This window comes from Dromiciops gliroides, chromosome 2, assembly GCF_019393635.1.
Source record: "Dromiciops gliroides isolate mDroGli1 chromosome 2, mDroGli1.pri, whole genome shotgun sequence".
In the NCBI taxonomy this organism is placed as follows: Eukaryota; Metazoa; Chordata; class Mammalia; order Microbiotheria; family Microbiotheriidae; genus Dromiciops; species Dromiciops gliroides.
This window is the reverse complement of record NC_057862.1, coordinates 459,196,554-459,261,566: the sequence shown is the minus strand read 5'-3', so window position 1 is coordinate 459,261,566 and position 65,013 is coordinate 459,196,554. Positions and strand designations below refer to the sequence as shown.

Below are 65,013 nucleotides of genomic sequence, written 5' to 3'. Positions count from 1 at the left end.
GCAGCTTCTTAACACTTTTCTTGGGCCAAGTTTAGTCATTATAATTAGATAAAGCTCAAGTTTCATTTTTATTGTTATTTCCTTTTATATTATAGCCATTGTGTATATTGCTTTCCTAGTTTAGCTTACTTTATTCTACATTAGTTTATGTAAGTTTTCTCAAGGCTTTCTGAACTCTTTTATCTTAATTTCTTATGGTACAGTATCATTTCATCATATTCATGTGCCCCTGTTTAACCACTCCCCAATCAATGGGCTCCCCAACAATTTGGTTTCCAGTTCTTTGCTAGCACAAAAAAGTACTGCTATAAATATGTTGGCATATGTGGGACTTTTCCTTCTGTCTTTGATTTGCTTGGGGTGTATTTGCCTAGCAATGGAATTTCTGTATCAAAAGGTATGAACATTTTAGCCCCTTTTTAAAAAAAAGCATAATTACAATTTATTTGTAGAATGATGGACCAACTCCACCAACAAAGTATTAATGTGCCTAAATTTCCATAGCTCCTCCAAATGACTATTTATATCTTTTATTATCTTGGACAATTTCCTAGGTGTGAAGTGGAGCTGCAGAGTTGTTTTGATTTGCATTTCTATCATTGTTTGTTATTATGTTTTTTTGGTGGGGCAATGAGGGTTAAGCGACTTGCCTAAGGTCACACAGTTAGTAAGTGTCAAGTGTCTGAGGCTGGATTTGAACTCAGGTCCTCCTGAATCTAGGGCTGGTGCTTTATCTACTGCACCACCTAGCTGCCCTGCATTTCTATCATTGTTAGAGATTTGGAGCAATCTTTCATATGGTTGTTAAAAATTTTCAATTCTTTTGAGAATTGTTTATTCATGTCCCTTGACCTTATCCATTTCAGAAGTTACTAACTTAGATTTTTTTAATGTACAAAAGATGGAAACAAAGGCAGTAACAGAGGATGAATAGGAAAGCATGACATGGTCCTGTAACAACAGTGTTAGAATAGCCAAAGTTCTGAGTAAACCCAGACTAGGAAAGGAAGCTAAGGACAACAGAAAGAACCAACAATATTTAAAAGAGCATAAAGATATAATTCTAGTCTGGTACTCTCCTTCTTTGAGGAGAGAAGAATGGCCAACATGTGACCCCAACCTCCTTTTGGCAGGAATCAAAGGCTCTGTGAGAGGAGGTCAGGGGAAACAACCTTTTCATGCCTCCATGTGAGCCATATCTAGACCAACCCAGGTAGACATAACCTGCATGGACGCAACAAAACATCGACCAAAGAACTCCTTGGTTTATAGTAGCAATACCTCACATTTGCAGAGCAGATGAAGGTTAGCAAGCATTTTACACCCATCACCCCATTTGATAACAGCCCTGACAGTCAGGTAAGTGAGATTATCCCATAAGATCATAGAGTTATAGCTGGAAGGAATCTGAGAAGTCACCTAGTCCAAAACCTTCATTGTGCAGTTGAAGAAACTGAGATTCAGAGAGCAGAACTTAAGTGACTTGCCCAAGGTCACACAGGGAGTAAGTGGCATTGCCAGAAAGAACCCAAGTTACATATCCAAGGCTTGACTTCCCACCAAATGGCAGTTACACAATGAACATGCATAGCCAATAGCAAACCAACCTATTTATCTAAACTAATAGCAAAAAAGTTGAATCCAAATTGTTTATCAAAAAATTGATAGGAATCAAAGAAAATACACATATGAGAATATATAATAGATGATACAGAATTAATGGGTTTTCCTACTGGAAGCAAGGTAACTCAGTTTAACCAAGAGAGAGAATTTCAGGTCTTATCCAATGAGGAAATTTCCCAGAGTCTCTAGTGAAGCAAGCTTGAAATAGGAACATAATAGAGATTGCCAGCTCCTCTATATGTCAGCTTCTTCTTTACATCCTTCTCTCTTCAGGGACTTGGAGAAAGGTTGAAATAGCAGTCTTCTTGAAGCTCAAAGCCCAAAAGACAGGATCTCTCTTCTTTCTACCTTTTACCAACTCCACCCTTCACATAGGCGTCAGGCATTGAGTAATCTATTTCCTAATGAGGAAAGAGGAAATTGACCCTTTGAACCAAAGGTGTGTATACACACACACACACACACACACACACACACACACACACGCGTATATATGTATAAACACATGTATTCTATCTATCTATCTATCCATCCATCCATCACCTATCTAAATGTTGTTTACCCCCATAGACTATAACCCCCTTGAGAACAAGAAATGTTTTGTTTTGATCTTTGTATCTCTAGCACCTAGAGATACCTGCCACATAGCAGATAGATAGATAGCATGCTTGACAGGTTCCAGGAACTATGCTAAACTCTGGGATTACAAATATAAACAAGCAAGACAGTACCTTTCTGCAAAGAGCTTACATTCTATTTTCCAGGTCAGTTGTCTTTCTGATGAGGTATTTCACATTTTCTTCTATTCTGCTTGACTGATTCCTGGTGTCTCATGGAGTCATTAGGTTCCACCTGCCCAATTCTAATTTTTAAGGCATTATTTTCTTTAGTAAGCTTTTCTACCTCCTTTTCCATTTGGCTAATTTTACTTTTGTAGGAATTGATTTCTTCAGTGGATTTTTTGCCCATTTGGCCAAATGTATTTTTTTTTTTTTGGTGAGGCAATTGGGGTTAAGTGACTTGCCAGGGTCACAGAGCTAGTAAGTGTTAAGTTTCTGAGGTTGAATTTGAACTCAGGTCCTCCTGACTTCAGGGCTCGTGCTCTATCCACTGTGCCACCTAGCTGCCCCCAATTGTATTTTTTAAGGAATTGTTTTCTTTGGTCAACTTTTGTGCTTCCTCTTCCAACAGCTTTTCCAAGCTGTTGACTCTTTTTTCATAATTTTCTTGTGTAACTCTCATTTATCTCATTTCTTTTTTCATTTTTTTTCTTCTACCTCTTTTATTTGATTTTTAAAATCTTGTTTGAGCTCTTTCACATATAGGCATTTTGACAGTGTTGTCCTTATTTGAGTTTGTATTTTGGTGTTCCCCATCACCATAGAAGCTCTCTTTCTGTTTCTTACTCATATTTTGGACGATTTTATGACTTTTAAAGTTGAGCTCTGTTCCTGGGGAACAGGGGCCAATGTTGCAAGCTTCTTGTACTGGGGGCCAGGGGCTTTCTGCTCTGAGGCTTCTGGGGCTTTTGTATTCCTCACTGCTGTAGGCTTGCTCTTTGCCCTGGCATGACTTGGTCTAGTCTGCCTGTCCTGTGTCTGGTTCTCCAGTTGGCAGTTTGCCCTTTCAGCCCAGGCTGGAGGGTCTCGCAACTGGCCTGCTGCACCACTAGCCTGCTGAGCTAGGACTAATCGGCATCAGCTGCTGATTTGTGTTGTGGCCAAGAGTCTCCTGCTGATTTGCCCAGACACTAGTCACGCTGCACTGCATTCCCCTTTTGCCCAAGTGAGACAGACCTTTCCTGAAGTCTTCTAAATTATCTCAATGTAGAAGACTGTGTCTCTCTGTCTCTTTGTAGGTTCTGTAGCTCCAGAATCTGTTTAGAGGCTTAATTTAATGTTGTTTCTGAGGGAAACTTGGGAGAGCTCAGGTAACTTCCTGGCTTCTCTCTGCCATCTTTGTTCCACCCCACAAGAGTTTACATTCTGATGGAAGAAGACAATACATTTAGGGGTGCTGAAAAGGGAGGGAGGGTATCTAGTGAAGGCATGGTGAGGAAACTGTGAGACGAGGGGACATTCAGATCCAGGCAAGATAAGGCAAAAAGCTCATCTATCACAACTGGGGGAGCCAGCCTAGAGTACAAATTTCTGATGGAATAAAGATAGAGAGTAGACCAAGGCCCAGAAACATAACTAATGCTTAATAAATACTTGTTTAGACGAAAAGAGTGCTAGTACTCCTAGAGAATTATCTGAAGGATAATTATATATCAATATAAGATTTATATGAATTAGTATTGTTCTTATTCACGTGTATTTAATAAAAAAAACACTTTTGCCTTACTATCTTTAAATTTTGGACAGCTATGTAGCACAGTGGAGAGAGTGCCATGGCTGAAGTTGAGAAGATTCAACTTCCTGAGTTCAGATCTGGCCTCAGACACTTACTAGCTGAGTGACCCTGGGCAAGTCACTTAATCCCCTTTGTCTCAGTTTCCCCATCTATAAAATGAACTGTAAAAGGAAATGGCAAAGCACTCCAGTATCTGCCAAGAAAACCCCAAATGGGGTCACAAAGAGTAAGATACAACCTAAAAATGACTGAAAAACAATCTTTAAATTTATATTTGGGTATTGCTTTTTTCCTTTATTATAATATTTGTCTGAACATCAAATTTAAAAAAGCATTTCTATATATATATAGAATAGAAAATGAAGATTGTATAGGGAACTGTAGATCTCTATTATCTACAACTTGCTAGTCTTTTTTGTTTTTGTTTTGCAGGGCAATGAGGATTAAGCCCAGGGTCACACAGCTAGTGTCAAGTGTCTGAGGTCACATTTGAACTCAGGTTCTCCTGAATCCAGGGCTGGTGCTTTATCCACTGTGCCACCTAGCTGCCCCCACTAATTTTTTTTTGTTTTGTTTTTTGCCCACTAGTCTTTTTAAGTATTTAAGTTCGGTCTGTAGCTTTCCAGGCTTATCTGTGATTCCTTCTGGTTTTCTTCCTGTTCTCTTTTGTGCATTAAAGTGTGTGCATATGTGTGCCTCAATGACCCTCTTTTCCTTTCTTTTCTTATCCCCTCCTTTTTTTTTCTTTTTGCTGCCATAGCTCTATCCTCACCTTCGGAAAAGAAGAAAAGAAAAATTAAGCCCATATAACAAATATGTATGACCAGGCAAAACAAATGCCTGCAATTAGCTGTGTGAGAAAATGCATGTCTTATCTTGAGGCCATCATCTTTCTATCAAGATGGTTAGCATGTTTCATCATTGGTTCTATGGAGTCATGGATGGTCATTGCATTCATCAAAGTTCTCAAGTTTTCAAAGTTGCTTTTTAAAAATAATGTAGTTATAGTATTAATTGTCCCTCTAGTTTGAGTCACTTTACCTAGCATCAGTTCATACAAATCTTCCAAGGTTTGTCTCAAGCTTTCCCTTTTGTCATTTCTTATGGCAAAATAATATTCTATTGCATTCATTTACCATACTTTATTTAGCAATTCGTGGGAGAGGGAATTATTTTTGTTTTCTTCTGGTTTTTTCCCCTCATTCTTCCTATCTCACTCCTTACCTCTGGTTGTTGTTGTTGTTTGTCCTTTCTTGAAGAGGACCATGACATGCAGGTGATGTCATGACTTGTAGTGAACTGGATTTAATTGAGGGAGGGCTGTGTAATGTTACCAACTTCACTCTCTCCTCCTGAGCCATCTGGATGCATATCAAGATGACTAGAGATCGCCCAGGATGTTTAAGGCAATTGGGATTAAGTGACTTGCCCAGGGTCACACAGCTAGTAAGTGTCTAAAGTGACATTTGCACTCAGGTCCTCCCAACTTCGGGGCCAGTGCTCTATCTCCTGTGCCACCTAGTTGCCCTCTGGACTATTCAGAGGTGTGATCCAGGGAAGGGTCCTCCCACCTCCCTGGACAAAAATGATACCTTTCCTCCTGGAGCCTGGCCACACTTCCAAAGAGTACATAGCTATTTCTCTTTTCTGAAGCTTCCCTGGGTGACCTTTTACTTGTCCTCTGCACCACCTGGTGGCAATTCTGGGATATTACCACAGTTGCCTGGAGTCCTGGGGAAGCCTTTTTGAGGTCCTGAGCACTGTGTGAGCTCCATTGTCAAGGGGGTTGAACTGTGCAGAGGGTATGTGTGGGGCAGATTCCATCGCAAGCTGGTCTCCCTGCAGCATTTGGGAGTTGATGGCTTCAACAAAGGGCATCAGGGCCTTGGGGGTGGGGAAGGGCAGGGCAGGAAGGAGAAGTGACCCAGCTTTGTCTTCTGGAGACTGAGGCCCTGAGTTCAGTCTCCTTTCTAACTCTTATTATCATTGACATCTTGAATGACTCTTTTTTTTTTTTTTTGCAGGGCAATGAGGGTTAAGTGACTTGTCCAAGGTCACACAGCTAATAAATGTCAAGTGTCTGAGGCTGGATTTTAACTCAGGTCCTCCTGAATCCAGGGCCAGTGCTTTATCCACTGCACCACCTAACTGCCCCCAATCAGGAATGACTTTCAAAAATATCACTTGTTCCCAAGTGGAATGGGCTAGGTTGAGAAGTGGTCCCCCTCCCCTCCTCGATCTGGAGTCCGGACAACCATGTGTTGGCTATGTTATAGTGGGGATTCCCTCTGTGTATGGATTGGACTAGCTATCTGGCTTCCTTCCAACTCTCAGATTCTGTGATTTTGTGACTAACTGGTCTCCAGGTCCTTTCTGGCTCTAGATCTATCTATTTATTATTCTAGGACATTAGCTGGGAATCTCAATCTGTTGTTCAGTCATTTTCAGTCATGTCCAATATCTCATGACCCCGTTTGGGGTTTTCTTGGCAAAAATACTGCAGTGGTTTGCCATTTCCTTCTCCAGCTCATTTTACAGATGAGGAAACTGAGGCAAACAGGGGTAAGTGATTTGCCCAGGGTCGCACAGCTAGGAAGTGTCTGAAGCCACATTTGAACTCAGGAAGATGAATCTTTTTGACTTCAGGCCTGGCACTCTCTCGACTGTGCCACCTGTTATTGTTCAGTCATTTTGAGTTGTGTCCAACTCTTTGTGAGAAGGAAATGGCAAACCACTCAAGGATCTTTGCCAAGAAAACCCCAAATGGGGTTGTAATTATTCGTATACAACTGAAAACGACTCAACAAGAGGGTTTCTAAGGTCTCTCCTAGCTCTAAAATTGTCCACTCATCTGAGATAATATGGTTCCACTTCTCCTCCCTGCTTTTAGCAGCTCCCCCTTTTACCATTAGTATGCAAAAGAAGAAAGCAAAGTCCAGAAAAAGGAAGTGACTTGCCTAAGGTCACACAGTGGGTAACTGATAGATACAGGACTGGATTCTACCCTCCCTCCCATATTCTTTGACAGCGTCTGGCTCTTTTTAGTATAGGGCACAATCAAAGAGAAGGGTGGGCTGTATGGGCTGAGTCTCACAGTGGGCAATACCTTGACAAAGTCACCACAGGTCCAGTGATTTAGGCTCAGGAGTTCAATTTTATCAATCCATTTGGAGACAACCAGGCCTTGGGAAAATGATTGATTCATGTTTTCTAAATTCACAAAGCACAGATTAACCAAAATACTAATTTACTAATTTATAATGAGAAATGTAGCTGCCAAGGAGCCCTGAATGTTTGTGTCCCCTGAACAGTGAAGGAAAACACCAACAAGTTATTATTAACAAAAATCAGATTATTTTAGAGCTGTTAGGGACCTTAGGACACAGAAGGCTGACCTAGAAAGGAAATGAAAACACAGAATTTCCAGAAGTGGAAAGGGGTCTTGGAACACAGAGCATAGGATGTTTCATGAAACTTTGCTCTGATAAAAGTGATCTCTCTGGTCTCAAAATTGCCTGGAGCTTTTTGGTTGGATCTTTCTTTTCCCCATCATACTCTTAGCTCATATCATCCTTGCTTTTGAAAATGTTGTATCTTCTCTTAGTAATAGTAGCTCACATTTATTTAGCATTTAAGGTTTGCAGAATGCTTTACATTAACTCATTTGATCGTACCATATCCAATCAGTGGTCAAGTCCTGTTGTTTCTACCTTCGTAACATCTTTTCCACATACCCCCTTTTCTCCTCTGACACCATAACCACTCCAGTACAGGCCCATATCAGTTTATACCTGCACTATTACCTTAGCCTTCTGGTTGGTCTCCCTGTCTTGTCTCTCCCCACTCCAGTCCATCTTCCACTCATCAGTGAGACTGATCTTCCTAAAGTAAAACTATTACCCCGTAATTTAATAAACCCCAATGGCTCCCTATTGCTTCCAGGATCAAATATAAAATTCTCTGTTTGGCTTTTAAAGCCCTTTATAATCTAGACTTTTCCAGTCTTCTTACATCTCATTCCCCTCCCACATACTCTGGGATCTAGTGAGCCTGGCCTCCTTGCTGTTCCTTGAAAACTACACTCCATCTCCTGACTTGAATGGTTTTCTCTATATGCCCCTCATGCCTGGAATGCTCTTAGTCCTCCTCTATTGAAGACCACTCCCTGGTGGTCTTCAATTCTCAGCTAAAGTCCCACTTTCTGCAAGAAGCTTCTCCTAGTTAGTCCTCCTTAATCTTTGTGACCTCCTGCTATTATCTCCAATTCATCCTGTATATAGCTTGTTTGTACATAGTTGTTTCTCTCCATGAGATTATGAGCTCCTTGAGAGCAGGGACTGATTTTGGTTTTACCTTTCTTTGTGTCCCTGAGAACCTACTGTGCCTGCACATAGTAGGTGCTTAAAAATGCTAGTTGATTGACTTGGATAACTGCCTGCCTGATGCAGAACATAGAATGTCACAGCAGGAAGCAACCTTAGAATATAGACTGTAAAGGATAGGAGGGACCTCAGAACATAGAATGTTAGAGCTGGAATGGATTTTACAGCCCATTAAGTCCAACCCCTTCCATTTTTGGATGTTATCCTGTGCCCATGGTTGCTTCTGCTCAATCCTCACTTTATGGTCTACTCCCCCTACTGGCAGATAATGGTAGGGATACACAAAGCTGTGTTTCAGGCAGAAGTTTGTTCTTGTTCATTCATTTCAGTTCTATCTATCTGATGCTTCATGACCCCATTTGAGGTTTTCTTGGCAAAAATACTCTTCAGATAATTTTACAGATGAGGAAACTAAGGCAAACAGGATTAAGTGACTTACCCAGCATCACACATTTGCTAAGTGTCTGAGACTAGAACTCACAAAGATGAGTTTTCCTGACTTCAGGCCTAGCACTCTATCCACTGTACCACTGCCCAACTCTGGGTAGAAAATAATTTGCTTCTGGGCTAACTTTCATTCTAATCCATTAACCTGACAAGGACCTAACTAACCAAGAGCTATTTTCAGGCCCCAGTAGGGCAGACACCTGATATGCCAACCCTGGGGCCACTTCTGACCCCTGGGGCAGAACTCACAGAACCATTCTCTACAGGGAAGATGGACCAGATCATCAGATACTGCAGAGGTGGAGTTCTTCAGGGCACTGAACTCTCAAGGTATGTGCTTCATCCAACACTTCAAGGCTCTGAGAGTCTGCATAATAGCCCATTCTAGCACCCTCCAGCTTTCCTTCTATGAACCTGGCTTACAGGAGTTGGGTTGAAAAGGATATCTAACTGGCCCAAGGTTACACCACAAGCTAACGAGTAGGGCTGTGATTAAAATCCGGGTCTTCTGATTGTATATCTTGTGGCTTTCACTATATCACAGTGTGTTTTAGCTCACAAACAACACATTTTTATTAAGCATATGCTATATGCAAAGGATTTCAGGCTGTGATTTTCTAATGTATTATTTATCATCATATATATACTATAGATATCTGGGCTGGTTTTTCCTCCTCCCTCATAGAATCTAAAGTACAATACAGCAGGGACAATGGTATATCTTTGAAGAGGCAATGCAGTACAATGTAGAGAATGCAAGATTTGGAGTCAGAGAAATTGAGTTTGAAACATGGTTCTCGCACCAGTATGAAACTGGGTAAGTTATTTAACCTCTCTAGGCCTCAGTTTTCTTATCTGTAAAATGGTTGGATCACTTATCTGGTTAGAAAATATTATCTTTGGGGCAGCTGGGTGGTGCAGTGGATGAAGCACCAGCCCTGGATTCAGGAAGACCTGAGTTCAAATCTGACCTCAGACACTTGACACTTACTAGCTGTGTGACCCTGGGCAAGTCACTTAACCCTCATTGCCCGGAAAAGAAACAAAACAAAACCCCCCAAACACACAAAAAAGAAAAGATTATCTTTGAGCACTATCTCTATAAGCCCACGAACTAGAGTGGAGCTTCAAAGCTGATTCATAATCAGCTCTGCATTTTGGACAGACTTGCTGCTCTTTTTTTTTTTTTCCAGGGCAATGAGGGTTAAGTGACTTGCCCAGGGTCACACAGCTAGTTAAATGTCAAGTGTCTGAGGCCGATTTGAACTCAGGTACTCCTGAATTCAGGGCTGGTGCTTCATCCACTTTGCCACCTAGCTGCCCCTGCTGCTCTTCTTGTACAGTGTTAAGCAACAAAATCTTCATCACTGCAAAATGGGAATAGTTTATCTTTTCTTTTCTTTCTTTCTTTTTTCTTCTTTTGATAGTTTATCTTTTCAGAGCAGGTATCCAAATTGGGGGTGGGGGGCAGGTCAGTACCCTGGCCAGCAGTCTTTGGAGTTAGGGCTAGTTGATTATTCCAGCACCAAGGCTAGCTGCTAGACTACAGGTATTCTACTTCATCCCCACAGTCACCTTGAGAAGACATTGTCAAACAAAATAAAACAAAAGAACATTAAAGAGAAGACACTGTCAATAAATCTTGATTATATCATGGCTAATTTTGCCTTTGTTTATACTGTTGATGGGATTGAATTGGCCACCCATTCACACATTAGAAGGGTTACTTCTGTACTTGTCTCCAGAATCATGAAATCTTATGGAATCATAGAGGAGGCTTGGAGTTAGGAAACTTGGGTTCAAATCTTGGCTCCAGCTATGTAAATTTGTACATATCATTCAACCACTCAATTTCAGTTTTCTCACCCGTAAAATGAGGTTGCTACTTACTTTTCCTCTCTGTTGTAAGGAAAGGGCTTTGTCAAATTTTAAGTACTATAGAAATGTAACATGCCTTTAGGCAGATCTATGATATCATCCCTATGGGTATTCCCTACACCAGAGCAAAGTGCAGTCCATTCATCCTCTCTTACTCTGGGATTCCTAGCCTTCCACTAAAGTTCTTACTAAAGCCTTTCTCTGGGTCCATGACTATGGGCTAAGTTCTGCCCTCCACACTCAAGCCTTTCTCTAGGTCCATGACTATTTTGTGCATATCTTCTGTTATCCTTTACTCTCACTATGTGAGTAGCCCACCTCATTTTCTCAGTCATACATATCCTTGATAATAACTTTTTTAGTATCCCTTCTCAGGATATGTCTGTTTCCCCTCCACAATGGTGTTCCATGACTGGCAGTCATATAGCAATGTGAATTACCATAGAATACTAGAAGGCAACCTGGAGATCTCCCTGGCACCTCTAATTCAATATAGCCAACATGATTTGTCTTCCAGACTGACTGGCCTGCTTAAAACTACCTTAAACCTGCCATTCCACCTTCATGCCTTTGCATAGTGTGCCCCATGCTTGGAATGAATTCCTTCTTCACCTCCTCTGTTTAGAATCCCATGCTCTCTGTAAAACTCGTCTCGTGACATTTCCCATGGGGAGTCTTCCCTGATCTTCTGAGGTATGTTGTACTGAAATAAAGAAACCGAATATCATCTAGACAATGATCTATTTAATCTATCTATCTATTTATTTATTTTGGTGGAGCAATGAGGGTTAAGTGACTTGCCCAGGATTACAGCTGGTAAGTGTCAAGTGTCTGTTGTCAGATTTGAACTCAGGTTCTCCTGAATCCAGGGCCAGTGCTTTTATCCACTGCACCACCTAGTTGCCCCCCAGACAATGATTTATTAAGCAATGCATGCCAACTGCATAACAAACTGGGACCAATGCTCTCAGTGGCCAAGGACCCAGAACTTTGGTCTTTACCCAGTTAATATACAGTTTGGAGAGAATGAAAAACAGCATGAAAGGGTTAAGACATTTGTTCTTATTGGAGGAGGGTATCAGGAGACAATGAGGTGAGGATGAAGTTTGGCTGGAGGGAACTGGGAGACAATCAGGAGGCACTGAGGAAATTAAAGAAAAAGGGGTTGTTTTGTGACATTCTTTAAGTTAGGTGACTCTTGGGAGAGGGGAGTAATCTTGTAACATCTCCAAAATCAGGTGACTTTGAGACTTAATTTCACAAAATGGTGGATAAAGGCAAAGTGGAGTTACTAATACTATTTCTATGTTACAGTTAGCCCTTTTTTCTTTTACTTTTTATATCTAACCTCTTCCAGGAAAACGTAAGCTCCTTGAGGGTTGAGATTGTTTCTTTTTCTTTTTCTTTTTTGTTTTTTTTGAGACTGTTTCTTGATTTGTCTCTGTATCTTCAATGCCTTGCATATAGTATAAATACTTGTTGGATTGGATTGGGTTGGATTATCTTCCCTCCAAACCATTACCTCCTCCAAACTTCCCTGCTTCTGTGGAGGGTACTATCACCTTCCCAGTCACATAGGTCTGTCTCCTCAGAGTCATCTTTTACTCCTCTTGTTCTCTCAAATGTCATATCCACAGCGAGCCCTGAAAAGGGCTCAGCAGTCTTCATACCAGAGATGCGAATCCTCCCTGAGCATCTCATACACCCCACATCCACATATAATTATGTGCATATGTTTATAAATATTCACATGCAATCTACCTGTCAACTGTTTGCCCAGGATGGAGTTCATCTTGAGGGCTTCATTCAGTAACTTTATGCTCATGTCGCAACTCAGGGCTTCTCCTGGGAACATAAGAATCTGACTTGTATAGCTCCCTTACAAATACTCAGGTTTATAAGGCATTGGGTACAACACAAGTCTTATTTCATTCAATAAAAATGCAGCACAAATTCATACCAGAGATCCTGGACAGTCAGGAAAACTCTCCTCTCTTTTTTTGGAGGGCATCAAGCAGTCTTCCTCTCTGGTGAGTCCCACCCTCCTTCTGAATCTATGCAATCCACATGATTCAGGAGGGAAAGGTCCAGGTTGTTCCTTGGTGTAGAAGCATATTTATCTGCTGTATTAACTCTCCTTTCTCTTTGGGGTCTTGAAAATGAGGCAGCCTGTTGGCCTATTTCCAGGTTCAAATCATGGCTAGGTATTTCCATTTCTCTACCTTCTCTCAAAGCCCTTCTTTGTTTCCGTGTCTCTCTAATTTTTTTTTTTTTTTGGTGAGGCAATTGGGGTTAAGTGACTTGCCCAGGGTCACACAGCTATTAAGTGTTAAATGTCTGAGGCCAGATTTGAACTCAAGTCCTCTTGAATCCAGGGCCGGTGCTCTATCCACTGCGCCATCTAGTTGCCCCTGTCTCTCTATTTCTGCCTCTCTCTATCTCTCTACCTTACCCCTCAATCTCTCTTCTCCATCTCTGTCTCTCTTCTCTGTCCCTGTCTCTCTTTCTCTCCTCTCTCTCAAGCTTTGCCTTTCCTTCTAGTGCTAGCCCATGGTACACTTGGTTCCCTATAGAGAGGATGCACGGATGCATTGGCCTCTTTACCTAATTCACTTCTTGTTCAGAAGACAATAGAGAAGGGAGGTTACCAGACTCTTCTAGGTGCATGTCAGGGTTTGCCCAGGCATGCCCTTAAATACTTATACATATAAACACAGACATATAAACACAACCATACCCATATACAAACACAGACATAATCATAATAATAGCTGATGTTTAGATAGTAATTCACATGCATTATCTCATGTGACCCTTATTTACCATGAAGCTATGTGCCGGTGGGGAAAGATTACCGGATTTGGGGCCAGAAGACAAGAATTCAAATCTCAGCTCTGTAACCTGTGTGCCTCAGGGAAAGACCTTTCAGCTCTCTGGGCCTGGGTTTGCTGTTTGTAAAATAAGAAGGCTGGATCTAAAACTGCTTCCAACTTTAGATCCCAAAGGATCTGTCTCTCCCTTACCCCTCTCTTCTTCTTTCTCTCCTTTTTCTCTCCCTCATCTCTTTCCCCCTTTCCCTCTCTCCTCCTCCTCCTCCTTTTTCTCTTTCCCCATTCTTTTCTTCCTCTCTCTTTCTTTCCCTCTCCCTCTCTCCTCTCTTTATTGTCTTTGCTTCTCTTTCTCCTCCTCACCCTTGCCATCTCCCCTCCCCTCTCTGTTGAGGCAACCACCTTCTCCATCTTCTAAGTCACTGATTGGGACTGAATATGTAAAAAAGTAAAGTGCTTGTAACTTAGCCATACTACATAGGTGATGCTTCCTGTGTCCCATCTACCACCTCCCTCAGGTAAGATGTAAAGCTGGTAGAGATCTGTAAAGTGAGGGCGTGGGACTAAGTTACCTTTTAGGTCCCTTTGAATTCTCAACCTATTAACTATGAAATAGGGTTAAAGAAGTCTCTGACCCACTCCATGGGCTCTGGCTCCTGATTCCCAGAACTCTATCCCTGATGATGAACCGTATGATGATGAGCTGTATAGAATACAGCAGGGTTGCAGGGGAGAGGGTGGGGGAAGTGGCCTTCCAAGGGCCAGGTTGTGTGGGCCAGGGCAAAGAATACTTGGGGTCCAAAAGAATCAGAGAAGCAAAGAACTTCAGAGGCGGAAGTACTTCATTTCCTTATCTGTTTGTAAGGCAATTGGGGTTAAGTGACTTGCCCAAGGTCACATAGCTAGTAAGTGTCAAGTGTCTGAGGCCGGATTTGAACTCAGGCACTCCTGAATCCAGGGCCGGTGCTTTATCCACTGCACTACCTAATCTGTTAATGAGGATCAGATGGTTTCTGAGGCCCACAGGGCTTCGATTTGCCCCTAAATCACATAACCATTTTAAGGTAGCACGTGGCTCTAATGATAATACAGCCATTAATTTACTGAGCAGCCTTTGGAATGTTTGTCCCTCTCCCTGGATCTCAGTTTCTTTATCTGGAAAATGAGGAGATTGAACTAGATGTGATCTCTGAGGACTATTCTGACTTAAAATCCTATGATTCCCCCTCTCCAGGAAGGGAACAAGCCCCCAGCCTTGTTAAAGAGTGGGAAGCAGTGACTAGTGTTCTCTAGCAGTTGGCCACTAGGTGGCAGTATGTGCCCAGTCAAGTTATAGCTCAAGGCCTTCAATGACGAGGGAACCTTGGTCAATGTGAAAAGCAACCCTGCTTCAGCTTTTATTCCACGAGAGTTGTAAGCCTTTTAGCTCACAAGCATTACCACATGAATGTTAGATAGGGGAGAGCGTAACCCCAAGTGGTTGGAATAAAATCATGATGATAATAAGCTAGTATTTATATAGCATTTTAAGATGTGCAGAGTGCTTTCTATGTTAACTCATTGGATTCTTATTATCTACATTTTACAGAGGAGGAAACTGAGGCTGAGAGGTTAATTGATTTGCTCAAGATCACATAGCAAGTTTCTGAATCAGGACTTGAACTCAGGTCTTCTTGACTCTAGGCCTGATGCTGCAAACACTTCACCATCTAGCTGCCCAATAGCAACAACAGCAAAAACAGCAAAAGTTTATCCCTATCCCTGATACAATTAAACCCAACAAGGATTTGTCAATCATTTACTGTGTGTTATTTGGGGCAGCTAGGTGGTGCAATGGATGATTAATGGGCCTGGAATCAGGAAGACGTGACTTCAAATATGGCCTTAGGCATTTACTGGGCTGTATGACCCTGGGCAAGTCGCTTAATGCTGATTGCCTCAATTTCCTCATTTGTAAAATGTGCTGAAGAAGGAAATGGCAAACCATTGTAGTATCTTTGCAAAGAAAACCCCAAATGGGGTCACAAAGAGTTGGAAATGACTGAACATGTGCCATTCACACACTATATAAAGCAGTGGGGGAAATAAAACCTAAATCAAATAGTCCCCATCCATAAGAAGCTTATAGTCTAGAGGCATGTATATAACATGCACACAGATGAATCAAAGAAATAAATAAAAATCAAAGTCATTTTGAGGCGAGTAGCACAAAGTGTATTAATGACAGATTAGGAAATTCACTTTTTTTTTTTTTGTGGGGCAATGGGTGTTAAGTGACTTGCCCAGGGTCACACAGAAGTGTCAAGTGTCTGAAGCTGGATTTGAACTCAGGTACTCCTGAATCCAGGGCTGGTGCTTTATCCACTGTGCCACCTAGCTACCCCCAGGAAAGTCACTTTTTAGGAGATAGGACCTGAGATGAGATTAGATGAAAACTAGGAATTCCAACTAGTAATTAGGATCAAGAGTCAGAGGAATTCCTGGGTTCAAATTCCAGTTCCATCACTTAATGCCTGTGGGGTTGGGGGGATTGTTGTTTGTCCTTCATTCTCAAAGAGGACCAATGGCATCAGGAGGGTGATGTCTTGACTTGCAAATGAATTGGACTTAAATGAAGCAGAGATGTGCAAAGCCTCACTCTCTTCTCCAGAGTCATTGGATTCCAGTGGCAAGACAGAAGTCAAGTAGACTGGTGATGGCCCAGCAGGGTTGGGGTGGGGGGAAGGAAAGAAAGGGAAGGGAGTAAGCATTTATATAGTACCGACAGTTTGTAGGCACTGTATTAAAGCACTTTACAAATATTATCTCATTTGATCCTTACAACAATCCTGGGAAGAAGGTGCTAGAATTCTTTCTATTTTTCAGGTGAAGAAACAAAGGCAAAAAGAAGTTGTGACTTGTCCAGGATCACAAACCTAGTTAAGTTTACAAATGGATTCGGGTCTTTTCTGACTCCAGGCCCAGTAAATCTGAGTGGGTTGGGCTAGATGAGCTCTGAGGACTTTTCCTGTGACCTCTGACCTTATAGATGAGAAAATCAAGGCTCAGAGAGATTAAGTGGCACAGGTCCCTTGGTAAGTGTCAGAGTCTAAGTCTGAATCCTTTGCTTTTCATGATAGACTTTATTCTCTGTTTTGGAAACGCAGATTTCCTTGGCTCATCCCAAGGGCCATCTCATGGCCAGGCGTGCTCTAAGACCTACGAACAAGGATTGTGGATGGCAGTGGAAGCCAGAGCCCTTTGGTGTCAGGGAAGCATAGAGGATAGCAGGAAGTCTGAAGGACATGTCAGAGTTAGGAGATCTGGGTTTTCATCCCTGTTCTGAACTTTAAAAACTGTTTGACTACGAGAAAATTCCTTGACCTCCCTGAGCATGTTTCCTTATTGGTGTGGTGAGAAAAATACTTTCAGAGAGTTATAGAAAACTGGGCTTTGACTGCCAGAAGGAGTGTAAATAGAAGATTTAGTTGACCTCTTTTCTTGCTTTCTATCTTTTTTGGCTGTAAGCATTTTCTGGGATTCATGGAACCCAGTGAGGTAGTGAACTACCCATCACTAGAGGCATTCAAGAAGCAGCCTGTCAACCATTTTTGAGGGATGTTCTAAGAAGCTAAATGGCTTTGTGGATACAGCACTTGACTTGAAGTCAGAAAGATCTAAGTTTGAATGACTAATTCCAATCATTACTAGCTGTATGACCCTGGACAAATCACTTAACCCCATTTTGCTTCAGTTCCTTATCTATACAGTGGTTAAGTGATTTTTTTTTCAGGGCAATGGGGTTAAGTGACTTGCACAGGGTCACACAGCTAGTAAGTGTTAAGTGTCTGAGGCCGGATTTGAACTCAGGTACTCCTGAATCCAGGGCCGGTGCTTTATCCGCTGTGCCACCTAGCTGCCCCCAGTTCCTTATCTATAAAATAAGCTGGAGAAGAAAATGCCAAAATGCTCCAGTATCTGCCAAGAAATGCAGTCACAGAGTCAGACTCGACTGAAGAGACTGAACAACAACAAAGCACTATACAAATATATTAGGGCATTATTATGGTGCTGCTGTTGTCAAGTAGCCCCCTGCTTCAGGTAGGGGCTGGAGTGGAGGCCTTCCACTGTCCCTTCTAACTCTAACTTTTTGTTATTCTGTAACCAGAACTGCAAAATTCCAATGACCTGTTTTGAAATGGCCATGCTCTTTCTTTTGGGGGGGGGCAAAGTAGAAGGGTTGGATTTATGGGAGCAATTTGGGCCCAGAACCAATCACCCTAAGGCAAGAGGAGCACATCACTCCTCTGCTGCTACTTCCATTTCCATTATGGGCATGGGCCAACACAGGTTTACTTGATACTGTTCAAAAGAACATTGAACATTTTTGTCCCTCAGGAGCAACATATTTTATAGTTCTTACTTCCTAAAACACTGACCAACACCAGCTGTCTTCAAATCAAGAATGTTCTTGCTGGAAGGACCTAAAGAATAAAAAATAATGTAAGACCTGGGTGGGGGAATGACTTTAGAACATAGTATGTCAGAGCTGGGAGGGGCCTTAGAGCACAGAATGTCAGAGCTGGGAGGGACCTTAGAAAATAACATGCTAAGTGTTGGAAGTGACTTTAGAAATCATTTGGTCTAAATCATTCATTTCACAGAGGAGAAAGCCAAGGCCCAGAAAGATGTAGTGTCTTGAAATATTTTAAGGATTTTAATGGGAAAGGGAAATTAGGCCTATTTTGTGTGTTTCTAGAAAGTAACTAGGTCAGAGGCAGCTAGGTGGCTCAGTGAATAGAGCACCGGCCCTGGATTCAGGAGGACCTGGGTTCAAATCTGGCCTTAGACACTTAACACTTACTAGCTGTGTGACCCTGGGCAAGTCACTTAACCCCAATTGCCTTACTTTAAAAAAAAAAAGAAAGTAACTAGGTCAAATGAGTAAAAACTTAAGGGGAGTAGATTTCTGTTCAGTGTAGTTATCTGACAATATAATTGCCTGCTTTTTGAGGTAGTGACCTCCCTGTCACTGGAAGTGTTCAGTTAAACATATCAGGAACATTGTAGAGAGAATGCTGAATTCAGTTGCTGTTATTCAGTTGTTCCAGTCTTCCTGACTCTAGGGCCACTGTGCACCTAGCTGCCTACTGAATTCAAAAGGGTATTAGACAATGCGTAAGGTCTTTATTGTTTTAAGAACCTACAGCTCTAAGGGATGACAGAATCATTGGAGTGGCAAAGCCACCAGCTTGGAAGAGCATTGGCCTAGAAGGTAGGAGAACAAGTTTTTGGTTCTTGTTCTTTCACTACTTGATGTGTGACCTTGGGCAAGCCATTTACCCTCAGTTTTGCTATCTGTCAAATGGAGATAACAGTTCCTATCTTACCTACCTCAAAGGGACTTGGAAGAGAATAAATATATGTGAACTGTGAAACTTAAGAAGACAGCCCTTCTCCTTACTAGGTATGCAGTGGTCAAGAGAAACAAGGTGTCTCATAAATTCTTCATTGCTTCTCTGCTCATTTCTCCCAGATTAGTTCTAAAGACCTTGGCAGAACTTTCATAGCTCTTCCAAATGCACTACAGCCTCAACACCTCTTCAGTCAGCAGCCAGACCAGGCCTCACTTAGAATCCAGGGCCTCTTCACTAGCCAGGCAGCAGGCACCTACTCAGGAACTGGATTAAGAATGAAATAAAATGAGTTTCCAGGCTCAAGTGATGCTCAGGTGATTGGGGATTGGCACTGTCAGGTCAGGGCTTTGGGAAATGAGGGCTTATAAAAACAAAGGGTTACATCATTTAGGCACACAGCCACCTGTCTGAGTGAAGGTGACAACTATCACTGATTTCACCATCTGTGGAATCCAAGCTAATGTTCTTGAGGGAGGAGAGGCAGGAGAAAAAGGAGGAAGAGAGGGATTAGATCAGAGATGTCACACTCACTGGCTTGCTCCTGATGTAGAGGGACCTTCAGATTAAAATGTAATGGGAAAATGTTTTACAAAATAAAAAAAATAGAAGGCAGCTAGGTGGCACAGTAGATAAAGCACTGAACCTGGAGTCAGGAGGACCTAAGTTCAAATCCAGCCTCAGGCACTTTGACACTTAGTAGCTGTGTGACCCTGGGCAAGTCACTTAATCTTCACTACCCTGAAAAACCCCCAAAACAAAACAAAAAACCCAAACCAAAATAAATAAAATAAAATGGAACATAAATAATGCTTATTTGTAATTACATGCAGGCCAGAGGGATCCACTTCTATTTTTGTTTTACACCACTGGGCCAGATGATAGCTAAGGTCTCTTCCCCCTCTGACACACCATGATGTACATTCTATGCTCCTTCTCCCTCTGACATCTTATGATTCTATGGGTGTGTATGAATGTGTATTCCATGAGTGGGAAGGTTTGTTGGGTTGAGCTTTACCTGTGAAGGATGGGTACGGTGGCAAAAACACTAGATTAGGAGTAAGGAGACCTAAGTGTTGGTTATAGCCTTACCACTGACTTGTGGTGGCTTTGAGTAGATTGTTTCACTTCTCTGGGCCTCAGTTTCTTCATCTGTAAAATGGGGATGATAAAGCCCTTCATGACCACTGAGGACATTTATATAACAATAGAAGGTTTGCGAAGCACTTTATATAGATCATATAATTTGATCTTTAAAATGATTTTGTTACATTATTATACTCATTATTTAGATGGAGAAACTGAAGCTCAGAGAGGTTAACTTAATCATGGTACCACAGTTGGTAAGTATCAGAAGTAAGAATTTGAACTCAGGACTCTCTTTATCCCACTACTCTTTTCCACTAAAGCCATAATCATATTAGAACATTGATATGGGGTGGCTAGGTGGCAAAGTGGATAGAGGGCTGGGCCTGGGGTCAGAAACACTCAACTTTCTGGGTTCGAATCAGGCCTCAGACACTTATCCTGGGCAAGTCCCTTGACTCTATTTACCTCAGTTTCCTCATCTGTAAAATGAGCTGGAGAAGGAAGTGGCAAACCATCCTTGTCAAGAAAACCCCAAATAGTATCACAGAGTTGGACATGACTGAAAATGACTAAACAAGAGCAACAACAACATGGCTATAAAGGTGCTTTGAAATTCACAAAACACTACATCAAGGCAGGAGAAGGTTGTAGGTACTATGTATCAATGGAGGCAACCTAAGAAAGGTCATTGACCCTTTTTGATAGCTCACATAACTGAAGAATACCAGAGCTCTAAGGGACCCCAGAACATAAAATGTCAGAGCCATCAAGTTCTATTTAGTTGAATCCTATTATGTTAACAATGAGGGGGGGCGGCTAGGTGGCGCAGTGGATAGAGCACCGGCCCTGGATTCAGGAGTACCTGAGTTCAAATCCGGCCTCAGACACTTACTAGCTGTGTAACCCTGGGCAAGTCACTTAACCCCAATTGCCTCACAAAAACAAAACAAAACAAAACAATGAGGGACATGAAACTTAGGGAGGGGAAAGCAAGGAGTAGGGGATAAGCACTTATTAACTGCCAGGCACTGTTTACAATTTTGATTCTCACAACAATTCTGAGGGGTAGGTAACATTTAACATTTAACAGCTGAGGAAACTGGGGTCAAGTGACTAGCCCAGGGTCATGAAGCTAGTAGGTGTCCAAGGCTGGGTTGGAACTCAGTTTTTCCTGACTCCAGATCAGGGTGTGCTGCCTAGAGGGGAAGTGATTTGCCCAAGGTCACACAGCCCAGTGCTCCTATCACTATAAGATGCTGTCTTACAACTTGACCTGCCTTCCTCCAGTCTCCCATGGAAGGGAAAAGGTCAAAGACCTGAATGGAGGGTAAAGATTCAGTGGTCACCAATCCTGGGTTCCCTCTAGCATCAAAGTAATCTGAGTTGAGTAGCTTCCCTAAAGACCCTCCCTTGGAGGACCAGGGGCAATTCCCTGAATAGCTTACAAGCTGTTTGAATCCTTGTTATCTTCATGCAGCTCAACCCTTCGATTCTCAGGGCATAGTAGTTTCCAAATCAATGTTTGTTATTATCAAGGGCAACCTTGAAGGGAGAGTGAAAGGAAAAAGTGAGATAGTAAGAGCCTTGAACTTGGAGTCAGGGAACATGGATTTCAGTTTCAGGACAATGTGTGACCATGGGCAAGTCATTTCTCTTTTCTGGGTCATAGTTTCCTTCTCTTTTAGATTGGGGGATTAGTATGTGTCAAATAATTGGGGAATGTATGAACAAATTGCAGGATATGAATGTAATGAAATGAAATGTAATTGTACCATGAAATGATAATTATCAGGAAGGTGAAGGAATATGGGAAGACATAAAATGATGCAAAGTGAAGGGAACAGAATCAAAAGAAATATATAATGACCACTATGTAAAAATATTATGGCAAGCAAATTAAAAAAAAAAACCCCGACATAGAATAAAAAGAGCTCAAAAGAGAACATGGAAGAAATTGGGACACTTTTCATTTTATTAAATTAATATGCATATTTAAAAAAATCAGTGTAAACAACTTGGACTTTGTAATTTACAAAATACTTTCATGTACATTATCTCATCTGACCCTCAAAACTATGTGAGTTCGAGTCAGGGGTCATCTACCTGCGGCTTAATTTGTCTTTTCATTCTCAGTACCTTGTATAGAATCTACCACCTAGTAGGCATTTAATAAATGTCGAATGAAATTGTTTTGTCTACAGTTCCTTAACATTTTATTTCAATGTTTTTGTTAATAGTTATGAAGTTTAGAATAAAGAACTTAAAAATTAAAAAAAAAAGTAGAACGAAGGGATTGGACTAAGTTTTCTCTTCCAGTCCTGACATTCTATGTTCTAAGCTCTCTTTTAACTTTGATAGCCTGTCCTAATGTTCTTTTCCACTTCTGATAATCAATAGTCTAAGATCCACTATGATTGTATTATGTCACAAAGGGGTAATATACATTCTGAGAAGTGTGTTGACTGGTGACTGGTCCCAGGGTAAAATAGCAATAATAATAATAATGACAACAGCAACAACACTGGCACTAATATAGACTTTATATATATTTGCATAGATATTTTTATTTTTATTTTTTATTTGCATTTGATCTTCATAATTAAATGAAACAAAACAGTTATCCCATTTTTCAGTTAAAGCTGTTTATTCTGAATTTAAACACTAAAAAAAGAACCTTTCTAAACAAAGAACACCAAAAAAGATTCTACATGAAACCACGTATCACTATTTCATACCACTAGCTTTTTAAAAAAAGCATATCATAAATTCTACATATTTACTTTTAAAACTGTCTAGCTTGTCGGTGTGTTTTCCCACACTACAGATGATCACACCAATGACTTGGCCAGTGTCATACAGCTAGTTTCTGATGCCGAATCTATAGTTCTCTCCACCATATGACACTTTTTTGAATAACAGTTTCAGGGTTTTTGTTTTTCTTTTTTTTTTTTTTTTTAAGCTTCAGCCTCTTGCCTGGGTCAGGTGCAATTGTTCCATTTATGGAACTTCAGGGATGGTTCTGCCCTCTGGCCTCCCAACTTTTCTCAAGGCTGTGGAGAGGCCCTGAAAAATATTCAGGCTCATCCAGTTGATCTGTCCCCAGGCTCCTGAGATGTCATTTTTCCACCAGCACTTACAGGGCAAAGATCACTGAAGGAGAAGATAAACCAGGGCTTGAGCAACTCCTTGCAGGGGTGAGGGCCTGGGGGTGTTGGGTCAGGGGTCACCAACAAACAAGCCTGTATGAATGTATGCATGTGAATGTCTCAGGTGCATGGGGGGCAGGGTTTGTGGGAGGGTTTTAAGAACAGGGCAGAAGACACATTGGACAGGTTGGTCCTGGGCTGATGGAGGGAGCTGTCCAAAACTTCAACAATGCCAGGGGTATCATGAAGTTATAGTTATATGAATGAGGCAGGAAATCAGCTGCAGAACCACAGAATGTTATCTGGAAGGACTCTTAGAACATAAAAGCTAGAAGGAACTATAGAATCTATGATGTTAGAACCGGAAAAAACTTACAAGCGTCCCCACAATCCCATTTCGTAGATAAGAAAACTGAGGTTCAGAGAGAAGTGACTTGTTCAGTCATAGTGAGTGCTAGTGGCACAGTTTAGACCAGAACCTAGATCTCTTGACTTCCAGTCCAATATCATTATATCATTTGTTCCTCTTCTTCACCCTCTCCCCAAGATACCTTCATATTCTTTTTTTTCACTATTGTTATTTTAATCATATTTCATGGTACATGAATGTCTCATCAGATGCTAACCCCTAGTCTGAATCATGACACTGCTATGTCAGAGTAGTGGTTTTCAGTTTGACAAGTCTTTTGTTTTTTAAATAAAAGTGTTTTATTATTTTCCAGTTACATGTAAGGATATTTTTCAACATTTGTTTTTATAGTTTTTCTCCCACTCTTCCTTCTCTCTCTCCTCCCCAAGATGGAAAGCAATCTGATATAGGACATATATGTACAATCACATTAAACATATTTCTGCATTAGTCATGTAGTGAAACCTTCATATTCTTAAATAGCAAGGAAGACCAGCCTCCCCCAAGCAGGCCTCTCACCTACCCAGAATGTCAGGTCCAGAAAAGGCCTTCTTTCCAAGTAGAGGAATAGTTTGAGGAAAGAAACCAGAGTAGTGAGTCAGATTCTCCTTTGTCTGCTCCTTTCCTGTACCCAAGTCACTGAACCAGAATAGGTTCTAGGCAGTGGGGAATTTCACTCCTGTCCCAGGTTTGAAGAGGAGTAGGGAGAGGAAAGCTGCTCTGTTCTTTCCAGTCACGTGGGGGTTCAATGGGTATAGGGCCAGGAGATAATGGGTACCATTTCTATTTTCAAGAGGGGTTTTGTACAGGGTATGGAAACGAGAGGGGCAGAGTAAGTCAAAGGATTTCTTGAACTCCCCAGATTTAAAAGGGAAAGCATTAAATGGCAGGTAAACAGAATGGGTGGGTCTTCTCCTTTAGGGGAGTCATGGCTTCTTCCCTATTGCTCTTTGCTAGCCTCTGATCTCTTCTCTCACCTGGGACAAGCTGAGACCTTCAGAGTTAACCTAGCTCATTAACAAGTCTCTCTTTCCTAAGGTGTAAGGAGGAGCATGTGTAGATGGAGGGATACTATTACTTTGGGCCTGGAAGGGACCTTAGGACATGGAGTACAGATCTCTCATTTTACAGTTGAAGAAACTGAGGATCTGGGAGTTACTGTGGTAGAGTGGATAGATCATTGGGTTTGGAGCCAGAAGACCCGAGTTCAAGCCCCTTTCTCCTCTGTAAATTGAGGAAGCTGAGCTAAATGACCTAGAATGTCCTTTCCAGCTCTCAATTGATAAATTCTTTGACTTGTAAGTTGTGGTGGTCAGAACTCAAATTAGGATCTTCAGTCATTTGCTTGCAAAGGAGACCCCAGTCCCAAGGCTAACCCTGAGGCTCGATCCTGGTCGGAGATCACCACCCTCTTCAACAGCCAGTGTATGTAGGGCACCCTTACACTCTAGCGGGGTGCGCTGAACACAGACTTGCACATAGGCTCGAACTCATGGATATCTACCCCCCAAGAATGTCCTGCCAAGTTTTCGGCTTCCCGGTGGACTCGGGGTGAGGCCTGGAGTGTGTGTGTGTGTGTGTGTGTGTGTGTGTGTGTGTGTGTGTGTGTGTGAGAGAGAGAGAGAGAGAGAGAGAGAGAGAGAGAGAGAGAATGTAAGAGAATTGACAGCTTTGAGGGAGAGGAACACGGCCGGGCTGCAGGTGCAGCGGGAGGTGGGGACAAAGCACCGCACCGCGCTGGAGCTGCCTCCGGTGGGATGGAGAAACTCCGGAGGCAGGGCCTGATCGTGGCGGTGGGAAACTGACTTCAGTGGTGCGGAACTCTGCCCCATAACTCCTGCTCGCCCACCCTCTCGCAGGCGGGGGAACGGGTGGTGGTGGTGGTGGTGGGAAGGGCCGGGAGGGCAAACCTGTGGAGAAGGAAAGGGAAGCAGGGTCTCAAGCAAAGACCCTCGGAGGAAGGGGAGTCTCGGGAATCCTAGGCCCCCTTCGGGAGGGAGAGCTGGGGGCGGAGGTAAGATCTACAGGGGGCTTAACTCTAAGAAACGGAAGAATGGTGGCGTGTATTGTGTGTGTGTGCGTGTGTGTGTGTGTGTGTCTATGTATATGAGTGTGTGTGGGTTCTTAAGAAGGGGGCGGGGCCGCACCTCCCCCAGCCCCTCTGCTGGGGTGGGAGCGGGGGAGCACGCGATCGTCCCACCGGTAGTCCGCAGGACCCCTGGAACGCGCGTCTCTGGCTTTGTTCCCTTCCTCGGGTTGCGGGGCCAGTTCGTGGCGCTAGGATCGCGGGGAGCTTTTGGTGGCGGTGGCGGCTGCAGGAGGAGCAGGGAAGCAGCGGCTTGGGGCAGGTTGCCAGCCCGTGACGCAGCTATGGGCCGTTGCTAAGGGCCGCCTTTATAAATAACCGGCGAGCGAGAAACTTTAGCAAGTCACAGCCGCGCACGGGACCCGGAGGGACCAGATGGTCCGGAGCAGCCACGGTAGCAGCGGCCAAAGCAGCTACAGCAGCCGCAGCAGCAGTCCTGCGCTCGGTAGAAGCCCTCTCCGGCACGGTGTCCCGGACCCCAGCAGCAGTGACAGCAGAGCCCCTGGGGATCCCAGAACGCCTGGCTCTGCTTAAGCCTGCGAGCAGCCTCCGTCTCGGTGCCGGAGGATTGCAGCGGCCGGGGCGGAGGGGGGCCGCGAAAATCATCAAGCCAAGCCCCCTGCCCCAGCCTGCTCCCTTCTCCCTCCCCCCCCCTTTCTCCCTCCCCCTTCCCCTTCCTCTCTCCCCCTTTGCTTTCATGCAACGCCTGGTGTCCTGGGACCCAACATGCCTCCCTTTGCAGCCTCCGGCCTTTAAATCCATGGAAGTGGCGAACTTCTACTACGAGGCGGACTGTTTAGCTCCTTTCAAGCTGCACCCGCCCCGGCCCGGGGGCCGTTCTGTGAGCGAGCTCAGCATCGGCGACCACGAAAGAGCCATAGACTTCAGCCCCTACCTGGATCCGCTGGGCGCCCAGCAGCCTCAGCAGCCGCCGCCGCCGCCGCCACCCCCAGCCGCGGGGGGGAACTTCGAACCGGCTCCTCCCGCCTCCTCAGCCGCCTCCGCCTCCTCCGCTCCCGCCTCCTCCGGCCACCCCCACGCGCACCCTCCTCATCCCCCCCACCACCACGATTTCCTTTCTGACCTCTTCGCGGACGACTACGCCAAAGGCAGCGGCGCCGGCTGTAAGAAGCCGCCGGGCCCAGACTACAGCTACCTGAGCCTGGGCCGGCTCGCTCAGCAGGGCTCGAGCAAAGGCGGCTTGCACCCTCCCGGCTGCTTCACGCCCCTTCAGCCGCCGCCGCCACTGCCACCGCCGGGGGCAGGCGAGCTCAAGGCCGAACCGGGTTTCGAACCGGGGGCGGACTCGGTGCCTTGCAAAAGAAAAGAGGACTCGGCGGCGGGGCCGGGCGGGGGCATGTCCGCCGGCTCGCCCTATGCCATGCGCTCCTACCTGGGCTACCAGTCAGTGCCGAGCGGCAGTAGCGGCAACCTGTCCACGTCGTCTTCTTCTAGTCCCCCCGGTACCCCGAACCCGACGGAGGGCAAGGCCGGAGGCTGCTACCCGGGAGGCCCGACCCCGCTGCCTGCCAAAAGCAAGGCCAAGAAGAGCGTGGACAAGCACAGCGACGAGTACAAGATCCGCCGGGAGCGCAACAACATCGCCGTGCGTAAGAGCCGTGACAAAGCCAAGATGCGCAACTTGGAAACGCAGCACAAAGTGCTGGAGCTGACTGCGGAGAACGAGCGACTGCAAAAGAAGGTGGAGCAGTTGTCCCGAGAGCTGAGCACGCTTAGGAACTTGTTCAAACAGCTGCCCGAGCCCTTGCTGGCCTCCTCTGGACACTGTTAGCCCAGCGGCCCTCTGGGAGCCCCAGCCGCCGCCACCTCGGGGAGGCCTCTCGCCCATACGGCCCGCTCCCCTCTAGGACATTTGGCCGGGGGAACTTGGGGCGATCGTATCTGGCAGCCACTGACCACCACATCTGGAGACTGCTAGCCTCAGGGCTGTTTGCTTCTGCGCCCGGGTGGGACAGACCTATCAGAAAGGAGAGAAAGGGCAGAGACTGGAAGATTTGGTGGGTGTTTGTGTGGGGAGAGGAGGAAAGTGGTAGGTTGTTTTCGAGATGGGCTGCTGAAGGTTGTTTTAGATTCATATTTGAGTGAGGGCCCGGCGGGGGTGGCACCACCGACCTCCACTCTACCCCAATCTTCCCCGCCCCCCCTTGGCTCTCCGTCTCCCAAACAACCCCCTTGTCAGAGGCTTCACATATTCCTTTTCCCGTCAACCCCCGGCGACGTTTGCAAAACTTCTTCATCGTCTGGTTGGCAAATTGGCTTTCTTGTTGGTAATTTTATTATTATATATATATATATATTTTTTCCCCGTCAACCAATTGTTCAGATCGGTGATCTCTGCGAATTTATGGCATAGTGTTATTTAAAAAACCCAGAAATTATGTATATGTATATATACATATATGTGTATATACACAGATAGAGTGGAGAGAAGAAGGGGGGCGGCGGGCAGGCAAACAGAAAGTGAGTGATGCAATCTTTAAACATGGCTGGGAACGACTGTGTACACAACTGATGTAACCACGTGTAACTGTCAGTCATGGATTGAGTAATCTGTTAAAGATGTTCCTACGTTTTTTTATTATAAAGAATAATCTATTTCTATAAGGAAAGAGGCATCTGTATATTTTGGGATTTCTGCGTTTGAAGCATCAATAATGAACACTTTTAATAAACTTTTGCGTCTAGTAAAAGATCCTTGGGGGGGCAGTGGTTTGCTTTTTTTGAATTTTTTTTTTCTTGAAAGTCTCCTCCCTCACCTCATCCCTCCCCCTCCTTTTAAGACCTTTGGGTTTGGGGGACTTTGAGATAGGTCTCAAGGAAGTGGTTGGAGGCAGCTGTTTTCAAGGACAGAGCAGCTTGCGAGAGGCTGGACTTTGAATGACTCAGCAGAATTATGGCAAGAGCCAGGGTGACCCACGGGGCTGTGTGGAATTGTTCTTGGGAGAGAAGTTCCTCTCCTCTGCAGGGGAACTTTATCCTTTATCCTCATCCTCAGAGCTTCCTCATTCTGGGGAGTTAGTTTGGGGAGGGAGGGAGGTGGGGAGGGAGAGGGAGAGAGGGAGAGGAGAAGGAGAGGGAGAGGAGAGGGAGAGGGAGAGGATGGGGGGATGGGTGGTGGAATGGTGGGGAGGATGGAAAGAGGCGGAGCTATCTAACCTGTGATCCAATCACAAGACGGGTCCGTCTTTGCTCCTCTAGCCACAGAACTGGGTGGTAAGTGAGGAGCGTGTGGGTAAAGGGGGATTGACCGAGATTCCTTTCCCCCTCCGACTCAAAGGGAGACTGAGGAGAGGGAAAAGTGGAAGCTTGGTTTTCTATGCTGAATCACAGGGCTGACGCTAAACTCTCAACCAGGAGGGCCAGAGTCTAGAGAGGGAGGGGGAGGGAAGGCAGCAAGTTTTGCTCGGGGCTGAAGGTTTGTGTTTTGACATCCTTAGCTAGAGCTGTTCCCCAAAGTGGCGAACAAACTTTTGGAAAGGATTTCAGAGAATCATATATTAGATCTGTCAGGAACTTTATCGATTAAACATCTAGTCAGTCCAATGTCATTTTGGGGGAAGGGGGTCTGCCCCCTTCCTTACCCAACTAAGGCCGGGAGAAGAGTGATTTCCAAGGCCACACGACACCAATGCTGAGCCACTAGAATCCAGGTCTCTTGGTTCCTAGTTTAATGCTACTTTAAGTTTGACTGTGTATTGGAGGAGGGGAGGGAGGGCCTGGGGAATTAGTGAAGTTGCTTGTTTGTGCCATTGGCGTGAAAATGTGGATACTTGTGGGACCAGGAAGCCCAGGCCAGTTACAAACTAGGGCAGGTGGGAGGAAGACATAACAGTCGTTTGCTAGAATAGCCCATGGTTTACGGTCCTTACAGCTACAGTTACCTGCTCACCTCTTCTTTTCCCTTACCCCTTCCATTTAAAGGTCCCAGTCCAGGGCTGTAGCACCCAAGGGGGCAAATGAGGCTTTTGGAAGACTCTTTGTATTTCATCTCCCCATGTCCAAATTCAAAATCGGGCTTGTCTCCTTTAGGCACTGGGAGATCCAAAGGGGAGGAAAGGGAAAGAGAGTTGACTACATAATCTATGGGTGTGGGTGACTCTTGTTATCATAGATTCACTAAATGTTAGAGAGCTGGAAGGGGCCTTGGAACATAAGATAGAGCATATTAGAGTCAAAAAGACTTGAGTTGAGGTCATCTAACCCAATCCTCTCGGTTCATAAAGGAGGAAATTGATGTAGCCTGATTCTGATACAGATTTAGAATGGGATTTGGATTTAGTTTGGAACTGGATTCAAATCTCAGCTTATTGGCTGATATTGAGCAAATCATGTCCCATCTTGGGGCCTCAGTTTCTTCATTTGTAAGATAAGTGGATTGGGATAGATCAAGGGTTCTTATGATTTGGGGGGGGTGTAATGGACCCTTTGGGCAGTCTGGTGAATTTTGTGGTTCACTTCTCAGAATACTTTTTTTTTTTTTTAGTGAGGCAATTGGGGTTAAGTGACTTGCCCAGGGTCACACAGCTAGTAAGTGTTAAGTGTCTGAGGCCAGATTTGAACTCAGGTACTCCTGACTCCAGGGTTGGTGCTCTATCCACTGTGCCACCTAGCTGCCCCAACCCAGAATACTTTTTTAATGTATAAAATTAAATACATAGGATTTTAAAAAGAAACCAATTATCTTGAGATACAATCCTCAAAATATTTTTAAAAATACAGATTCATAGACCCCAGCTTAAGAACTCCTGGACTAGATAAACTCTTAAGAACTCTTCCAGCTCTGACATTGTATGATCCAGGCAGGTCAGAGAGTGTGCCTTGGCTACAGAGTCAAATAGCAAATTGGTGGCACTTAATCAGTAGCTGCTTAGGAACCCCAATAAGGAGCCAGCCTGGTTCAAAGGAGCCAGCAATCTTTGAAGACCTAAATGTGCTTTGTCTTTACTCTTCCTAAAGCTATATAGTGCGTTTCATTCAAAGCCAGTCTTCCAAGATACATTCATGGCCGATCAGGGATCCCCCTCTAATGGTGGTGGTATTGGACTTGAAGACCCTAATTTAGATGCTGGCTCTACTCCTTACTAGCCATATAACTTTAAGCAAGTCTCTCTATTGGACTCACTTTCCTCATCTGTAAAATGAGAGGGCTGGTTTAAATCAGAGGTGTTAAAAGGTAGGGCCTCCTGGGACCCACAACACTCTTGGTTATGTCCAGAACCAGATTAAGATGTAATTGGGAAATATTTAACAAAATAAACAGAAATACAATAAAACATAGATAATATTACATTTAAAAATGAAGTCGCCAGGCAGCCCCCCTGGGAACTTTATGTATGGAGGAGTGGCCTCCATTTATATTCGAGTTTGACACCACTGGGCTAGATCAGCTCTATGGTCCTTTCTGACGCCCCATGATTCTAAGGGCTCTTTCACCTTGGACCTCCTGAGCCACCAGCCAGCTCCAGCTCTGGAGAGCTTCCAGTAATTCTCTGCTCATGCCTCCCGAGGCCCCTGTTGCCTCACTCTGCAAGTTAACAGCAAATTTTCCCAATGCTCCAGCTAAAACTTGCCACAATGTATCTAAATGTTTTCTTTTCCTTCCTGCCCCTGAATAGCTCCAGGCTTCAAGTTTGTACATGTGGCCTATCCAGCATTTACAGAGTAGCAGAGAATGCTGTCAATGGATCAGCAAGTGTTTAGCACCTTCTATGCACAAGTCCCCTAGTATCTCTTCTAGGGGATACTAGAAGAGAAATCAGAAAATTACAGAATGGGAAATGACCTTAAAAACCATCATGTCATAGAATTATAGCTTTTACTCCTATAATAACTTTGTGAGTTTGAAGTTTAATTCAAATTGTACTTGTTTAAAAGTACAATTGAAAGTCTTAATGTCCCCATTTTACAGATGAAGAAAGTGAGGGTCAGAGGAAGTGAAATAAATTCCCAGATTAATAACTAGAATGTGAAAGTTGGAAGGGGCATTAGAGAACATGCACAACCCTTTCATTTTACAAATTAGGAAACTGAGGAACAGTTGCCCAAGGCTACTATCAGTAGAATGAGACTTGAACCTAGGTCCCCTAACTCCTAGTCCAAAGCTCTTTTTACTGTTTTGCACACTGTGTTATATCTAGAAGGAACATTAGGAATCATCTCCTCCAGCTTCCTCATTTTATAGGTTGGGAAAATGTCTTCTTATGTTGTGCAGTGAGTTGATGCCAAAGCTCACACTAGAATCCAGGTCTTGTGATTGCCCTTCCATCATTCTCTCCACTAATCTATGCTGCCTCTTAGAATATCTTGTGTTCGCATGCCCAGATCTCTTAGTGCACATAATTTGGTTGTCTTCTTTAGATACACTGTTTTTTATTTGCATAGAGTCAGATGTAAGCTCACTAAGCAATAGTGAATGTTTATATAGAGATGGGTCTATAAAATACCACAGTTTCAATATCTGACTCTCCAAGAGATTCCAGAAACCCCATAATCCCAGACCACTGAAAAAATGTGTCGCATTCAAAATGAAACCAGTGTTCCCTCCTAGAGCTAGTAAATTCAAACTGGCTTCCTCTACCACTCAGGCAGTAAGAATAGTAATAACTATCATTGTTGTAGTCTTTACTATGTGCCAGATACCTATCTAAGTGCTTTACAATTATGATCTCATTTGATCCTTACAGGAACCCTGGGAGGTAGGCACTATTGTTATCCCTTTTTTACAGATGATGAAACCGAGGCAAAGACAGGTTAAGGGACTTGTCCAAGATCAGATAGCTGTCTGAGTTGGATTTGAACTCAGATCTTTCTGACTCCAGGCTCATTGTTCTATCTACTGCATCACCTCAATGCCTCACTAGGATATTTGGGCTAATTCCTTTGGAATTCTGGGCATTGCTTCTTGTATCCATCACCTCTTGAGAGAGTGAATGCTATTTTACAAGTTCAAGTCCAATCTTTCAATACAGTTCTTTTATTGAATCCCTGAAATGTCATCTGGAACCATAACAAAACTCCTATAATGTTGTAACACAAATTTGTAGAGGTGAGTTAGATCTCCGAGATTCCTTTTCCTTCTGACATTCTACATTCTATATCCTAAGGGCCTTTGCACTTCTGACATTCTATGTTCCAGGATCCTTTCAAGCTATGTTATTTTTATGTTCTAAGGTTATTTGGTATATTCTATTGTTTTTTGTTCAGGGAATCATAGTCTCAAAGCTAGAATAGACCTCATCTGGTCCAACTTCTGCCTGACCAAGAATTCTCTATACATCCTCCCCAGAAAGTGGTCATCCAGCCTTGCTTATGTGCCCCTCAAGGTGGGCAGTTCTGCTTTTGGAGGGGTCTAAATGTTAGGAAATTTTTTCTTCCATCAGGGCCTCTACAACTCCCACCCATTGCTTCTAGTTCTGAGCTCTGAAACAGAGGGGAAAAAATTCTAATCCCTTCTCCAAGTGTCACCCTTTCCCTTTCTAGCTCTGACATTTGATGTTCTATGTTCTAAGTTCCTTCTCAGCTCTGACATTCTACGAGCCTATTTCTAAATAGAGAATGGAGATGGACTTATTTTAAGCATACATATACACATGTAAAAATCTAGATTTACAAAGATGATAAACTGAGGAGTGATTATTTGCTGAATATAAGAGGATTCACTGTAGGATTCCTATAAATAGCAAGCTCTCTTAGGGTTCTTAAAATAGGAATTAACTTACATGTAGCTTTTCAGGAACACATTTATTATATAAAGCTAGATACCCCGGTTACAAGCTCCTTCACAAATTTCCCAATCCAGATGCATTCCATAATTTCCTTTCCTTTCCTTTCCTTTCCTTTCCTTTCCTTTCCTTTCCTTTCCTTTCCTTTCCTTTCCTTTCCTTTCCTTTCCTTTCCTTTCCTTTCCTTTCCTTTCCTTTCCTTTCCTTTCCTTTCCTTTCCTTTCCTTTCCTTTCCTTTCCTTTCCTTTCCTTTCCTTTCCTTTCCTTTCCTTTCCTTTCCTTTCCTTTCCTTTCCTTTCCTTTCCTTTCCTTTCCTTTCTCCTCACTTCTCTAATTCCCTTCCCCTCCTTTCCCCATTCTTTCTTTCCTTCCTTCCTTCCTTCCTTCCTTCCTTCCTTCCTTCCTTCCTTCCTTCCTTCCTTCCTTCCTTCCTTCCTTCCTTCCTTCCTTCCTTCCTTCCTTCCTTCCTTCCTTCCTTCCTTCCTTTCCTTCCTCTCTCTCTTTCATTGGAAAGTCAGTGGCCACTCACAGGCTCAGTCCACTGCTGATAGGTATGAAAGGTTTAACTTGTTCTGCTTCCAACCTGGGCCAATTTGCTCCTCTGTAGGCAGCTGCCATATTGATAATGAATTTAGGGCAGTCCCTGATTAACTTTAACTTACTTCAGAGCCCCTGAGTTTTGTTGGTTCTCCAGCATAAGCCTCCCTGGTATTACCAGAGTGTATCACCATGTTTGACTAATTCATTGTTCCTTTAAAAAGCAGACCATTGAGGGGAGCAGCTAAGTGGCGAAATGGATAAAGCATGGGCCCTGGATTCAGGAGGACCTGAGTTCAAATCCAGCCTCAGACACATGACACTAGCTGTGTGAAGAAAAAAAAAAAGCAGACTATTGAAATGACCCTTATCTCTGCTCTGGGTGGCAGGAAAAGCCCTGGGTAGGGAGCCTTCCTTCTATAAAATGAAGAGCTTCGACTAGATGGTCTCCAGGTTCTTTTATAATTCTGAATATTCTTTACTTCCAGGATTAAATAGAAAAATTCTCTGTTTAACATCCAAAGCCCTTCATAAACCCGCCCCCCCCACTTTTTCAGTCTTTTTACCTCTTACCGCTCTTCTCTTCCCCCACATGCTCTGATCCAACCACCCTTCTTGTTTCTAGACTCTGAGTCTTTGCACTGACTGCCCCCATGCCTAAAATACTCTTTCTTTTAATCTCTCCTCCTGGCTTCCCTCACTTCCTTCAAGTCCCAACTGAAATCCCACCTTCTACAGGAAGTCTTTCCTGATCCCCCTAAATGCTAGCACCTTCCTTCTCTTCAGTATTTTCAATTGATCCTATATATAGCTTGTTTTTACATAATTGTTTGATTGTTATCTCCCCATTACACTGTGAGCTCTTTGAGATCAAGGACTGTATTTGCCTTTCTTTATCCCCTTAGTACTTATCATATTGCACATAGTAGGTGTTTAATAGATGTTTATTGGCTGACTAAAGTCCTTAGTAGCTATAAGTTTGCCCCTCACCCCACAAATAATTTTATTAAGTGGTAAGAAATATTCCTCCAAGTCTATCTCAAGAGAAAGTCATTGCTTAACAAGTGTCCTAAGCCCTTTTCTTTTAATTTTTTTCTTTTAACAAGTTTTTATTAATATTTTTTGTTTCTTACATTACCATAGTTATCCTGATCATCACTCCCCCTTACCTTCCCCAAGAACCATTACCTATGATCTTCTCTGTTCAAAGGTCCCTTCCAGTTCTGAAATTCTATGTTTTATTATTTTTAAAAATTGGCTGAGGCCGAAAAAAGGATCTTCTGTTAGCTGGGTAGGATTTTTGAATAGGAAACTTTTTTTTTAGTTTTAAAGGTCCCTTTTCAGCTCTAATAGTCCATGTTCTAAAACTTCTTCCAGCTCTGATATTCTGTATTTTAAGGTCAGATCTAAGGAGGCCCTTAGGAAATAAAATAACCTAGCCTGAAATGATCTTGGAACATAGAATAGCAGAATTCGGAGAGCTCTTAGGACATAGAATCCAGAATGTTAGAGGTAAAAAGGGTCTTAGAGATATAGTTCAACTCCCTCATTTGTGAAATGAAAACACCAAGCACTGAATGTGAAATCTGTAGCTCTGAATTTCTGTGATTCCGTTGAGCCTTTCTTTCATGCCTAGGCCTATGACAAATGCTGCAGGTGTTAAGAGAAATTCAGAAGACTCAGCCTCAGCCCTCCAAAATGCATACTCTCTATCTGGGAATATAAGATACACACACACACAGGAAAATTGGGGAACAATCCAATACAGGATAGAATCAATTGGTCAGGTATGTGGTTTATACAATAGAATTGCAAAGCGAGAGAAGAGAAAGATTGGTATTGGCCTCATTTTTTTTCTAACTGACACTAACATATTTTCCATCCAAGAGGCCTATCAAGCTCACCACATCTTACTAAAGTAGGCTTTTTTCAGTTTATTTCATGTCTTCAATATCAACAGGTGGACTGAGACAAAATCCTGAGAACTGGGTTCTAATCCTATCTTTAAAAAATTATTTATTGCATTTTTAATTTATGGAATAAAACAAGCATTTCCATGACATAGTATAATAAAAAAGATGATTTCACATGAAACTGCAAGTCTGTTATGTACAATTTGCTATTCCTTTTAAATATATAATAGTTATCATGTAAATTTCTTTTCTTTTTTTTCTTCCCTCCCCCAACCCTGCCCTAGAGATAGCTACCATTAGACACGAATGGGTGTATATTTATATATATATATAATATATTTATGTATAAAATATGTAAATAAAATTATTCTATATATACTTATATTTATCAGTTCTTCAAGAAAATTAGAAGAACATGGAACATATTACTTAGACTTATGGATAGGCAAATAATTTATGAATCAACAAGAGATAGAGAGCAAAGTTAGGTATAAAATGGATAATTTTGATTACATTAAACTAATCCTATCTTTTGTGATGTAGTGGGAAAAGTATGGGCAGGACATGGAGAGATCTGACTTGAACTCTTCTTACTTCTGTGGCTTTACTGAGTCTGTCATTTTAGGGAAGCCACATTAACTGTCTGAGTCTCAGTCCCCTTACCCATAAAACAGTGAGAATAATACTGGTCCTACCAACCATATGTGATTGTTGCAGGGAAAGTGTTTTGTTTTTACTATGAGACTTTTCACACATGGCTATAGCTCTTATCTTGGTTGTGCAAATAAGGAAACAGATTCACTTTTCAGCTCCAGTCAATTTTCTAATGACCCAAATTGTGGAGGTAAGTGGGACTATGAAGGGTGAATGTTCCTGAACTCCTTGGAAGCAAGGCATTGTGGACTAAAAGGGATGAAAATGAATTGTCTGCTAGGGCCAGCAAACTGAGGACTTCCAAATTTTTCTCAGGGGGGCCAGTTAGAGCTGTATTTTCCTTTGCAAGGGTTTGCAATACATGCCTACCCCCTATGTTGGGAGAAAAATGCTTCTATTTACTGGATGACCATGAGAGAAGATAGATGAGGCTTTGGAAGAAGGCCAAGGTTTCTGTAAGGACAACTAACTCCCCGTAGAACTCAATTCCAAGCACAGTTGGCCCTTGACAAAATCGTGGAGGATTTCAACTGGTTTGGGGGACTTCCAGACCACCTCCCTTTCTGTTTCCTGTCCCCAAAGGCCCCTGCCTCTCTTTTTAATTTGTCTACATTCTTTACCCCCAAACCTGCTCTCAGAAAATAATTTCTTACTTATTTGTCCAGGCATTCATTTATCTATTTATTTATTTTTCAGTCAACAAAAATCAACTTTCCTTCTCAACCCCACCTCCTCATTGAAAAAAAAGAAAGAAAAACGAAACCCTTGTAACAAATATACACAGTCAAGTAAAACAAATTCTTACACTGGCCATATCCATGTGTGCATCCTGAGACCATCACCTTCTGTCATGAGACGGTAGCACATTTGCTTCATTATCAGGTCCACGGAATCATGGTTGATACTTTTTGATCAGAGTTCTTAAGTCTTTCAAAGTTGGTTGTCTTTACAATACTGTTGTCATTATATAAGTTATTTACCTGGTGTTATCACTCATTGATACTTTAACATGAATGAATTTAAAAGAGTTTAGAGCTGGAGAAAGGATCTAAGGATCATCTAGTAGCTCTCACTTTGTATACAGAGCCACAGGAGGCTTGTCTTAGACCAGATGGCTAGTAACTATCAAAATTTGGTTTTGAACCCAGAACTTCTGACTCTATGGCTGATGCTCTTTCCACTAAAACAGGCTGCTTCCTTGAGTCACTGACTTTATTCTTCCACAAAGATTTCTTACAGTCTGACCTGTAAGTTAAGAGTGACTAAGAGTTGTGGTAGTTCACGTCTGGCTGGCTACTTGAACTTAAGTCACCTGTCCTAGAAGGTGTGACTGCTGAGCCACTGTCAATAACAATTGAAAAATCATGGATCAATGGGAGAGGTACCACAAGATTGGAAAAGGGCCAATAGCCCCATTTTTCAGAAAATGAAAAAGGGCAGAACCTGTAAACTATAGGCCAGGGAGCTTGACACTGATTCTTTGGAAAATTCAAGAATGTGAGACTAAAAGATGGTGGGTAAACATCTAGAAAGGGAAAAGGAGATTACAAAGAGACACTTTGGCTTCATCAAGAACAGATCATTCTACACTAACCTCATTTTCTTTTTTTGACAGGACTAATAAACTAATAGGTGAGGGGAATTCTGTAGCTATGATTTACCAAAATTTGAGTAAAACTTTAATTAAGTTTTTCATACTATTCTTGTGGAGGAGGTGGAGAGATCTAGATTGTATGGATAATATGATCAGATGGATTCAGAATTAGTTGGCTGGCCAAATTTGGAGTAGTTGCTGATGGTTCAATGTTAGTACGGTAGGAGATCTCCAGAGGAGTGTCCCAGAGATTTATGATTTGCTTTATACTGTTTAACATTTTTCTCAATGACTTGAAGAAAGGCATAGATAGTATGTATGCTCATGAAATTTGAAGATGCCACAAAGCTGGGAGAGGATAGGTCACATGCTGGATGACAGAGTCTGGATCCAAAGGGACTTTTATAGGTTAGAGCACTGGGCTAAATTTAGTAAGATGAAATTCAATAGGGATCAATGTAAAGTTTTGCAGTAATATATAAAAAGACAACTCACAGATATAAGATGAAGGAGATATGGATAAATAGCAGTTTTCCCCCAAAAGACTTTGGGGGTTATAGTGGATTGCAAACCATCAGTGTTGATGTGGCAGCCAAAAAAAAGGCAGCTAGCATGATCGTAGACTGTATTCAGAGAGCTATAGCTGACAGGAATGGGGAGGTGATATGCACCCATACTCTGCACTCATCAGGCCTCACTTGGAGTTGTGTTCAGTTCTGGGTACCACAGTTTAAGAAAGACATTGAAAAACTGGAAAGCGTCCAGAGAAGGGCACCCAGCATAGCAAAGGACCTTGCATCCATGACATGTGAGCATTGGTTGGAGAAAATGGCTGGCCTGGAGAAAATATGAATGGAGGGACTTGTTCTCTTTGGCCGAAAGGGGCAGAACCCTGCATGATGAGTGGAAATGTCAAACAGGCAACTTTAGGCTCGATGTCCAGAAACACTTCTGTGTGTGTATGTGTGTGTGGGGGCAGTTGGGGTTAAGTGACTTGCCCAGGGTCACACAGCTAGTAAGTGTTAAGTGTCTGAGGCTGGATCCGAACTCGGGTCCTCCTGCAGAAACACTTCTTAATAATTACAACTGTGCCAGAGTGGAATGGGCTTTCTCAAGAGCTGGTAGGCTCTCCACCACTCACCCCTTGGAGTTTTTCAGGAAGAATCAGGACAGTCACAACATTTTAGTGTGAATTCTTTTAGTGTATAGATTAGGCCAAGTAGAAGCTGACATGTATTCCAACTCTCAAATGCTGTGATTCTGGAGGACCATTTTTTTTTGGCAGGGCAATGAGGGCTAAGGGCAATGAGGGACTTACCCAAGGTCACACAGCTAGTAAGTGCCAAGTGTCTGAGGCTGGATTTGAATTCAGGTCCTCCTGAATCCAGGGCTGGTGCTCTATCCACTGCGCCACCTAGCTGCCCCCCCCCCATTTATTTTTAAGGGATGTTCCAGGTCCAAGGGAAAGTTCTGTTCAGTTAAATTAGACTAAATGCCCTTCCAGCTCTGATGTTCTGGATCTAGAAATGAGATTCTGGATTACCTCTGAGAGCTTACCATTTGTCTACTCTACCTATGGGTCCTTCTGGTCCTGATCCCATGCTGGCTTATGAAGCCTCTGCTGAGCCATTCTCAGTCCCCCTTTCCCCCCAATTCTGGTGTTTAAATCATACCCTGGTCATCTCATCTTCCCTTGGGCAGGTGATCTGGAGGCTTCCCTGCTTTTCATAAAGGCATATACTTTCTGGAAACAGCTGTGGGCTGAGCTTTCTTTCTTCATTGGGTTTCCTCCTAGCCTTCATGAAATACACTTGAGGCCCTTATTCCTCTATGTCAATGACCAATTCCACCTCCTAATGGTCAGATTTCTAGGCTCTCCTGAACTTTTTACACTTCCAGTTGAAGGGGAAAAGCTGTTAGGTCCAGTTAAACCCTATGTTCTGACTTACATTCAAGTTTTAGTTTTTTCACTTAGGTTGGATAACCCTGGGCAAATCAGTTACTTTCTATGGGCCTCAGTTTCTTTGCCTGTAAAATCAGGGTTTTGGTGAGATAATCTCACCAAATATCAGAGCCTGCCAGCTCTGATATTCCTTTTGCCCTGTCTATGAGGCAGCTGTAAAACCTATAATGGGAGTCATAAATGGAGCCTATGATGTGATAACATTCAGTAGGAATGGCAAAAGCCATATTGATCCACTATTTGATCAATCAATAAGTAATTATTAAGCACCAGGTGCCAGGTACTATGCTAGGCACTAGAGATGGAAAGACAGATATATATGTATATATGTATCTATATATAAACACACATATTTTATATATGTATGTATATTATATGTGGATATATATTTTATATGTGTGTATGTATGTGTGTGTATATATATATATATATTACTCACACACACATATATAGTCCCTGCCTTTAATGCACTTACATTCTATTGAGGGGGAAAAACATATCCATAGATAAATACAAAATATATACAGTGTGTTTTTTGGGGGGAGCAGGAAATGCCTTATGAAGGAGGTGGTAGTTGAGCTGAGCCCTGAAAGATTTTAAAAGGGGGAGGTGAAGTGGGAGTAAATTCAGGTTTGAGGGATGGCCTGTACAAAGCTATAGAGATGGGAGAGGGGGATGTTGGATGTTTGGAATTGTGAATAGAAAACACCATGTGCTTAGCCCAAGCTGAGGGAGAGAAAGGTCCTTATAGGTCCATATATGATCTTCCTAAGGAGCCTGTAGTTCACCCAGCCCAGGGCATTGGAGCCTCTCCAGGATGTTGGCCCTGGGCACCAAAAGCTGGATCCACAGTTGGCCAGTTAAATTGCTCATTTTCTTCCCCTTGCCAAGTAGCGCTATGCCCCTGGCTTTCTCCAAACATACCCAGTGACATTCCTAGCCAGCTGTGTAGGGATGGAAGTTGAAGGACTGATGTGAACAGCCTGACTCCACAGGACTCCTCAGCTGGGATTTCTAGAGAGTGCAGAAGTGGAGGACCGAGCCTGATGACTTGATTTTTAATAGCTGGGTCACAGGGTCACCCAAGCCTTCTGGAGTCAGATGGAGGGAAGCCCTCAGCTTTGGCAGGACCGCTGGATGGGGGTGGGGTGAATGGAGGGGCTTCCCTGAAAACTCATGAGAGTAGCATGATGGAAATTCAGAGCCTGGGTGTGATGGCCAGGAGCCCTCAGTCCCATCACAAATTCTCTGTGAGTTGAGGTAAATTACTTTCCCTGGACTTCAATATCTCCACAAAATCAGGCAAATGGACTAGATGATCTCTAAGGACACTTCCAACTCTGACATTTAATGAATCCACCCAGAGCTTCTCTCGGCACATTAATGACACACAATGTCTGATACTTCCTCATAACAACACTGTAAGGTAGGAGGTTCAAATATTATTATCCCATTTTATGGGTGAGGACATGGAGGCTTGGAGAAGTTAAATCACTTACCCAAGGTAAAATGGCTATTAAATCAGATCTAGTTCTTCTGACTCCAAGTCCAGGATTCATTCCATTGTACCTCATTCTTCTACTCTTCTACTAGGTCCTCCCTCTCCCTCAGCTGAGGGACAAGAGAAGGTTTCCGGAGGTGGTTCCATGAAGATGCTTTGAGATCCTTTTGCATGCTACATCTCCCCCACTTCCATATTTGATGCTTTTTTGACCTCATGAAGTATCATGAAATCCCCAAAACTCCTTGAACAGAATTCTCCTTAATAAATAAAAAAAAAAAAGAAATGAAGGAAGGAAGGAAAGAAGGAAGGAAGGAAAGAAGGAAGGAGGGAAGAAAGGAAGGAGGGAGGGAAGGAAGGAAGGAAGGAAGAAAGACTGTGGGACCCTTTGGAGAGGGAGCAGATGTTACAAAATCAGACCAGAGTCTCCTGAAAGGGTGGGAATGTCTACTGTAGAGTGGGAATGCAGAAGCACTGAAGAACATGGGTCCCATCTTCTTTCATGAATACAGCTCCTCACCACCTAGGTGACTTTGGGCAAGCCACTTATTTCTAATCCTCAACCATTCTTCTGAAAAAGAAGGGCTTCAACTAAGCCATCTGTAATATACTTTTCTTTCTTTTTAATTTTTTTTTGGTGAGGCATTTGGGGTTTAGTGACTTGACCAGGGTCACACAGCTAGTAAGTGTCAAGTGTCTGAGGCCAGATTTGAACTCAGGTCCTCCTGACTCCAGGGCCAGTGCTTTATCCATTACACCACCTAACTGCCCCCAGAGCTTAGCATTCTAGCCATTCCACCACATTATTCCTAGAGTCATGAGATCTCTTTTCCCTAAGCAGAGGGTAAGTAAACACCTTGGGATCCTGGACCAACTGTCCACCTCTGGGCTGTCCCAGGATTGTGCAGGCCCCATAAATCCCACCTTGTGTCCCTCTCCACAAGTTTATGAAGGCAAAGCCGGGGAAAATAATAACCATTTAAACAGCTTTCATTCCTATAGTGCTTCAAGTTGATAAAGGGCTTTCCCCACAAGCTCTGGAAGAGGGGTGGGAAAAGGAAATATTAGATATGGGGGCTTTGGTAGCTCCAGGACTCCCTGAGCTCAGCTGGAAATCCCACCCCTGCCTTTTTCATGAATGATTATGATAAAAACCTCTCTATTTCCTCCCAGTAGTATGGTAGTAAGTAGCCAAAGAAGCACAGGGGTAGGAATCAGAAGACTTGAATTAAAATCCTCGTTCTAGCATTTACTGACTCTGAGATGGTGGCCAAGTCTCTTAACTTCTTTAAATATCAGATTCCTCATTTGTAATAATATAACAGCAATAATGCTTATAATACCCACTTCATGCAGAAGAAGAGGGTATAGGAAGTGAAGGAAGTTCTTTGTAAAGTGCTAAGTATGAGTTATTTTTTTATTACTATCCCCATTTTACAGATAAGGAAGCTAAAGTTCAATCAATAAGCATTTTTTTTTTGGTGGGGCAATGGGGGTTAAGTGACTTGCCCAAGGTCACACAGCTAGTAAGTGTCAAGTATCTGAGGTCGGATTTGAACTCAGGTACTCCTGACTCCAGGGCCGGTACTTTATCCACTGCGCCACCTAGCCGCCCCTAATAAGCATTTGTTAAGCACCACATGCCTTGCACTGTGCTAAGTACACAAGACTACACAAAGCATGGGTGTCAGAATTAGCTAGAATCATAGGGTTTGAAACTGGAAGGAATCTTAGAGATCCCAGAGTAAAACTGTCTCTTTTTACAGGTGAAGAAACTGAGGCTCAGAAAGGGGGAAGTGACTTGCCCAAGACCACACGGATGATTAGTAGCAACACTAGGATTCAACTTGGTTCTCTAGTTCCACATATGGAGCTCTTTCCATCGTCAAGGAGAGAGACACAGAGAGAGAGAGAGAGAGAGAGAGAGAGAGAGAGAGACAGACAGACAGACAGACAGACAGACAGACAGACAGACAGACAGACAGAGACAGAGAGAGACAGAGAGAGACAGAGAGGGAGAAAGAGACAGAGAGAGACAGAGACAGAGAGACAGAGACAGAGAAGAGAAAAACAGACAGAGAGATAGAGACAAAGAGATAAGAGGGAAGATTCACATAAACAGAGTAATGGAAAAAGTCACAGGCTAAAGGAATGCAACCAAAGCTGGTGGAAACATCATAAAATGTCAACCAGAGAAGTATGAATTAGACAAGGGCTCTTTTAAAAATGGCAAATAGGATTGTATGAGCTGCTTACGGAAAAAAGGAGATGTTTGCAAGTGTTTCTAATAACTACAGTTGACTTTATCAACTTTCTAGACCTTTAAGGTTCATCAAGTACTTTACATTGAGGATGTCAGCTGTGTGAGCCAGGTACTACAGGTATTTTTATGCCCATTTTACAGAGGAAGAGATTGAAACTCAGAGAGGTTAGGTAAATTCAATGTTGTGGTACATATCAGAAGTCAACTTTGAACTCAGGTCTCTTGAGCCATGTCCATCCTACTTTTGATTATGCCACATTACCTTAATAAAAGCAACAACTCACTTTGTGTGTGAATAGTGGGGAACTAGATGATCTCTGAGGTCCCTCCCACCTCTGAATTTCTGTGATTCTGCTCGCCATTTTGTCAACCCACTAAAGCAAATCTGAGGCAGCTAGGTGGCACAGTGGAGAGAGCACTAGCCCTGAAGTTGGGAGGACCTGAGTTCTGATTTGACACTTACCACAGCCACTTACTAGCTGTGTGACCCTGGGTAAGTCACTTAACCCCAACTGCCTTAAACGTCTGGGGCCATCTCCAGTCCTCCTGATATATATCTTGCCACTGGACCCAGATGGCTCTGGAGGAGAAAGTGAGGTTGGTGACCTTGTACAGCCCTCCCTCACTTAAATCCAATTCAGTACAAGTGATGACATTACCTCCCCATGTCATGGTCCTCTCCAGGAATGAAAGACAAGCAATAAAGCAAGTACACAAGGGGCTTGCTCTTGGCCAAAGCTGTTTAAACTGTGGGTCTCAACCCCATATGGGGTCGCAAAAAATTGGTAACAGTAAAAGGTTATGTATATTTATTTTATATACCTATATACCCGGGGTTGTGTAAAAATTTCTCTGGTGAAAAGGGGTTGCGAGTGGGAAAAGTTTAAGAAGCCCTGCTCTTGGCAATGTTCAGGTAACCTGGTTGCTATAAGTATTTGAAATGAGTCAAATAGTATTTAAGAAAAACCATTAATAAAATATAATAGAAAAAGGGAATTAATAAAATATAATATAAAAAAAGAAAAACCCACTATCTTCCTCCCCCCAGTTCTTCCTCTTCTTTTCTAAATCAGATTGGCACCTCCTAGTGAGCCTGAATTGGTTGGATTTGCAATCAGAAGACCTGAGTACAAAAGTTGCCTCTGTTGCATGTGTGGGCAACTTAGTTCCAATCACTGGATCTCACCTGCAAATTGAGGGATTTGGATTAAATGATATTTTTTAAAAAATTAAATGATCTTGAATTTACCTTCTAATTTTAAATCCTATGTTCAGGAGTTTAAGCAAGAGGGAGGAAGAGAGTAGCTATTCTCTTATACGATCTGTTTCAGTGGTGGGTTAAGATCTGGGTAGGCAGCAGCATATATATTGTAGAGGAGAGAACACTCAACAGGAAACTGACTTCTCATCCCAGCTTTACCATGAACTTACTGTGTGACATTAGTCAAGTTAAATTCCTTGTCTTAAGTCTCACGTCCTCAGCCATAAAATGAAAGGCATCCAAGCATAAAAGAGAGGAATTGGGAAGGACAATCACTAAGGACTCATCTAGTTATAACATTATAGATTCTAGGTTTTAAAACTTCTTCCAGCTTTGTCATTCCTTGTTCTAAGGTTCTACTCAGTCTTTTTTTTTTTTTTTTTGCAGGGCAATGAGGGTTAAGTGACTTGCCCAGGGTCACACAGCTAGTAAGTGTCAAGTGTCTGAGGCCTGGATTTGAACTCAGGTCCTCCTGAATCCAGGGCCAGTGCTTTATCCACTGTGCCACCTAGCTGCCCGGTTCTACTTAGTCTTAAGGCAGGGAAGGGTTCTTAACCTTTTTTTGTATCATGGACGCCTCTGACAGTCTGGTGAAGCCTATGGACCTCTTCACAGACTAATATTTTTAAATGCATGAAAAATACAAAGGATTACTAAGGGAATAAATTATGTCAAAAATATATAAACATATTTAAATATATTTAAATGGATGATATATACATATTTACATTCTATGTTATAGATATGAATTTATATGTAATATATTTTAATATGGACAATATATTTACATGCATTTATATATAAACATATACCTATACATATATATAATACACATACATATATATGTGTATATATTTTTATATGTGTGTATATATTTGTGTAAGTATATGTGTGTGTATATATATATATATATATATACACATACACACATATATGTATATAAATACCTATATACAAACCTGGGGTTTATTAAACATAACATCTCTAATAAACCCCAGGTTCCCAGATACCAGGTTAAGAACCCCTGACTAAGGCTTGCTGTACTGAGATCTCCTAACTTTTTCATTCCACAAATACAAGGGGTGGCACAGTACAGAGACTCATTCACAAGGCTTCCCTGGCCAGAGTCTTGCTATTCTGGTTGGGGGAGGAGCTATTAAAGACAGTACACAGCTCCCCTCCCAGTTGGCCCCCTCAGGGGTTCCTCTGGGATGGTGAAATCTCAGCTCTGCCTATCTGCTAGGGCTTTTTCCAGCACTCAGCTTGGCTTGCTCCAAGTGGGTTGGGGTGGGATTGGAGCAGAGGGCAAGACAACCCAAGAAGGGATCTCCAAGCTTCTTTGGTTCTCCTAGATCCTGTTTTGTTTCCCGCTCCCTTTTGCTCTTTTCTCCCCCTCCTCCCACCTCTCCCCTACACACGTCCTCCCTGAGGCCTGGAATCACTTTTCCATAGCTTTTTTTGCCAGCCTCCTCCCTGCTTTTCCTTCCAAACTTGGCAGAGTTCTGTGCCTGCCTCCCCTTCCAGGAAGCCAGCTTGGATCCAGTGGAGGAGAGCTGTCCCTGTTGCCCTCTTCCCCAGGCTTTCACCTTTTTATTTCCACACTGATAGTGACCTATTCAGCAAGTGTTTGGGGGGTTATTTGGCTCTCTGCCCCTGTCACTATGGACACTGTGGATTCTAACTCTGAGTAATAAGGAGGGTTGGGGAATATGCGACTCCAGGGATCGAATTTGTTGGTGAGCCAAGGATTTGATTCTTTTACATTTAATTCAGCAGACATTTATTAAGCACCCTCTGTGTGCTAGGCATTGCGCTAACCATTGAAGATGCAAAGACAAGTGAAACAAGTCCTTACGTTCTCCTGGGCTGGTACAGCATGTACACCAATCCTTATAATGCAAGATAAATTGAGGAGAAAAGAGGACTAACAGGAGGGAGGAACAGCAAAAGCTTCACAGAGGAGGTGGCTTGATCTAAACCTTGGAAGAAAAGAAGGTAATATTATGAGAATCCAGCTGAGAAGGGAACAGACACCTTTGTTCAGACTGCCCCCCATGTCTGGAATCCACTTTCTTCTAATGCTCTCTTGAAATCACTATCTCCCTCAACTCAAGTGCTACCTCCCACAGTAGACCTAGCCTGATAGCCACCCTCTCAGCTGCAATGACTGTGGATATACTTTGCTGATATTTCCTATCATCTATTTGAGTTCATGTTGTTCCTTGAGGGTAGGACCTGTTTTATTTTTTACTCTATTCTCAACATCTATTAGTATATTTCCCAGAACACAATGGCTGCTTACTAAATACTTAAGGAGTGAATGAATGAATGACAGATGTGGAGAACAGACTATGTGAAGGCATGGAGAAGAGACCTAGGATGTCATAGTTGGGGAATAACTAATAATTCATTTTGGCTGGAACTTAGAGTGAATTAAAGAGAATAATTTGAAATGAGATCAGAAAGTTAGGCTGGAGCCAGATTGTGAAGGACCTTAAGTGTGAGACTGAGGAGCAGTTGTATTTTATCCTAGAGAAAATGGAGAGCTATTGAAGATTAGGGGAGCAATGGAGTCATCTGGTCAGACCTATGTCTTAGAAAAATTACTTTGGCAGATGTGTGGAGGATGCACTGGAGAATGTACACCAGGAGAGGCCAAGGAAGAAGTCATTATAAGTCATTATCAGGTGAGAGGTGATGACAGCCAGGACCAAGGTGACAGCTGCTCAAATGGAGAGGAGGGGATAGATATGGGAGCTGAAGTGGAGGTCAAATTGACAAGGCCTGGCCACTGATTGACTCTGGAGAGTGAGGCAGGGAGTCAAGTCAAGTCAAAGATGACCCCTGAGGTTAGGAACCTATGTGACTCAGAGCATGGTAAAGTCCTTAATAGAAATAGGGAGGTTTCAAGATGGAGCTGGTGTAGAGGGTAAGATAATGAGCTCAGTTCGGGATATATTGAATTTGAGATGCCTGAGGACATTCTGGTAGAAGGGGTCCAGCATAGAAGATGTAAGGAGGGTACAGAAGGCCTAGCGGTTCTGAGGTGAGACTGTGTCAGGGGAATGGTGTGGGAATAACCAAATAGAGTTTGGGATATGAACATGGAAGAGACCGGAGATTTATCAAATCCAGCCCTGCCCAGAGCAAGAATCCTCTCTGCAGCATTCCTGATAAGCAATCGCCTGCCTTTACTTGAGGACATCCTACAGTGGAGAGTCTCCTACATTGCCAGTCTACCTATTCCACTTAGGGATACCTCTCATTTGTCAGGAGCTCCTCCTTACATCAAAACAGAAATGGATGTTTCAAGCAGTTTCCATCTAAGGCATCTAAGGCATCCATCTAAGGCCCAATCCTCCCACTTGATAGCCTTTCTGAACATCTCAAGGCAACTATCATGTCTCCCCCTAAGTCTGCTGCCTCCACCCCCAGCCTAATAATCTACTGCTAGGTGGTGCAGTGGATAGAGTGCCAGCCCTAAAGTCAGGAAGACTCATCCTCCTGAGTTCAAATCTGGCCTCAGACACTTCCTAGCTGTGTGACCCTGGACAAGTCCCTTAACCTTCTTTCTCTCAGTTTCCTCATCTTTAAAATGAGTTGGAGAAGGAAATAGCAAACTGTTCTAGTATCTTTGCCAAGGAAAGCCCAAATGGTGTCACAAAGAATCAGGTACGACTGAACTACAACAATAACAATCATCCACAATTCCTTCAGCTGATCTCTTCGTAGCTGTTGCCTATATCTGGAAGGCCCTCTCCTTCCTCTTTGCTAAATCATCCTACCTGTTGACAGGTAGTGTAGGATATGTAGTGAATGAATGCAGGGTCTGGGGTCATAGGGTGTGGCTTCAAATTCTGGTACTACCCATGTAACTTTAGGTATGTGGTTTCATCTTTCTGGGCTTCAGTTTCCTCACCTGCAAAAGGGGGGAGGGTTGAATCAGGTGATCTCTAAGTTTGCTCCCAACTCTAAAATTCACGATCCTACACTTAGCTCCCATCATGTCTCCCAGCTTCGAGTGTTTCTTCCTTCCTCTGAACTCCCATAACACTTTGTACGTCTCACACGCTTCTTACATTCTGATTAGCATTCTATTTAATTGTATAAATTTCTCATCCTCACAGACTGTTAGCTTGTGAGGCCAGGGGCATGATCCATTTTATCTTCTCCTCTGCACATAGTAGGCACCTAAAACAAAAATGTTTGTTGAGCGAATGAATGAATCAAATAAAAATTAACTGAAGCTTCCAGGGCAGCAGAGGGCAAAGAGAGGCCTGGCGTGACTGAAATGGTCCCCTCCCACACCCTTTGGTTTCACAGGCCTGAGCTACACCCAGTGCCTTACACTGTTCTGCCCTCCATCCCTAAGCCCTGGGGAAAAACTGGACCCTGGTGGAGCTGAGTGTGGAAGGGAGGGAGGGAGGGAGGGACCAGCGTCAAGCCTGAGCCCCAGGGAGAAGAAGCTTCAGAAGAGGCGGATTGGAAGAAGCAGGGGGATTGAGGCCTTTCCAGCTGCCAGGGGCTGTGGAGGAAAAGGCACCCCTCCTTCTTCTCCCTCGCCCCAAGCAGTGGCAGGATGATGCGTTGCACGTGGGAGGAGGCCAGCGAGACTGGAGCAGAGGGAGCAAGAAGGTAAGGACTGGGAGGTTGAGTCTGGCCTTGGGCCAGGGAGACATTTTCCAGAATCCGGGAGGGCAGGTCCGAACTGGTTTCTGAGGGGAGGAGTGGGGAGGCCTGGAGTTGCCTGGGGGGGGCGGTGTTGTGGGGATGACAGGCAGCTTTGACAAGCTGAATCTGGGGAGGCCATGGGGGATTGCTGCCCCCTGGGTGCCCTCTGGGCTCCGGGTCAGGCAGCTCCTGGCAAGAGCATGCCTCACCAGTTGTCTTCCCTCTATGTCCCCAGTACAGTCTCTGTTTTTCATGTCAGACAATGGTGGAAGGAGAGTGTAGGAAGAAGCAAGGAAGGAAGAACTTATAGGAGAGGCAGGCTACTGTAGGCAAGAGCATGGGACTAGGAGTCTGGAGACCTCAGCTGTAGCCCTGGCTCTGTTCTTGGGTGATCCAAGTCTCCTCTCTAGTTTTAAAGGATTGGATTAAAATCATCTTTCAACCCTGATGCTCCACGTTTAACCCTTCTGACATTCTATCATCTTAGGTACCTTGATTCTCTCTTTTTTTTCTTTTTCTTTTTTTGCAGGGCAGTGAAGGTTAAGTGACTTGCCCAGAGTCACACAGCTAGTAAGTGTCAAGTGTCTGAGGCCGGATTTGAACTCAGGTCCTCCTGAATCCAGGGCCAGTACTTTATCCTCTGCACCACCTAGCTGCCCCTTGATTCTCTACTAATCTGTGGTTATTACATATCCCCAGAACCAGAAGCCACATAAAGGACTTTTGTTTCTTTCTTTCCATTTTCTTTTCCCTCCTTCCTTCCTTCCTTCCTTCCTTCCTTCCTTCCTTCCTTCCTTCCTTCCTTCCTTCCTTCCTTCCTTCCTTCCTTCCTTCCTTCCTTCCTTCCTTCCTTATTTCTCCCCCCTCTTTCTTTCTTTCCTCTTCTGAACACTGAGCATGCAGCTAGGTGGGTACACAGGTGGCAGACTCTGAGGACCTCTCTATGAGACTGAGCAAACCATGAGTTAGAGCTAGGCTGGCACATCCCCCTTGCATAAGCTGGTGCATCCCCAGTAGGTCAAGCAGTGAGACTGTGTCCCTAGGCTTACTATCTCTTCCAGGACCTGGGCACATGCCCTATTTAGTATCTGTTTCTCTATGGGTTTATCCTAGGAGAAAGAGACCTTCCTTGTTTGAGAGGGGCTAGAGCTTGTCCTTGTGAAGCAAAGCTCCTCATCCCGAATGTCCACTGGGCAGAAACAGAGGGAGACTACTCCTCTTCTACTTTAGAAGGCTGGAGGTGCTCTGAACCTGTGAGAATCCATTTTCTTCCAAAGTGGAATTTCTCCATTAGCCTTCCTACCTGAGCATTTTTTTCTGGGAGTGCCCAACAATTCCAGAGCTCCAAACATCTCCAGTTGGGATTTGGCAGCACTGAGGAAACTACAGTTAAAGTGAAGGACCATGTGATTTTCCTTGGTACAGTAGAAAGAGCCCTGGATGGCAAGGGTTTGAATCTCAACTGGGCCACATGGCATAATGAAGAGTAAGTATACTGTACTAACTCAGCTCCCATCAAAGTGAGTGTGACTGTCAGCCAGTCAGCCAAACATTTTATTAGTGCTTACCATGTGCCAGGCACTGTACTAAGCACTAGAGATAAGAAAGGAAAAAGCTGAAAAGGTGTCTGCCCTCAAGGAACTCATATTCTAAAGTGGGAGACAGTATTCAAATAACTAGGGACATATAAGATATATACACATACACATACACATACATATACATATATCTCTATATATGTATATCTGTATGGAAACAGACACACACACAGAGGATAATCTCAGAGAAATCACTACTGGTAAAAGCTTCTTGAAGAAAGTAGGATTTGAACTGAGTCTTGAAGAAATCCAGAGAAGCCAGGAAGTGGAGGTGAGGGGGAAAAGCATTCCAGGCATGGGAAACAGCCAGCAATAAAGATACAGAAATGGAATATGGAATGTTATATTCAAGGAACAGCAAGGCCAGTGTAGAGGATCATACTCTGTGTGTGTGTGTGGGGGGGGAGGGGGTTAAAGAAAGATGGGAAGGATCCACATTGTGAAGGACTTTAAATGCCAAATGGAGGATTTTATATTTGAATTTAAAGGTAATAAGGAGAGAGCGAGAGCGAGCGAGCGAGAGAGAGGGAGCCTGAAATAATCATACATCCAACAAGTAAAGAAAATAATGGTTTTATAATGAGCCAAATGCTGGGCCTTTTGCCCACCCACCCCCCATCTGGAAGCTCAAAACAGTTTCTGGTGTGTGTGTGTGTGTGTGTGTGTGTGTGTGTGTGTGAGAGAGAGAGAGAGAGAGAGAGAGAGAGAGAGAGAGAGAGAGAGAGAGAGAGAGAGAGAGACAAGCCCTATGATTTTAGAGTTGGAAAAGAGTTTAAGTACTTTCTAGACCAGTCTAGTTGATAAAAATTGCTTTATACATGTGGTATTGTGACTGTGTGTACATGCCCATGAGGTGGTATATATGTGAATTTGGATGTCTGTTTGTATACATGTGCATGTGTTTCTATGGGGGGGGGTGCAGTTAAAGAGATCCCCCCACCACAGTTAGAAGATGAAGAGATTCCCCATCAATTCTTCATTCTCCTTTCTCAAGATTCCCTAGCCAATCTAGGTTTAACCCCAGAGTCCTACCCCAGCCTATGCCAAGGAGCTGGAGCAGCCTTGTGGAAGGTTTCTTTTCTAAGAGGGAGCCAGGCAGGAGCCTGGAACAGAAATGATACCAACCACAGTGACTGCCAGGGCTTCCAACTTTCTCTGGAGAATTATTTTCAGCTTGGGTTGGGCTAAGGGAGCTGGGGAAGGTGTGTGTGGAGAGGGAGATCTTAGGTTGTCCTCAAGCCTCTCAGCATTTAGTAAGTTCAGCTACTGATCAATCTTGCTTGGATTTAGTTTAGCTTATGCCTGGTCGTAGTCAAATTCATAGGCTCAGAGGATTTTAGAACTCCTAGCCCTTCAAGGTTCAACTTTGAGCTGAGCAGAGAACACCTATCTCTACTATTTGTGGTTAGTTAAGTGGATGGGAAAGGACAATGGGTTCAGGGAGACTCAGCTCTTTGTTTTCTCTGCTAATAATGGGGATTAATGGCACAAATTATCTGAAAAAAGCAGATGATGATGATGGTGGTGGTGGCTAGCATTTGCATAACACTAGAAGTTTTTTCAAGTGCTTTACATATGTTAACTCATTTTATTACCCCCATTTTATAGATGAGGAAACTGGGGCACAGAGAGATTAAATGACATGTTTGGGGTCACATAGTATAAGTGTCTAAGGTAATCTTTGAACTCTAGTATTTCTGATTTCTAGTTTTGTTCTGTCTCTACTGCTCTACCTCACAGTAAAAAGCTTTTCATTAAACTATAATAGCTTAAATTGCAATCAGTTTAAAACTGCACCTATATTTTATTGATGATACACAGCATGGTATAGTGGATAAAGTGCCAGTTTTGGTGTCAAGATCTGACTTCAGCTCTCACTTTAGACATGTACTATCTGTGTGATCCTGGAAAAATCACTTAATTTCTCAGTGCTCACAGGGAATTTCTAAGACTATGATAATAGGTTCATAAGAAAGGACTTTTTAGGCTATCATGTGGTTGTCTAATTTCCTAGATGAGGAAACTGAGTTTAAAAGAGGTTAAGTGACTTGCTTAGGGTCAAACAGCTTAGTAAGTGTCTAAGGTAGGATTTGAAGCTAGGCCTTCCTGACTTTATGCTATTGCCCTATCCACCATATCACACTGAATAATTTTTTTAAAAAAGATAATTATTATGGCTTTAGACAAAAACATTAAAAATTAATTTGAAATATTGAAAGAGACAAGACTATGTCTTTCTAAGGTCTTTCTCTGAAGGATTTTGTACAAATCTCCTCTATATGTGCATTATGATAAGAAAAGTGGCAGGAATTATCCTTCCCACTTCAGAACTGGAAAAATCAAGGCTTAAAATAGAGATGGAAAAGTTCATATAGAAAGCTAGCAGCAAAGTTTAGCAATTTTCCTTATCCTTTTTCTTTCTAACTTAAAAGAATCACTAAGAAAAGCATAAAGACACAGTAGCTAAAGATCCGAAAAGAGACAAAACGCAATGTTATGAGACAAATAACAAATGGTTGAGTTACAGCTGAATTGCTCCTCTACCCTGGTGGATAGAGTTCTCTTATTTAGAATTCTCTATACAATGAAATCACAGGTCCAGTTTCTAAAACCTTGTATTGATGCACTTGATATCACTGTCACTTCTTCATTGTGCCTCCTTTTCCCCCCACACCAGTTCCCAGCAAGGTGAGTAGGAGAGCCAGTCAGTCAGTCAACAAGCATTTATTAAGCATTCACCATGTGCCAGGTACAGTCCTAAGAAAGTCAAAACTCTCCCTTGTAACATGGAACCCTGCTAACAAAGAAACTATTGTTACTAATAACAAAGAACTCATTGTTATTCAAAAGACAACAATGCATCAGCCAGTCTGAATCTGACAACATATGTCTCATTCTGCACCTGTAGTCCCTCACCTCTCTGTGGAGAGGAAGAAGGTATGTTTCACTGCCAGCCTTCTAAAGTCAAGTGACTGCATTGATCAAAGTTCTAAGGTTGCAAAAGTCACATTTTTATTTTGGCCTGAATGCTATGCTGTTCTCCTTCTACTAAGTACTTCTCTGAAGTCCTATCAGGGTACAGGTGTGACTTAGGGTTCTCCAAGGAAGCTGCACAGGCTTGGAGGATGAGTACCTTATCCTACCATGTCTGTTTGGTGGGTCAGTCTAACTAAGTTTGGACAGGCTTATCATCCAAGAGTTGGCCAACCAGAAATGATTTTTTCTCCACAGGGCAGCTCGATAAAGTTGTGCATTAAGGTGTGGAGGGGCTATGATCTATACTTTTTGAAGGACCACTCATACAGATGAAATACTATATCCTTTATGTTTGGAAAGACATTATGTTCTGAGTCACAGATATTAATTTCCTGTCAATTTTCCTTAAGTTAATATCCTTCCCCTCTTGGTATGATATAGCCTGGAAGGCTGCTGAATAGAGGGAGAAGCTGCTCTAAGATTGGACATTTAAGATCATAGATAGGAATTAGAAGTGGAAAAGACCCTAGAGATCAACCCTTTTTTTTTTTTACAATGGAAAGTTTGTTTTGTTTTTTCATCTAGAGGCCTAGAGAGAGGAACTGACTTACCCAAGACCACCGTTAGTAGTGTTTAGGTCCTCTGATTCTAAATATGGTATTTGTTGCCAATAAGCTACTGATGGGTAATCAAGAGCTAATTAATTGCATCCCCTAAACTTCCTTTAAGTCATTCCCAACCCTCTACTATACCCATAACCCAATGGGGATTTTTTTCTATCTCTGGAGTAGAATCTGGCCCAAACAAGCACCTAGTGGCTATCATGTTCTGGTCTTGGGCTATAAGCCTTGCCTTGATGACCACACAGGGAATGGAACTGTTAATATGCTCAAAATTATCTCTGAAAACAAGCTCTGCCATCTATTCCTGCCTCAATGACTAGACTTTCCTTCCAATTGTGGAATAACACTCCATTTTGTGAAGTAGTGGTCAGTAATTCCAAAGGGCTTCTTAGAAGCCTGAGTTTTCTCACCTCTGATGGATGTGAGAAGCAAGGTAGCATAGTGGAAAGAACAACAGATTTGGGTTCAGTGGATATAGGTTTGAATCCTTCTTCCCTCTGTCATCAGTTTGCTGTGTAACTTTGAGTAGATCACTGCCCTTCTCTAGACCTTAATTTCCCTATATGATGTTATGTTTCTAACCCCAGAACAGGGGGTGGTGGGTCATGATGAGACCCAAGTTCAAGGAAGGCTCACCATCTCCCTTGTGGGCATATCTAGATCTCTCTGCAATGGGAGTGGGCTGTGGATAAGGATAAGATGCCCTTGACAAGGTGGGACTATGTTAATATTCAGATCAATGAGCAGCACTGATACTCACCTATTACTCAATATCTGCAGAGCTGAGAATTCGTCACCTTAGTCACAATTAGTCACTGAATTACCTTCAACTTCTCTGTGTGGTGAGTAGCATTGTTCTAGACCAAGGCTTTTTAAACTTTTCCCACTCTTGCCTCTTTTTGGCTTGAGAAAGTTTTACATGATCCTGGGTATATAGGTATATAAATTAGGTATATATAACCTTTTACTGTTGCCAAATTTTTTGTGACCCCCCCTCACATTTAATTATATGACTCCATATGGGGTCACAACCTACAGTAGACAAGGGGCTGTAAACTTTTTTTTTGCGTGACATGGAGTTCTCTGACAGTCTTGGTGAATGCCATGAACACCTCAGAATCATCTTTTTAAATGCATAAAATTATAAAGGAAATCTATTATATTGAAAGTTATCAAAATGTATTTTTTAGAAGTCCACAGACTCAGGTTAAAAAACCCTGCTCTAGATTCACATACTCCAATGAAGATAAATAATCAATTAATCACCTGGTCTACAAGTATTTCTTAAAACCTGTTCATCGCCTGAAGCAGTGATAGGTGCTACAGATTCAAATATATGTATATATATATATATATATATATATATACACACACACACACACACACACACACACACACACACACACATATATATATATATATAACAAATAAGAAAGCCCTACTCACAAGGAGCTTACATGCTAATGAAGAGACAAAATATATATGTATAAGTATATACAGAATAAATATAAAGAGGATAAATATAAAGACATACAAAGCAATTTGGGAGGGCATTAGCAGTTGAGGAGATGAGGAGAGAAAGAAATTCTCTGAGGCAGAGATGAATATATTCTGGGCATGGGGAATGGCCCATACAAAGGCAGAGAGGAAGAAAATGGAATGTCATATGTGAAGAAAGATATGAAGGCCAGTTTGGTTTGATCAAAGAGCATGTGAGGGAGAGTCATAGACAATGAGGCTGGAAAAATAAACTTGGACCAGTTTGGGAAGTACTGAAAGCCAAGCAGATGAGTTATATTTTATCCCAGAAGTAATAGGGAATCGCTGAAATTTATTGAGCAGGGAAGTGACACGGTCAGACCTGTGCTTTAGGAAAATTTCTTTGGCAGTAATATGTGTGTGTGGGATAGACTAAGGTAGAAAGAGACTTGAGTCAGGACGACCAGTTGGGAGGCTGTCACAATAGTCTAGGTGAGAGGAGAGGAAGACCAAACAAAGGTGGTGTGTGAATAGGGAGAAAGGGTTGGATGGAAGAGATGCTGTGGAGGTAGAAAGAATAAAGTTTGGGAACTGATTATCTGTGTGGGGGTGGGGGAGAATGAAGAACCATGGGTGCCACTGAGGTTGTGAACCTAGGTGACAGTTCCTTCTCTTGTCTCCCTGTCTTTGCTCAAGCACATAGTAAGTGCTAAAAGTATCAGTTCAATAAAAGAATAAGTGAATTCGTGAATTAAATGAATAAATGGATAATTGAGAAAGTGAATGGGTAAACGAATGAATAAGTGTTTGAATATCAATGACTTCATGAATTGGTGAGATACATATAAATATGATTAAGCAGCGAATGAATGTATATGTGAACAATTGAATGAATGATTGAATGAGATGTATTGAATTTGCTAATGAATGATTGGATGTGTCCAAATCAATAAATGAGTAAGCACATGAATGAGTCCCTTCAGTTTACTTCTCACCATGTCCCATCCTGCTCCTGACTTACAGTACATAGTTCATAGTCTAGGGTGGACAACATCAACATTGACATAGAGAAGCAGAACATGTTGTTGAATTAGACACAGGACAAATTCCAGAGCAGATTTGATGTCTCTGGATCTGCCTCTTCCCTAAGAGCAGCATAGGTCATTATTCAAACCCTGGGAAGTGATAGGAACCTTAGGGCCAGTCAATTCCCAGTGATAGGTCAGTTCCTAAACACTCAGCTGAGTGGTACCACCTCAAACTCACACATCCAGCACAAGTGGGCTTATCCCCATGGCTGGCCAGTTTCTAAGGATGTAGCTTTGTGGGGTGGTAGTAGATGCTATCATTGAGAGGGGCTAGAAATGCAGCAGAGAGATTGCTTTCTGCAAAGGAAAATAGAATTTATCTATTTATTTATAAATCTAAATTGCATTTTCAACTCCATTGACAAGTACAAACATTCAAATATATGAATAAGAACATAATAATAATAATAAACTTTTATATAATGTTTACTTTGTACTAGATACTCTGCTAAGCACTTTACAGTTATTACCTCATTTGATCTCCACAACAACACTAGGAGGTAGATGCTATTATCATCCCCACTTCACAGATAAGGAAACTGAGGCAAACAGTGGTTAAGTGACTTACTCAGAGTCACACAGCTAGTAAGTGACAAAGGCCAGATTTGAACTCAGGCCCAGAATTCTATCTACTGCACAGCCTAGCTGCCCCAATGAACCCATAAAGTGGACCAACAGATCAAAGATGCCTGTACTGACTCTAACTAGTAGGGTCCACACCATGCTTGCTTTCCAAATTCTTTTGGACCTTCCTAAGTGCATATATAATATAAAATTTTTGATGTCACTTTTTTCTTTAATTGTATGATTGTTGTCAATGTGCAAAGCACCATTCCTTTTGGTTTTGCTTTCCTCCCTCTGAATCCCTCTGTATGAGTCTTCCCATAATTCTTTCAGGTCTTTTTATTCATTATTTCTTTTCTTTATTCATGTTGGTCCAAATTTATAATTTTCTGCATGTTGAGAACTCCCCAAGTGCACATTTCCTGAATGAGGGGATCAATAACTGTTAGTCTGTAACTTGTAGCCTTAGAGAGCTGTTTGGGGCCGACGAGTCATTTGCCCTTTGCCCCACAGCTAGTATGTGTTGGAGGAAGGACTTGAACCTGCATCTATGTGACACCAACCTGGGCTACTGTGTCATGCTGTTATGTCATGCTGCTCCTCTAGTCTATGTCATCAGTTCTTCTGACATAATAGTTTATTACATTCATAGAGGCCAGTAGGTGGTAGAATGGATAGAAAACTGGATTAGGAGGCAGGAAGGCCCAAGTTCCAATCATACCTCAGTTGTTTACTAGCTGTGGGACTTTTAGCAAGACTGTTAACTTCTGCTTACTTCAGTTTCCTCATCTATGGGCAGCTAGGTGGAGCAGTAGATAGAATGAATGCCAGGCCTGGAGTCAGGAAGACTCATCTTCCTGAGTTCAAATCTGGCCTCAGACATATAATAGCTGTGTGACCCTGGACAAGTCACTTAACCCTACTTGCCTTAGTTCCCTCATCTGTCAAATAAGCTGGAAAAGGAAATGGTGAACCATTCCAGTGTCTTTATTTATTTAGGTGGTTTTTGGTTTTTTTTGTTTTTTACAGAGGCAATTGGGGTTAAGTGACTTGCCCAGGGTCACACAGCTAGTAAGTGTCAGGTGCTGAGGTGGGATTTGAACTCAGTTCCTCCTGACTTCCAGGGCCAGTGCTCTATCCACTGTGCCACTTAGCTGCCCCCATTCCAGTGTCTTTGCCAAGAAAACCCCAAATGGGGTCACAAAGAGTCAGACACACCTGAAATGACTGAAGAACAACAAAGAATAGCACCTATTTCCCAGGGCATTATTTTGCTCTAATTCATTTATCCATTCCTAGTTTGTTCTATTCCTCCTATTACAAATAGTTCTGCCTAACACATAATTTATTCTTGTTGTTCAGTTGTTTTAGTTGTATCCTATTCTTAATGACCCCATTTAAGGTTTTCTGGGCAAAGATGCTGGAATGGTTTACCATTTCCTTCTCCAGCTCATTTTACAGATGAGGAAACTGAGGCAAACAGGGTTAAGTGACTTGCCCAGGGTCACAGATAGTAGACCCTTAATAAATGCTGATTGCCTCCCCTTTCCCTTTCTCAGTCTTCTACTTGCATACTCAAACCGTAGCATCATGTCTGTTCTTGTGGTGCTTGTTGATTAGATCTGATGAGATTGATAAGATTTAGAACTGAAAGGGACTTTAAAAATCATTCCACCTAACCACATTTTACAGATAAGGGACTTGGGGATCAGAGAGGTAAGTCACACAGCTAGTTAGTGGCACAGCTGAAGCCTGAACTGGAGCTTTCTGATTGCAGTGAGTATTCTTTCCATTTCACTAATAATAGACTACTTGGCAAGGGAGGCTGGGACTTTCTCTCTTAAATCCTCCCTTCATTCTCTAACTGGGCAGGCCGAGCTGCCTCCAACTGGGGGTGGGGGTGCCATTGCCCTTTTGCCTCTTCCCACAGGGCTAGGAGCACCTGCCCTTCCCTGGGACAGACTCACACTTTCCTAAGAATTTGCAATTCATTCTCTCATAAGGCTTTCCCACAGCAACCAGTGGTTTAGGTATAAAAGCCCTGGCCTTTTTCAGAATGGGAGACCCTGGGCCAACTGGGGGATAGATTTGAAGCAAGACATCTTCCCCACCTGAGTCTTGGTTTCTTCCTCTATAAAATGAGGACAACAAAAGTTGGTTTTAGTCCTGACTTCAATGAAGTCTCTTGTGTGACTCTGGGTGTTTCTTCCTTCTCTGGACCTCCATTTCCTTACCTATAAAATGAGGAGTTGTACTAAGTAATGTTCATGGTCCCTTCTAGCTCTAACATTGTGTGCTTCTTCCCAACTTCACAGGGCTATTGGGAGCATCAGATGAGAGATTAATTATGAAAACACTTTGTAAATTGTGAATAAAAGAACTCCCCCTTTGGAGTCAGAAGACCTGGCTTCAAAGCCCAGCCTTGTTACTTAGGGTCTGTGTGACTTTGGATAAATCACCTCATTCATCTCTTTCAGCCTCTTTTCCCCCCTTATCTGTGAGACTAGGAAGATGGTTATGGTGATTTCCAAGGGCCTTTCCATCCTTAAATCCCATTATCCTAAATGCAAAAAAAATATTGTTCTTTCCATTTTACAGGGGAGTAAATAGCTTGCTTGTGGTCAGATAGTAAATGTTGAAGTTGAGCTTTGGACTTGGGGCCCCTGAGACTGTTTGAGTCCCACTATTCTTTCCACTATATCAATCTGCCTTTGAATAGTGGGAAAGCCAGAGGGAGATGGCCCTATGTTTTCTGTTACTGGCTTGGCCAGGCTCACCAACTGGGAGTGGGGCAATTGGTTTGGTTGATTTGGTGCCCATTACCATGCCTAGGGAGGCCAATGGGTTAGTGGTTTCACCTGGGGATTGCTATTAATGGTTCTCATGAGAACAAAGTTTGTGTGTGTGGGGGGTGCTATTCTATTCAACTGGTTCCCCAAATCATTGCTGCTGATCATAGGATTCCCCCCAATTTCCCCTAATGCCTGGCTCCCTGCCACGCTACTCCCTTCTTGGATCCAGAAGAAGGGCCAATCCCTAGCTCCTTTTGAGTTAACATGAAGTCCTCATCCCAGCCAGTTGGACTTATTTTTTTACCTTGTTGCTTATTTTCTGATGCATGCAGATTAAAAGAAAAAAGCCCATTTCTTACTTCCCTCCTGCTCCAGCGTCAATTGAAAACACCAGTTGGAATAGTTGCAAAATCTCTCTTTTACCCTTCCCCCACCTTTGATAAAGGCTTTCATTGCAAAATCTGGCTGGGGAAATTATTAAATATTGTGTCATCCTGTGGTAAAACCTCCTCATTGCCCCCTTCCTGCCCTGCTCACCCTGGGGTGGGGGTAGTGGGCAGCCTCTGATCAGGGCAGTTCCCTCTGCTCTCATCCTGACCGGGATGCCTTCACCCACTTGGGAGAGGAGGCAGGCCAGGAGCAGGGCCCAGGATTTGAGAATCCTGGGTTAGGTGGTGAGAGTATTGTCAAAAATGATGCACTCGTCAGCTCTGATCTTTACACTGTCAGAAGCAGAGGCTGAACTCTTGGCTATTCTAGGTGTCATAGTGCCCCACTTTTACCCTCTTACCACCATTAAGGCCTGAAGGCTTGCTCTGAACATGACTGCCTAGGTTCCTGAGAACAGACTCCTGCCCCCACCCATCCGTATACACAGACACTGTGTTTTCCATGGCTCTGGTATAGAATCATAGCATATTAGAACTGGATGGGAACTTAGAACACAGAACATAAGCTGTGAGGGGCCTCAGAACATAGAGTGGCAGAATACAGAACGTGGGGCATCAGAAAAGACCCCTTAGAACAGTGAAGTATCAGAACTTGAAGAGAATTTACAATGTGACCTAAAATGTGATAGCTTCAAGAGACCTGATCTAGAACATAGAATACTAAGGCTAGAAAGACCTTAGATCATGAATCACACAATGTTAGAGCCAGAAGGGACCTTAGACATTACTCAGTCTAACTCCTCATTTTATAGGTAAGGAAATGGAGGTTCAGAGAAGGAAGAAAACTTGTCCACAATCACACAGGAGAGTGGTTGGAGTTGGGACTTAAAAGCATTTCACACAATTGCCATCAAAATCCCAGTCTATAAAGGGTTAATAAAAGGTGGAAACTAGCTTGGGGAAAACTTTGAAAGGGGTATGTCCTGAGCCAAATTGTTTCTCACCCCCATCTTTAATTATAACATGTCACATAATGACACAGTATTATAATAGGCACACAAAATGTACTAATCTGATATTATATCTGGCTTTTCACAATAGATACAATCAGACAGCCCCAGTTGCTAACTCATTCTTAACATATCTGCTTACTCCACCTAGATATTTATCGTGTTTTTAATTAGGTGGGAGAACCTTCAGGAGGCAGTGCCTCTGAAACTGGCCTGCTGCTGATCATAGCTGCCTGACGGTAAAGCTTGGATAAGAGCTACTCCCACAGGCTGGTTTCTTTTCCAGTTCGGTGCCTCAGTTGTCTTCTTCCAAGGCTTTGGGCGTGCCCAGCCAGTTCCCCAGAGAGGAGCCCAGAGCAGAAATGATGACAGTCTGAGGAGTTGCCCCATTGCCGGGCTTGGGCAAGTCATGCTTTGGAGATGGGGTAGGCGGAGAGCCATCCCAGACATAAGAAATAGGGGCCTGGGCTATACTCATATGACCGGTTCCGTGATCCTCTGGCCTCATGATTGTGTGTGTGTGTGTGTGTGTGTTGGGGGGAGGGATGCTGATCCTTGGGGACAGGCATAGGGAGACAGGCATAGGTTTAGCTAGTTGTCTGTGTGATAGAGGCCGAGGCTATGTTTCCCAGGGAGGGGAGCTGGGGGAAATGACATTTTGAGTCAGCAGGGAGTGGATTCCCGATCTTTATCCAGCTCTGGGTCCCGGAAATATGGATGGGTTTGGCAAGGAAGGGGGCAGGAGGAGGAACACAGATGAAATGGACCAATGGGGAGAGGCTTCCCACCTCCAGCCTTCCCTAGAACCTGGGTGAGGGGGTGGAGGCTGGGAGGGGAGACTTCCATCCCCAGGTCTGCCTTGACAATTCAGGGGCCCGGGACTAGGTGGAGTAGGAAGGGCAAACTGGCACGGGGCATAGGCCAATAATAATCATGGCGGGCAAAAGGTGAGAAGGGGGTCCTCATTCAATCCCTTCTCCCAAAGATCCCCTCAGAGGGCATGCATTCTTGGAATCAGAAAGTTTTTAGGGCCAAAGGAAATCTTAGAGATCACTTAGTCCAACCTTCTCATTTGACAGATGGAGAAACTGAAGCCCCCAAAGGGGAAGAAACCTAGCTTAGGACACATAGCGAGTTGGTGTCAGAAACCTGGGTGGGGGGGGGGAAAGGAAGGCCGGGGGAATAGCCTGCCCTTGCTGGCACTTTGTAGGGAATGGGGTGGGGCAAGGCTGGGGAAGCTGAGTCTTAAAGCCCTAAATTCCATGCTCCCTTTGTATAGCCCAGCCTCCCAGGTATTTACTTGGCCAGTTCTTGGGATGTTGTCCTGGTCTTCCTTCTCCTGATACAGCATCACCCTTGGCTCAGAGTTGGGACACCCTTCCTCCTCCTAGACCTTCCATGGTCCTTTATGCCTGACTTGTGTTGATGTCTAACCCATCCAAGTGCCAGGATTCCCCCATCCTGACCACACCCAGGCCAGAGACCTGGGCTGGTCTGTGCTCTGCCTCGAGACCACATGCACTGGATGTTTGGACACACAGACACCCGCACATCTGAAGAGCATTAAGCTGATCGAAAGCACAATCGCCTCTTCCCAGGCTGACGTGTGGAATGAATAACAGTAACAGGTTCCAACACTCATGTGCATTTACTAAAAATAAACTTGACATACTTTTACATGGAGAATGCTTGGAATTCAAATTGCTTCACAAAGGGCAGAGAGGGGAAAAAAGGAAGAATAGAAATCAAGTTTTCTAGCTTAGTAATTAATTAGAACCTGTAAACAAGTGAGTCACCCACTTTCGGAAAGCTTTTCCTTTCCACTCAACTCTGGTTTTGTGGCTCTGAGCAGGACCCCCCGAGAGGGGGTGAGCAGGGCTGGACTAGGCCATCATCAGCACACTGCCAGGCCCCTGGCAATGACAGGCTCTTCCCCCAGCCCCCAGACACTACTGGGTTCCAGATGGATTTGGGGGTCCACGCTTTCTGCTTGGCTAGGCTGGCCCTATGCATGCTGCAGTGGAAAGAGCTCTGGACTGGGAACCAGGATGTTGGGGCTAGGGTTCAAGCAGTAGGGGCCCTTTGAGAAGTCCTTCCCCCCTTGGGAGCCCCAGAGTTTTCATTTATGCTGTGGGTGCTTGTGAAGAATAACATATGTGGAAGTGCTTTGTAAAGTAGTGTGTGACCATGAAGAATTGTCATGGACCCAAGCCACACCGGCCATCTCCATTCCTTACACACTTAGTTCCATGTCCCATCTCCCTCCCTTTGCACTGCTTATGCCGTGTGCCTAGAATATATTCTCTCCTTCCTGTGAACTCCCAGGGTGCTTCTCTTTCTTGAAGACTCACTCAAGCACCATCTTCTAGAGGAAGCCTTTCTAATACTGCTAACTTCTAGTGCCCTCCCTCCCAAACCTTGTTCTTTAAACTATTATATATATATATATATATATGTATATATATATATATATGCCCTGGAATTCAAGGCGAGAGAAAAATGCCATTTTTCAGTGAGGAAAGCATCATCCAGGCAGGGCAGCGGCAAGTAGGAAGAGTTGCATCATGGGAGTCAGGAGACCTGAGTCTGCCACTAACTTGTTATAGGACTTTGGGCGAGTGTCTTTTCCTTTCCAGACTTCAATCTCCTCATTTATAAAATGAAGTGGAGGTATTAACAGATAAATATTTAAGAATTCTCAAGAATATGTCTGTACCAGGGGCAGCTAGGTGGCACAGTGGATAAAGCACTGGCCTTGG

At 43.1% G+C, this 65,013-nt stretch overlaps 1 protein-coding gene and 1 long non-coding RNA gene across 2 annotated transcripts in view; both read left to right on the top strand.

Annotated features, from left to right (window-relative positions):
* Positions 1-25,667: 25,667 nt before the first annotated feature.
* On the top strand, positions 25,668-28,351 carry CEBPB (CCAAT enhancer binding protein beta). The gene has a single exon (XM_043983139.1). The coding sequence runs from the start codon at positions 26,334-26,336 to the stop codon at positions 27,426-27,428; it is 1,095 nt and encodes a 364-aa protein (XP_043839074.1). The 5' UTR covers positions 25,668-26,333; the 3' UTR covers positions 27,429-28,351.
* A 31,417-nt stretch (positions 28,352-59,768) lies between these two features.
* LOC122742984 overlaps positions 59,769-65,013 on the top strand; it is a 10,313-nt gene continuing 5,068 nt past the window's right edge. Inside the window, exons 1-2 of the long non-coding RNA XR_006354967.1 lie at positions 59,769-59,839; positions 62,429-62,493. This is a non-coding gene — a long non-coding RNA (uncharacterized LOC122742984). The remainder of the gene's footprint in view (positions 59,840-62,428; positions 62,494-65,013) is intronic.

What these genes read in the sequence shown, in the direction of transcription:
- CEBPB (XM_043983139.1), top strand. Translation starts at nt 26,334, where the DNA reads ATGCAACGCCTGGTGTCCTGGGACCCAACATGCCTCCCTTTGCAGCCT.